Source organism: Mustela lutreola, chromosome 10 (assembly GCF_030435805.1).
Source record: "Mustela lutreola isolate mMusLut2 chromosome 10, mMusLut2.pri, whole genome shotgun sequence".
NCBI classification, from domain to species: Eukaryota; Metazoa; Chordata; class Mammalia; order Carnivora; family Mustelidae; genus Mustela; species Mustela lutreola.
The window spans coordinates 106710481-106782569 of NC_081299.1; the positions used below are offsets into that span (position 1 = coordinate 106710481).

Below are 72089 nucleotides of genomic sequence, written 5' to 3' on the forward strand. Positions count from 1 at the left end.
AGTTTAAAATCTAATTTATCTGATATGAGAATCACTACCCTGGCCTTCTTTTGAGGCCCATTGGCGTGAAAGATGCTTCTCCATCCCTTCACTTTCAGTCTGGGTGTATCTTTAGGTTCAAAATGGGTCTCTTGTAGACAACTTATGGTTGGGTCCTGTCGTTTTATCCAATTTGCAACCCTGTGCCATTTTATGGGCACATTTAGGCTATTCACATTGAGAGCGATTATTGATAGATACGTTTTTATTGACATCGTGTTACCTTTGAAGTTTTCTTTCTGTAGATTGTCTCTATATTTCTGTTCAATGCTATTAAGATTTTTCCTCTTTTATAGAATCCCCCTTAATATTTCCTGCAGTGGCTGCTTGGTGGTTGCATAGTCTTTTAAGCCTTGCCAATCTTGGAAACTCTTTATCTCTCCATCCATTTTGAATGTCAGTCTTGCTGGATAAAGTATTATTGGCTGCATGTTCTTCTCATTTAATGCCCTGAATATATCTTGTCAGCCCATTCTGGCTTGCCAGGTCCCTGTAGACAGGTCTGATGTTATTCTGATGGGCTTTCCTCTGTAAGTAAGGAGCCTCTTTGTCCTAGCGGCATTCAAGAGATTATACCTACAGTTATGATTCCTCAATTTGACTATCAGGTGTCTTGATGTTTTTTTTAGAGTGTATAATCTTGGGTGGAGATCGTTCAGCCTCTAGTACATGAACGCAGGTTCATTTGCAAGATTGGGAAAATTTTCATGAAGAACTTGTTCCACTATATCTTCTAGACTTCTCCCCTTCAGAGATTCCAATAATTCTGATGTTGGAATGTTTCATGGCATCATTTATTTTCCTGATTCTGTTTTGGTGGCTTCAAAGCTATTTGCTCCAGGCTTCCTCCTGACCCTTTCTCTCTTATCTGTTTGTCCTCCAGATCACCAATTCTATCTTCTGTCTCAGCTACCCTAGCTTTGAGAGAATTTAGATTAGATTGGAACTCATTGAGAGCATTGTGAACCTCAGCCCTAGTAGTTTTTAGCTCTGCCCTAACATTGTGAACATCATCTCTGTTCACTTTCAGCTCGGCCCTAATCAATTCCATTTGGTCATCTATGCTTTCTCCTACCTAGCTATTACCTGGATAATTGTTAGCCTGAATTCTCTTTCCGACATATTGTCTATGTTGATAGCCATTAGCTCTGTTGAAGAAGGTCCATCCTCTGTATTTTTCTTCTGTGGGCATTCCTCCTCCTAGTCATTTTGGTGAGAGATTGCAGAATGGGTCTAACTGGATGTATCTACCGTGGTGCAGTCAAAGTGCACCCTGGAACACTTCTGAGCAATCAGGATTCCCCACCCATATGAGAGTCAAGAAAAAAAAAAGGAAGAAAAAAAAAGAGAGAGAGAGATAGGAAAGAAAGGGAAGATGAAAGAAAAGGTAAGCCCAAATGGGCCCCAATGTACGATTTATGAAGTATACAAACAAAAACAGACAAACAAAAAGACTGATAAAATTATATGACAAAAGAGGGGCGCCTGGGTGGCTCAGTGGGTTAGGCCGCTGCCTTCGTCTCAGGTCATGATCTCAGGTTCCTGGGATCAAGCCCCGCATCAGGCTCTCTGCTCAGCAGGGAGCCTGCTTCCCCTTCTCGCTCTGCCTGTCTCTCTGCCTACTTGTGATCTCTCTCTCTAAAATAAATTAATAAATAAAAATCTTTAAAAAATTATATGACAAAAGAAAAAAATATATATATATATGCAAATAAAGAAAGAACCTTGTCAAAAAGAACCCAAGTGTAAGATTTATATACTATCAGGACAAACACAAAAACACAGAAACACTGGTGGAGGAAAAATATGGGAGAGTGGTTATAAATTCTCAGTTGGGCGAGGAAGGTTGTTTTGATTCTTCCTGGATGTATCTTGATATCTTTTTTAAAGGACTCAACTCTCCTAAGATAAAGGGGATTAACAATTGGTTTACCTATAGGGGTAGTATTGATTGGGGAAAGGGGATTACTTTGAAGTTTAACTCTATATGAATATTAGAAAATAAAAATAAAAAGGAATAAACTAGACTAAACTAAACTAAAAGAAAAATAAATTAAAAAATAGAAATGCACAAGAAAAACACAGGTGTATGTATCAAAAAGTTCAGGTTAGAAGGTTATTATGGACAGCTCAGTGTAATGGTAAATAGGTTAAAAAATTATCTATATTAAAAAAATGAACCAGAATAGTGGGAACAAGTTAAAAATAAAAGTTGTCCTATAAAGTAGTTTGGTTGTTCTCTTGTAGTCTTTTTTTTTTTTTTCCCTTTCTTGGTTGGTTTTCTGGGGGACGGGACTGCCACGTGGGTTTTCAGTCAATGATGTTCCCTGAGTTAAGTCCTCCTGCCCCCCTCAAGGGGGTGGGCTCTGAGGAAACTGGTTTTTTTCAGTCTTTTGTTCTCTGGCAGTTTTTGTTTGTTCACTATTTTTTTTCTCTCACCTTGACCGCTTTTTATGTTTTTTGTAGTTTCAGAGGAAAAAAAGCAGCATCCTGACCTCCCTCTCAGAAAGAAGCCTCAGTCTGGGTGCAGAGCCCAAATAAGTTCCCCCTTGGCCACTGGCAGAGTAGGTTCCGAGTTGCGGTCCCTGGGGATGCAGGATCTTTTGCTTGTACCCCCAAACCATGGCAGCGGCAGGTGTCTGGGCAGCTCCAAACCGCCAGAGAGGTTCCAAGCAGCAATCACGCACACTGAGATTTTCCCAATGGCCCAGGCTGGGAGTGCCTGGTCTTCTGGGTCTAAGAGCACCTGGCTTGTGTGCACCTCTTTCCGGGGAGGCTGTGGGTCGCACACGTGTTTCAGGTCTGAGAACGGGACGTAGGCCCGAAAGCACCAGACTGGGCCTTCATGCACCTCTCTCAGGGGAGAGTTTGGGGCGCATGTCTTAGGCTCTGAAACAGTGGCACGGGTCAAAGAGAGCCGGCTGGGCCTTTGTGTACTTCTCTCAGGGGAGGATCAGGGGCGCCTGCCTCTCAGGCTCTATAGCAGGGCTTGCTCATTCTGTCATCTGGTGAGGCTCCCAGCCCCTCACAGGAGCCATACCCCATGCGTTCTCCCACACGCTGGTGGCTTAGGGACCAAGATCTGGTTTCTCCACTGCACTCTCTAGCTCAGCGCCAGGGGAGGCTGTCCTGGGACCAGGGACTTAAGCCCCTGTCCCTAGCTGCCCCAATTCCCACAGTTCCCCCTCCCACCCCGCCACGATCCTTTGCTTTTTTGGAGTGCTTTCAACTAGTCTCCAAGTTAATGCTGGTCCCCAGACACAGGGCACTCTGGCTCATATTAGGGGTATTACTTTCCAACCGGTCGCCTCTGGTGGCTCTGTCCCCCTTTTGTTTATCTTCCGATATCAGTCCGCCATTCCCACTCCACTTTACCTGCCCACTGGCATCTTCTGCCCCTGTAGAGATCCAGATGTGTATAATTCTGATCTCAGGCTGATTTCATGGGTGATCGGAGATCTTTGGTAGGTAATCAGCTCACTTTAGGGTACAGGTTTAAAAGGTTCCTCCTCCTCCTTCCCTGCCATCTTGTCCCCCTACCGTTCCTGAGTGTTTTGAATGCACACTGTTATAGCTGTGGCTTCCCACATGCCATCTCCTGGTTAGCCTAACACCTATTCTTTTAAAATCTCCAAAGTTTTACCTCCTCACCCTACTTATCCTGTCCCCTTTCATCACCCTAACTTCTTTCCAGGGATTAGGGATTCATGACCAAGGCAAGTCCATTGAAATTCCTGTGTAAGACAAAAAGGATCATTTTTAAAACAATGATGTTATCTATTTGACAGATAGAGAGAAGAGAAGCAGGAGGAGAATGGGGAGTGGCAGGCAGTCGGAGGGGGAGAAGAAAGCCAAGGAGCCCAAGGAGGGTCTTGATCCCAATAGCCTTGGAACATGATCTGATCCAAAGGCAGATGCTTAACTGACTAAGCCACCCACCCACATTTCATGGGTGTAGCTGGCAGTGGTGGTGGTGGCTGCAGTGGTGGCTGGTTCCCTGGATCCGTGGGCTCATGTCCTCTCCTGCAGCTGCTCCAGTCCCAACATTTTCCCCTTAAGCCCCCGGGTTCTATTTGAGTACTATTATCAGTCCCTTGCTATCCCACCACCACTGCTTTCAAAGCTATCACTGGTCTCCCAGGTGCAGGAAGCTTTTGTATTGGGGTATTACTTGTCAGTGGCTAGCTTCTGGTGGCTCCCTACCTCTTCTGTTTATCCTCCAACATCTGTCTATGCAATCACTACTTCTTCCTTCATACCTCTTAACTGAAGATCTTTCTCCATAGAGATCCAGACATATGATCTTACATCTCAGGCTGATTTTGTGGGTTTGGGGTGCCTTGAAAGATAACTAGCTATGATATAGGAAAGGTGGAAACAGAGTCCTACACTCTGACATCTTGCCCTCCAACAAGAAGAATGATTCATCATATAGATCGTTTAGAAGTTTGTTGTGAAAATGTGTATGCTGCCAAGAACAAACAACACTTTCAATGAAATCCCCATAAAATACCATTAAATTTTTTCATGGAGCTGGAACAATACAAAAATTTGTATGAAACAAGAAAAGATCCCGAATCGCCAGGGGATCTTTGAAAAAGGAAAATCAAAGTTGAGGGTATCACAATGGCTGACTTCGAATTACATTACAAAGCTGTAAAACAGCATAGCATTGTCACAAAAACAGATATATAGATGAATGGAACAGAATAGAAACCCAAGAAAAGGACCCTTTACTTTATTTTCAACTAATCTTCCAGAAAGCAGGAAACCATATCCAATGGAAAAAAGACAGTCACTTCAATAAATGGAACAGGAAAAATTGGATAGCCGCATACAGAAGAATGAAACTGGACCACTCTCTTACATTCATAAAGATAAACTCAAAATGATAGAAAAAGCTCAGTGTGAGAAAATAATCCATTGAAATCCTAGAGAAGAACATAAGCAGTGATCTCAACAGCAGCTACAGTAACTTCTTTCAAGACACATCTCCAAAGGCAAGAAAAACAAATGAAAAATGAACTTTTGGTACTTCATCAAGATAAAAATTTCACTGCAAAAGAAACAGTAATTAAAATTAAAAGAAACCCAGGGAACATTCAAATTAAAACCATATTGAGATATCACCTTACACCAGTTAGAATGGCCAAAATTAGCAAGACAGGAAGCAACATGTGTTGGAGGGGATGTGGAGAAAGGGGAACCCTCTTACACTGTTGGTGGGAATGCAAGTTGGTGCAGCCTCTTTGGAGAACAGCGTGGAGATTCCTCAAGAAATTAAAAATAGAGCTTCCCTATGACCCTGCAATTGCACTACTGGGCATTTACCCCAAAGATACAGATGTCATGAAAAGAAGGGCCATCTGTACCCCAATGTTTATAGCAGCAATGGCCATGGTCGCCTAACTGTGGAAAGAATCAAGATGCCCTTCAACGGACGAATGGATAAGGAAGATGTGGTCTATATACACTATGGAGTATTATGCCTCCAATCAGAAAGGACGAATTACCCAACTTTTGTAGCAACATTGAAGGGACTAGAAGAGATTATGCTAAGTGAAATAAGTCAAGCAGAGACAGTCAATTATTTGTGGAGTATAACAAATAACATGGAGGACAAGGGGAGATAGAGAGGAGAAGGGAGTTGGGGGAAAATGGAAGGGTAGGTGAACCATGAGAGACTATGGACTCTGAAAAACAATCTGAGGGTATTGAAGGGGCAGGGGGTGGGAGGTTGTGGTATCAGGTGGTGTGTATTATAGAGGGTACAGATTTCATGGAGCTAAAATAATGAATACTGTTATGATGAAAAAAAAAAAGAAAAAAGAAACCCAGGGAATGGGAGAACTATTTGCAAATGGCATTTTGGATAAAGGGCTAAACATGCATGGTTTATAGAGGAGCTCGTGACCCTGCTTCTAAGCACCAGATAAAGATATTATCCAAGATCTATAAAGAACTTCTCAAACTCAACACCCAAGAAATAATCCAGTTAAGTAATGGGCCTAAGACATGAGCATATACTTCTCCAAAGGATACAGTCACATAGCTAAGAGATACTTGAAGAAATGTTCAACAATACTATCCATCAGGGAACTACAATTCAAAACCACAATGAAATACCATCTTATACCATTTAGAATAGCAAAATTAAAAAGAAAGGAGACAAATGTTGGCAACGATGTGAAGAAAGGGGAACCCTCATACACCCTTTTTGGGAGTGCAAGCTGGTGCAGCCACTCTGGAAAACTGTATCCTGAAATCAATTCCTCAAGACTTTAAAAATAATGGTACCCTATGACAAAACAATAAAACCACTAGGTATATACCCCAAAGATACAGATGTAATGAAAAAGGGAGCACCTGCACCCCAAAGTTCATAATAGCCATGTCCACAATAGCCAAACTATGAAAGGAGCCAAGATCCCCTTCAAAAGACAAATGAATAAAGAAGATGAGGTCCATATATACAATGGACTATTACTCAGCCATCAGAAAGGATGAATCCCTAACATTTGCATCCACATGGATGGAACTGGAGGGGATTATGTTAAGTGAATTAAGTCAAGTCAAGAGAGACAATGATATGGTTTCACTCATGTGTGAAATATAAGGAATAATGTGGAGGACCATAGGGAAAGGGAGGGGGAACTGAACGGGAAGAAATCAGAGGGGGGAAACAATGATACACTGTGGACTCTGGGAAACAGACTCAAGGTTAGATAAGTGAGGAGTGGATGGGGTAACTGGGTAATGTTTATTGAGGAATGTTGTGATGAACACTGGTTGCAACTAATGAATTGAACACTATATCAAAAACTAATGATGTATTTTAGGCTAGCTAATTGAACATAATAAAAAAGACTTTTAGAATCTGCTTCTGTGGAAATTTTTGTTAGGAATCTCCATAATAAACTTTTAGTAGCCTCTGCAGGCCAGAAGCCAATCCTGCAGACCTGCCTGTAATACATGAAGATGTGGGTGGATTCCTCTTCATGAGTTTTTCCTATATATCCTGAGGTTCCTGCTCCTGCTAGGAAGTGGCATTCTTTATTCACCTGATGATCTCGTTTCCAAGGAGTTTTATAGCTCCATGTTTCATAACATCAACCTTAGTTCCTCAAAGCTCTTTGGTTCTGAGTTTATGCAAGTCTCTCTCCAATTTGACATTACAGTCAAATCCTTGGTAAAATAACCAATGTTTCCAATGATGTCCAATTATCAGGAGAATAGATCCCTATTGACTTATGCAAATGATTATAATTTCCATGGATGGAAGAACACTCACTGGGACCTTTTGAATTTCAGAGGTTTTATGTAACAAGAACAGTAAAATGCTTCAATTTGTTCACAAGTGAATACTTTATCATGTTTCTGTAAGTCGTAGATATTTTTTCTCTTAATAATTTCCTTAATCTGGAAGAGTAAACATTAGAGAACCAACAGTGTTTCAAATAACAGTCACAAGTGTGTGATTTTTTATTTCATTTAGTCCTAATTGGCTACTTCTTATTTAATTTGAATGCAACTTTTTAGTCAGTTCTTACCCATTTTATTTTTACAACCTTAAGGATAAGGACTACATGTTTTGTACTAAAAGCCCTTTCTACGCACTTCCTTGAACATGAAATGTATTTTGCAAGAGAATAAGAATTATTAATGACAAAATTAAGAAATAGACATTGTTAAGGTTCTAAGAATTTATTATGATGCAAATCACAGGAAATTGTTATTTCTTTGACAAACACTTCAATAATCAAAATATCAAGTGATGACCTCATAACAGAAGGTAATATACTAATGAAATAAACTTAACTAGTCAGGGAGACTGTTCATTATTTAAATCAAGGGAAATTTTGTTAAAACTTTAGAGTTCTAAACCACATGGCTATGTAGGTTTAGTGACAGTCAAAGACTGGATAAAGGTAAAATATAGAAATCTGGTTTTTGGGGCAGGCAAAGAGAAAATAACTATACCCATTTTCTCATCAAGAGCAGAACAATTCAAGAAAATTTGTCTTTTTGACTAGAGAGAAGACTTTCAGTCTTAATATCAGTGTACTTTTTAATCCACTCTTCAATCTTGGTCCTGACCACACCTAAATTTACATTCCAAAATTTTCCCATCACAACCCTTCTATAACTTTCTTTTTGCACACAGACTTTCTCCCAATCCATTTCCTTCCAAACAACCTGTCTCATTTAGGACAAAATTACCTTTTTTTTCTTTCAACAAAAATGCACTCCTAGTCCTTTTATCTTTCTTACATATCCCCTACTTTTCTACATAGAGTCTTCTTTCCCTTATTCCCTCAGTCTCAATAACACTAAGCAGAATTTTGCACTCCTAGAAGCCTTAGTCTCCATTGAGGACTAAGTAATAGCCAATTGTGAACTTTTCATGAGCATTCTTTAGAGAGCAATTTTATAAACTGCTTAAGCACAAAGCATCTTTACCTCAAGACTCTAATATCTTTAGGTTTTTTTGTGATAAGAAGTCAAAAGACAAAAATCTATGTCCAATGATAAATGATTTAGCACTTTATCTTATTTGGAGAAGACCTTGACGTCCAGTGAAATTATTCCCATTTATCATTCAAGCAAAACTTTAGTTTCAGGTTAACAAAGTATTTGAAAGTTATCTTAAAAATTACTAATGAAACACTTGGAGAGAGAGGAAATTAGCCATCATTTCAAGCCATTTTTGTTAAAAAATTGCAAAGGAGAAAATATGAGCTTATTTGACATTCAGCCAACTTCAGTAGAGTAAGAGTTTTACATTTAACATTGATAACTTAATGCTCTTTTAATTAAGCCAAGAAAGTAAATTAGTTTAAATACTGAATTTTTCCCACATGAGTCACCTTCCTATTGTCAATTCTTACCTGAGACACTGTTGGAGAAATCTGGAGTGGGCAGTGTTAGGTCCAGGAGGTGTTCCACTTCTCTCCTTGATACTGAGGGGAGATGGAACCATGATGTCTAAGGCACTGAGGATGGTACAGAAGCCAGAGAGGCAGTTTTCCCCCAAGGTTATGTAGAAATGGAAGGAGGAGGGGAGACAGAAGATTCAAAATGCTGCCAAAATACAGCAGAAGGCAGACTCATCAGCTCCAACAGAGGAACAGATGCCATATTTTCCCACCAAGGGGGAAATAGTTCATGGTGGGCTAGAGAGAACAGGGAATTTCCTGGAAACAAAGGGAATTTGAGCAGCTGCTTGGGAATATTCCTTAGACTAACCACAGCTGCCTCCAACTCTATTAACCCAGGATAAGAGTGAGGGAGAAGACCCACAACTAAGGGAAGGAACAGTGAGAGAGTCAGAGGCCCCTTTGCGAGGGAGGGCCTGTGTTTCCTCCAAAAACCTGGGTTTATTTGGAGGAGTCAAATTTAGATAATTATCCAGTATGCCAGGAGAGAGGTTAATAGGCAGACATATTTGGGTAAACATTCTGCCTTGTCGCCTACGGAAGACATCTGATATATCCTAGAGAAGCAGTTTTATAGGAGTTCAGTCCTTTCCTATGTTTTGCAAACTGAATTGTTTCCAGTGGGTTAAAGTTTAACTTTAAGGGAGAGTCCTTGCAAACTAAAGGTGAAGCTTACTGAGGCCATGTTATCATAAAACTAAAGGAAATGGAATGCCCATTACCAAACCTCCCAGATGCAGGGTGGCCTCCCAAGCAGGATATGTCAGAGGTTCCTGTCAACCAAGAGACTGGAGGTGTCCCTCAAACAAGAAATCTCGACTTATCATAATCTTGCCATCCCGTGAAGGCATTCCTGCAATAAAGGGCCCCATAAGATCATAAGATCGAAGCTGGTGTCTCTAATCTACCCTAGGCACATCCTAGTTGCATCCTAGGCACCTGATGGGTGCTTAGCACTGAAATACTGTGATGTGCCATCCTTTGCCCTGAAGGTTGCATACTGCCCTGCCATTTTTAACCCATGAAGAATACTAGAAATAAAGTTTTACAATGTGGGAAATTACTAAATTTTGTAGTTTAAGTAATTAGTAGAGGACATTGGCAGAAAACAATAAGATAGAAACAAAAAATGATCTAAGTGACATTCCAACACAGTCAACTTCCCCAGGAAATGGTCCACAGTGGGGATGGAATTCCATCTGGAACTGGTTTTGTTCACCTTAGACCTTGAGAACCCCAACCACCCTAATCCTGAGCTACGCCCTAAGGCTGACCCTCTACTCAGGCTGCAGGGCAGGGGTCCATGCTGCCATTTGAGGAGTCTCCTCACACTTCTCAGACCGTAACTTGAACCCTATCCTGGAGAGTGGATCTGATTGTGGCAGAACCCTTGTTCCAAGGGTGTGTAAGGAAATGATTCCCCAAACCCACCCCACATGTCGTTCAGAACTACAGAAGGAAACCATGTGGCCTGCAGCCCCTGGATGCTGCAGGACCACAGGGTTCCAGCCACCAGTCTGAAACTCAGCCACAGTAGGTGTCACCCCTCCCCAACAGGGTCACTGCTGAACTGTGAGTCTCACCCTAATGCTGTGGCCCTTCACGGAGCCCTCAGGACGGGACTCTGCTGTGCTAGGGGCTTCATCCATAGTGCCTTCAGGATGAGCATGCAAAAGCTTGGGCTGGACAGGGTCGTAACAGGTCCAGAACCCAAGTGGTGAGGCAAAAGTCGATTTTGGACATCTGGGTCAATGCCAGGCTAATCAGGCAAGAATAAAAAAGGACATTCTGGTGCTAGGACAGACTAGGAGTGTTTCTGAGGACCATGAGCCTAGGGAAGACTAGATCTTAGGAATGCTAACCGTATTTTGCTGAGGCCAAATTGGAAGCCAGCTGCTTACCCCAAGGCTAGCCCTTCATGCAGTGCCCTGGGTGCTTCTCTGCAATACATCATCACATAGGAGCCTACCAGCTCCGGTTTCTCTGCCTAACCCTAGCAAACGCTCTGGCCCTGTCTGTGAATGATTGAGTTAAGTGCTATGTAGTTTTCTCAAAACAACAAAACAAAAACAGAATAAAAAAACCTACACTATACAAAACCCTCTGCCAACAAACATCCTCCATCCTGAACAGAGACACCTTTTTGAAATTTGTGCATGGAAGTGTAAGGAAAGGGCCATCCATACCCTTACCTCTGAGGAACAAGTTTGGGTCGCAGGCAGCACAAGGTCACCTGAAGATAGAATCCATGTCTGGAAGCATAAAGAAACTTCGAACCACCAAAGGTGAAGAAACAGCAATGTTAGAGAACAGCCTTCACTTAAGGATTTTCATGCCTTCATGGAAGCAGTCTCATAAGTGTATGCAAGAGCGTACTTAGGTAAGGGTCATCTACTCTACCCTGAGAAATGAGTCTGTGTAGAATGCAAGCCTAAACTCACATCTTATTTCAGGAAGAGAAGCACAGCAGTGTTTTCTAAGTAAGAGCGGAAGCCTAGGGGATGTATCATATAGTGAATCCTAAGAAACAACTCTGGAGAAATAGTCCTTCTACTAACCTTCTTTCATGAAGAGAGAAGTGTCTAGGGTGTGGGAATGCAAGGAAAATGCCCATGTACTTAGGATCAAGGAACCAGTCTGTATACTTTTTTGTTTCTGGAAGGCAGAGGCCCCTTCAATGGGAAGTGAGAAAGCCTAAGGAAAATACCATCTACTTCCTTACCTGTGAGAAATCACTCTATACCTATGGTGGCTACCAGATGTATGTGAGGAAGCCTAAAAATAGTGCCATAATCTTCATTCCAAGAGAGGAGCCTGAAGGTAGAATGTGTCTTGCTATGACATCTTCTTTCCTGAAGACAGAATAGTGCTCACTGTTCTGTGGGAAAGCATAAGGGAAAGGGCTCTACTCTTACATCTGAGAAACTCTGAGAAACCTCATCCTTAACTCAGGCCTCAGAGCACAGACACACAATGCCATGGGATTGACTCCTACCATCTCCCTGACCACAACCATTCCTGGTGGTGGAACTGAGTGGTCCCTAACCCAAGTTCTGAGTGCAAAATGGGTCTGACTCACCTGGCCAATGCCCGATGAATCACTGAGGAGCACAGAAGGGAATCAGGGAAGAACAAGGATCTGAAGCGATGGACTCAGAATGCCTGTGGATGTTGCCAGTGACCATGATATAGTGAAGAGGAGCGTCTTCCTGAGTCTCAATTGAAAGGCAGTTTGCTCACTCTACTGCTTGCCATCAACCAAACCACAAGGCCCTTCTTAGTACAACCATCAGAGAGGTTCCTTCTACTTCCCCAGTTATCATTCCTAACCCTTGGCTTGGCTCTGGCCCTCTGGGGCCTTGAATACTGTCTGAGGATCAAAGGGATATGGGACATGCACCTGACACGGGACGAGTTCTAAAGGAATACAGAACCAAGGTTGCCATAGGCAAGCGCCAGAGTTGAACCAATGGCATGTTTCTTTTTAATATATACATATTTTCTTTATTGATTTGATGGATCATGAGTAGGCAGAGAGAAAGGGCAGGGAGCAGGCTTCCTGATAAGCAGAGAGTCTGATGCGGGGCTCAATCCCAGGACCCTGAGATCATGACCTGAGCCAAAGGCAGAGGCTTAACCCACTGAGCCACCCAGGTGCCCTCAATGATATGTTTCTGATGAAAACCCGAACCTCAGTCCCATGAGGGACCTACATACTGAGACCCTCCCCCTTCTACCTCAACCATGGGCTTCACACTAAGATTGACCATCTACTCGGGCTGCAGAGCAGGTCTCCACGATTCCAATTGGGCAGTTTCCTCACACTTTCCAGACCATACCTTGAACCTTAGCCCGGCCTGTGAATCTGACTGTGGCAGAACTCTTGTTCTAAGGACGCCATGGAAATGACAGCCCGAACCCATGCCACATTTGGCTTTCAGGACCACAGAAGGAAACTGCCGCCTTCAGCCCCTAAGTGCTGCCAGATCACAGGGTGCCAACCAGCAACATGAAACTCAGCCACAGTAGGAAGGACTTCTCCCCACCATGGCCGCAGCAGAACCTTGAGGCTCACTCTAATTCTGTGGCCCTCCAGAGAGCCCTCAGGATGGGACTCTGCCATGCTAGGGGCTCGCCCCTAGTGTCTCCAGGAAAGGTACACAAATGCTTGGGCTGGACGGTGAAGTGGAATGTACAGAAACCTAGAGGTGAGACAAAAATGGATTGTGGACAACAGGGCAATGCCAGGAACTCAGGCAAGAACAAAGAAAGAGGAGATTTGACAAGATGGTGGGAGGTGCCATTTCAACCTGTACCCTAAAGTGAGCTGATTACCTACCAAAAAACTCTGATCACCCATGAAATCAGCCTGAGATTAGAATTATACACTTCTGGATCTCTACGGGGGCAGAAGACACCAGTGGGCAGGTAAATTGGAATGGGAACATTGGACTGATATCGGAAGATAAACAAAAGGGGGAGTGAGCGACCAGAAGTGACCCATTGGAAAGTAATACCCCAATATGAGAGTGCCCTGCGACTGGGAACCAGCATTAACTTGGAGTCTGGTTGAGGGCACTCAAAAAGAGCAAAGGATTGTGGGGGGAAATTGTGGGAATTGGGGCAGTTAGGGACAGGGACTTAAGTCCCTGGACCCAGGACAGCCTCCCCTGGTGCTGAGCCAGAGAGCATGGCTAAGAAACCAGGTCTTGGTCCCTGAGCTGCCACCACTTCTGAGAGCGTCTGGGTGGCAGCTCCCATGAGGGGCAGGGAAGCCTTGCCAGCCGGCAGAACCACAGCCTTTTGCACTCTCCATGCACGCACCATGCAATCAGAGTCTGAGTCACGCCCCACATGCCCCCCTTGAGAGAGGTGCATGCACCTCAGCTCTAAAAATAAAGCTTCCCTATGACCCTGCAATTGCACTACGGGGTATTCACTCCAAAGATACAGATGTAGTGAAAAGAAGGGTCATCTGTACCGCATTGTTCATAGCAGCAATGGCCACAGTCGCCAAACTGTGGAAAGAACCAAGATGCCCTTCAATGGACAAATGGATAAGGAAGATGTGGTCCATTTACCCTATTGAGTATTATGCCTCCATCAGAAAGAATGAAAACCCAAATTTTGTATCAACATGGATAGGACTGGAAGAGATTATGCTGAGTGAAATAAGTCAAGCAGAGAGAGTCAATTATCATATGGTTTTGCTTACTTGAGGAGCATAAGAAATAACACAGAGGACATGCGGAGATGGAGAGGGGAAGGGAGTTGAGGAAAATTGGAGGGGGAGGTGTACCATGAGAGACTATAGACTCTGAAAAATAATCAGAGCGTTTTAAAGGGGTTGGGGTTGGGAGGTTGGGTGAGCCTGGTGGTGGGTGTTATAGAGGGCACGTATTGCATGGAGCACTGGGTGAGGTGCACAAACAATGAAATCTTTTACACTGAAAAGACATTTTTTAAAAAAAGAACAGAGAAAGACACTCTGGCCCTTAGACTACCTGGTGATGTTTCTGAGGAACGTGAGCCTAGGGAAGACACCAAAGCTCTGGAATACTAAGAATGTCTCACTGATGCCAATTTGGAAGCCAGTTGCTCACCCCATGGCTAGCCCTCCATCCTGTGCTCAGGGTGCTTCTCTGAAATGCTGTTGCATAAGTGTATACCATCTCTGGTTTCTCAGCCTAACCCTAGCAAATGCTCTGGCCCTGCCTGTGAATGTTTGAGGAAAGTGCTATGTAGTTTTCCCAAAGAGACCACACTATAGAAAGCCTTCCATCAACAAATGTCCTCCATCCTGAACAGAGACACCTTTTGAAATTGTGCATGGAAGCATAAGGAAAGGGCCATCCGTACTGTTACCTGTGATGAATAAGTCTGGGTAGAAAGCAGCACAAGGTCACCTGAGGATACAAGCAGCCTTAGTGTCTGGAAGCATAAGGAAACTTCGAACCACCGAAGGTGAAAAACAGCAAAGTTAGAGAACTGCCTTCACCTAAGGCTTTTTGTGTCTTCACGGAAGCTGTGTCTCTTAGGGGTTTGTGGAAGCATCATTAGGTAAGGGCCGTCTATTCTACCCTGAGGAATGAGTCTGTGTAGAATGCAAGACTACACTCACATCCTGTTTCAGGAAGACAGCAGCAGCAGCAGCATCTTCTAAGTAAGAGTAAGCCTACAGGATGTGCTAGATACTGAATCCTAAGAAACAACTCTGGAGAAACAGTCCTTCAACTAATCTTCTTCCATTAGGAGAGAAGGGTTTTCAGTAGGAGGTGTGGGACTGTAGAAAAAAGGCCCTATGTACTTAAGTTCAAGGAACAAGTCTGTACAGACAGTTTCTTGTTTCTGGAAGGCGGAGGCCTTTTCAGTGGATGCTTGAGTGCCTTACCTGTGGGAAATCAGTCTGTGCCACAGGCAGCTACCAGATGTATGCAAGGAAGCCTATCAAAAGTGCAGTACCCTTCACTCCAAGAGAGGAGCCTGAAGGGAGACCATCTTTCATGATGACCTCTTCTTTCCTGAACACAGGAGATTCTCACCGGCCTGTGGGGAAGCCTAAGGAAAAGGCCCTACTCTTATATCAGAGAAACTCTGAGAAAGCTTACCCATAATTTGGACCTCAGATCACAACCCCGTGCTGTCATGGGATTGACTCTTACCATCTCTCTGATCTAAACCCTGACAGTAGCGCTGTTTGTAGAACTGACTGGGTGCCAACCCGAGTTCTGAGTGCACAATGGACCTGATGCATCTTGGAAATGCCAGACAAATCTATGAGGAGCACAGAAGGGAATCAGGCAAAAACCAGGATCTGAATTGAGGGGCTCAGAGCGCCCAGGTATGTTGCCTGTGACCATGTTGTAATGATAAACCTACACTTCAGAAACACTAGGAATGTCTCCCTGAGTCCAAGTGGAAGTCAGTCACTCACCCTACCACTTGCCCTCAACCAAACCACAGGGCCCTTCTCGGCACCACCATCAGAGGGGAGCCTTCTACCTCCTAGGTTATCACTCTTAACCCTCAGCTTGGCTCTGGACCTCTGGGGCCCTGGAAGCTGAGTCCGAGGTTTGAAGGGATTTGGGCACAGGCCTGTCACAAGATGAGTTCTCCAGGAATACAGAACCAAGGTTGCCATGGGCAAACTCCAGAATGGAGCCAATGGCATGTTCCTGATGAAAATCTGAGCCTCAATTCCAAGATGGACCTATACCCGGAGACCCCTCTCCTACCCAAGCCATGAGCTACACCCTAAGGTTGACCCTCTACTCAGGCCACAGGGCAGGGCTCCATGCTGTCATTTGGGCAGTCTCCTCACACTTCCTCAACCATAACTTGAACCCTAGCCTGGGCTGTGGATCTGACTGCGGCAGAACAGTTTTCTAAGGGTACCTACAGAAATGTCTCCCCAAGCCACACTTGTTGTTCAGGACCCTGGAAGTAAACTATGCCACCTGCTGTGCCTGGGTGCTGCAGGACCATGGGGTTCCAGCCACCAACCTGAAACTTGGGCACAGTAAGTGACTGTCCTCCAAAAAAGGTCACTGCTAAACCCTAAGCTTTACCCTGACACTGCAGCCCTCCACCGATCCCTCACTATGAGACTCTGCCATGTTGGGTCTTCATCCTTGGTGTCTACAGGACTGGTATGCAACACCTGGGCTGAACAGGGGCATGACAGGTCCAGAAACCTAGTGGTGAGGCAAAAATGGATTGTGGACACCTGGGCCATGCCAGGGACTCTGGCAAGAACAAAGAAGGACACTCTGGCACTTAGGCCGCCAGGAGTTTTTTCTGAGCATTGTGAGCCTAGGGGAGACTAGAGTTCAGGAATACTAAGTGCATCTTGCTGAGGCCAAATTGGAAGCCAGGGGCTCACACCAGGGCTTGCCCTGTTTCTGGTGTCCTGAGCCGTTCTCTGCAACTGTGTCACATACGTGCATACCAATTATAGTTTCTCAACCTAACCCTAGCAACACTCTGGCCCTGCCACTGAATGCATGAGGAAAGTGCTATGTAGTTTTCTCAAGGAAACCACCACATAGAAACCCTCTGTCACTGAATGTCATCCATCCTCAACAGACCCCTTTTGAAATTGTGTGTGGAAGCAAAAGGAAAGGGCCATCCATACCCTTACCTCTGAGGAACAAGTCTGGGTAGAAGGCAGTACAAGGTCACCTGAAGATAAAAGAGCCCTAAATGCCTGGAAGTGTAAGGAAACTTTGAACGACCAAAGGCAAAGAAACAGCGTTGGAGAACTCCTTCACATAAGGCTTTTTGTGTTTTCATGGAAACTCTTTAAAGGGTATGCAGAAGTGTAATTAGGTAAAGGCTATCTACTCTACTTGAGAAAGGAGTCCATGTAGAATGTTAGCCTGCACTCACACCCTGTTTCAGGAAGAGAGCTGCAGAAGCATCTTCCAAGTAAGAGTGGAAGCCTATGGGATGAGCTGGTTACTGAACCATAAGAAAAAACTTTGGAGAAACAGTCCTTCAACTTATCATTTTTCATGAAGACAGAAGCTTTTTCAGCAGGAGGTCTGGGACTGTAGCGAAAAATCCCCTTGCACTTAAGTTTGAGGAGCCACTCTGTACAGATGGTTTCTTGCTCCTGGAAGGTGGAGGCCTTTTCAAAGGGATGCTTGAATGCCTAAAGGAAATACAATCTACTTCCTTACTTGTGAGAAATCACTCTGTGCTGACATCAGTTACCAGACGGCAGGGAAGCGTAAGGAAAGGGCTGTCTGTACCCTTACCTCTTAGAAGGGAGTCTGCAGGGAAACCTCCTTTCATTTGAGAATTTTCCTGAAGGTTTGTCTCTTGCACAAGAGAAGTTATGCATGGAAGTGTATGGAAGGGGTTGTTCTTTTGCATACTCCTGAGAAACAGACTAGGTAGAATGGAGGACAAGGTCACATGAGGCTAGAAGCACTCTTACTGTCTTGAAGAATAAGGAATGTGACAACAATATAGATAAGGTTCAAGATGGACATGCAATATAGGGGATGTTGAGGTTAATGAAGATAGAAGTGAAAATCTTATACATCAGGAAAACAAGGATCAGCACACTGCGACCAAACTGGAACTGTGATGTTTAATCTAATGTTAGAAAATATCTCACACATTTGGCCATTACTAAAGGAGAGTATACCGCCATACAGTGGAGTGGTCCCCTAACAACACTGGCACTATAGCCCAAGGGGAGTTCGGGCTGTGGCCCTTCCCAAAGCTGAACCCCATCTGTGAGGCAACCTTATATATTGGATACCCGGGAAAGACTCTGAAAAAGAGGCAAGATAAAAGAAGGAAACCCTGGGACGCCTGGGTGGCTCAGTGGGTTAAAGCCTCTGGCTTCATCTCAGATCATGATCCGAGGGTCCTGGGATCGAGTCTCACATAGGGCTTTCTGCTCAGCGGGAAGCCTGCTTCCTCCTCTCTCTCTCTCTCTGCCTGCCTCTCTGCCTGATTGTGATCTCTGTCTGTCAAATAAATAAATAAAATCTGAAGAAGAAAAAAAGAAGGAAACCTTGCCATATGCAACCTCGGTGGATGTTGCAGGTGTCCAAGTGTCTAGGGAAGACACTACACAGCAGGAAGGCAAGGATCAATTCCCTGAGGACAAACCAGAATTCATATGCTCACTCTAATGCTAACCCTCAACTCCCACCTCAGAGCCCTTCTGTGTGCAGTTGTCTGATCCGTGCCTCCCATCTCCCCAAGTCTCTCCCTGAGCCTTGCTTGCCGTGGCACTGGCCCTTCCTTGACTTCAGTCGACAGGGTGAGGAAGGACAGGATTTGGGACCTACGACTGGTGCAGGCCAAATTCTCCCAGAAAGAAAAAGGAAACCAGGCCTCATGCAACCACAAGCATGAAGCTAAGAACATGGCTCTGAAGCCATCTTGCCCCTCGATGACAAGATGGGCCCATCTTGAGACAAAAGCCTCATCTTGAACTTCCTCCTGAAGCTCTCCCTCACTTCAGGCCTCAGGCCCTGGCTCCACACTCACAGCTCATACACGCTTCCAGCTGCAGGCCAGATCACAAAACCTAGCACCAGGTGTGGAAAAGATTTGTGCCAGAAAGAGAGCCCTGAGGGGGTATTGCATTGGACTCACCTTACCGACATCTCGGAATTCCTCAGGGATGTGGCAGGAACCGAGCCACAGGAAGTCATGCTGTTGCTGCCCGACACCTAACTCTGAGGAAGCATGGGTTTGGCTCACATAACCTAGGCCAGATCGTCCATCAGGAAGAGAGAAGGGAAACAGGCCTCTTGCAACCACCACATACCACTGGATAGGCAGGATTGAAGCCCTACACCTGAAACTCCCCAGCAGGATCCTCCACCTGAGGCCACACCAGACCCCCAAGACCCTCCACACAGCCCTCATGAGAGGACACTGCACTGCCTCACAGGTGGCCCTTACCAACTGCGGGACTATGACCCAAATACGTGCCCTGGATGGGGCCCAGTCCAATATCCATCTGTACTTGTGAGGTGACAATGGACTCTGGAGACCCGGGAGAGGCCATGCTAAATAGGCAAGAACAAAGGAAGAAACCATGTGACTAGCAAACCCTGGTGGAGATGGCTGCTGACCATGATTCCAGGGAATGCACTGTATTGATGTCAGGATCACAAAGAGCATTTTCCCAGAGGCCACACTGGAACTCAGGTGCTCATGCTCCTGCTAGGCCTCCACTCACAACTCATCTTCCCACTGCCAATGGATTAACTGTTTTGCATTGCCTGGATTCTCATCGTGTGTTTTGGCAGGAATGAGACATATGAGATGAGACATAGTTTAAATTCTCTTTTCTGATATTCCTACAAATATGTGGACAATGATTCTGCATCTGACCAAGGCAGGGGCAGGGCCATGAGGGCAAGTTTGGGGAGGAGGTGGGGATGTAGATTCATGTGGGGACAGGACTCTAAATGGGAGCCCAGGGCAGTAGCAGTATGTCTTCTGAGACATGGCACCCTTTTTGCCACATCAAGGCCCTGGGGGTTAGGTCTCCCCAGCACCTGCATTCACCCTAAGCTAGCGCTGGACTCTGCTGGCAGTGTGGAGCACCTTCCTGTCCTTGAAGAAGGTAGAGCAGAAGATCTCATCATTCAGCTCCTGCCCCATCGCCTGTGTGGAGCTCTATTAAGACAGTGCCTGGCAGCCAGGCAGGAGGCCTCAGAGCCCTGTCTGACTGAATTTGCTGGTCCTCAGACCCAAGGGACCATTTCAGATATACCACACCACAGTAAGCACCCACCTCCACCAAGAAGAAAAACACGACACAGCTTCAGGGCTTTTTATGTGCTCTTAAACAGGAAAGAGGCACCTCAGGAATCCTCTTTCCACCTGGCCCACCATGACATTGGCGTGAACATGCAGGGATCAGTAGGGCATCCACTGCCCTGCAACATCCTTCAGCTCAGGGGTGGGACCTCCCCACATATCTCTCTTTCCCTGGAACTCAAGAGGAGGGGATGGGGCTTCCCTGGGATGGCTGAGAGAGGTAGCTTGACCTGACCTAGGCTGCTCTGTATTACCTTATGGCACCTCCTGCTAAATTCCCTAAGGCATTGGGGGCGAGGTTTGAGTCAATGCCTGCAGCATGTAAAAAAGCCATTCACCGGGGGTTTCTGGAAGCCAGAACTCCAGGAAGTAGGCAAACAGCAAGAGAACATCCTTCAGTATCAAATATCATGTCTCCAGCCAAGTAACACTGATACTGGACTACACTAGAATGTGTGTACCTCGTTGCTGGGGTTTCAATTTCTGTTGAGGTCTATGGTCAAAGAAGTGACTTCACTGCCTGGGATCACATACCTGAGTCCACTCGTGGACTGACAGTGTTCTGGGAGGCTGATTGCTCATGCCCTTTCTGCATGCAAGGCATCCGTACACAGTGACACCAACACACCCCTCTCCACAGGCCCCCAGGAAAGGTCTGGGTGCAGCCAGGGCCCCAGCTTGGGAACACACCTGGCTTCAGACACAACTCTCCACTCTTACCTGTTTTTGACCCTGGATATGCCATTGTGCCTGTCAAAGATGTTCTGTGTCTTGTCTGTACAATACAGATTATTCTAGCCTGTACTTCCTCCAGATGTCCAGACGTGTATGTGGTTAACACCTATGAAATTGGAGGAGGGGTGTCACAAGGAGGAAATAACTCCAACTACATTTTCTTCCTCTTCTCACCTTCTCTAAGTCTGCTACTGGTCAGATCCCACCCCGCAGTCCCTACTGGGGTGTGTGTGTGTGTGTGTGTGTGTGTGTGTGTGTGTGTATGTGTATGTGTACGTGTACCCTCACTCATGTGTGGACACATATATTCATCAGTGCTCACATTCTGGGTCCCAAAAGATGACAGCCCCACCTATGGAGGGATGAGCAATAGCTTCTCAAGACCTTGGGCTTTTTAATTTTCAAAGCAAACCCTAAAGAAGGGATTGGAGCCTTGGCCCTTGAAGATCAGAATCCACCCTTAACCCTAGAGACTGCCTGTCCTTTGAGCCATTACCTCTTTTCCAGTGATGTGAGTAGGGGTCCACTCAGTGGGTTACCATGATCTGGGCTCCTACTGAGACAAGAGATTGCTGGAATGCTTCTTGTCTAGGATATCAACATTTACCCTCACCCCCATACCATCTCCATGTCTGTACCACTTACTTCAACACAACTTTTTCCGGAGCCATCAGTGAAGGGCTAGGTGTATCCAAGGCCTCAACTTGGAGCACACTCAAAGAGCTGGGTTCATGCCTGGTTCAGCCTTCTTACCAGTCTGTGATTCTGGGCAAGTTACTGACCCTGCAGGTGTCTTCTCCTTCTCCTCTAAGTGGTTCACTGAAATCCTGTATCCTATTTACACATCTTTCTGTAACACCATCCCCTGGAGTGTGGTCTGGACTTGGTGATTCAATTCCATTCCACCGAACATGGCAACGTGACCCAAAGCCCCTTCTGAGATTTGGTTATAAAAGCTCTGTGCCCCAGCAAAGAAAACAGTCAAGAAAACAAAGAGGCAACCCACAGAATGGGAGAAGATATTTGCAAACAACAGTAAAGACAAAAGGTTGATATCCAGGATCTATAAAGAATTCCTCAAACTCAACACACACAAAACAGACAATCATAGTAAAAAAAAAAAAAAATAGGCAGAAGATATGAACAGACAATTCTCCAATCAAGACATACAAATGGCTATCAGACACATGAAAAAATGTTCATCATCACTAGCCCTCAGGGAGATTCAAATTAAAACCACATTGAGATATCACCTTACACCAGTTAGAATGGCCAAAATTAGCAAGACAGGAAACAACATGTGTTGGAGGGGATGTGGAGAAAGGGGAACCCTCTTCTACTGTTGGTGGGAATGCAAGTTGGTGCAGCCACTTTGGAGAAGAGTGTGGAGATTCCTTAAGAAATTAAAAATAGAGCTTCCCTATGACCCTGCAATTGCACTCCTGGGTATTTACCCCAAAGATACAGATGTTGTGAAAAGAAGGGCCATCTGTACCCCAATGTTTATAGCAGCAATGACCACGGTCGCCTAACTGTGGAAAGAACCAAGATGCCCTTCACAGACGAATGGATAAGGAAGGTGTGGTCCATATACACTATGGAGTATTATGCCTCCATCAGAAGGGAAATTAGAGTTAGAATTCAGTTGTGTACCTGAGATAAAAACGCTTTGTCACTGGCAGGGTGAACACAGAGTTTTGACAGAAACTGAGGAAATAGACTGATGGATTGCTTTTCTGTGAGGGTTTAGTGAAGAACTGGGGACAAATATTTAGCACCTGTGTAGAGAGCAAGGTGCAGCCATATTCATCCCACCCATTGGTGTTGCAAGCCTTCAGGGAGTAAAACAGCACCATATACTAGAATCCAGAGCTCCTTGCATGAAGGCCTGCCTCTGCTTAGGAGAGGTGCATTTGCACTAGCTGAAGTACACCTGAGAATCACTGCAACATCCCGTTCCCCAAGAGACCACCACAAACAACTCATTCCTGTTAAGTTTCCTGATCATAGAGGGCTGAAAAGCTTCAGCTCTTAGGGAAAACACTAAGTAGCATTCTTTGTAATTTTTTTAGCCTTTTTTTTAGTTTTTTTCTTGTTTTTCCATCTTTTTAAAATAATTTTTATTATATATACGTGTGTGTGTGTGTGTGTGTGTGTGTGTGTGTGTGTGTATTCCTTTCTTTGTATTTTATTTTTTCTTTCCTCTTTTCTTTTCTGGACACAATGACGTGATGGAGAAATTCACCCCAAAAGAAAGAAATAGAGGTAGTACTCACTACCAGGGATTGAATCATGTGGATATAAGTCAATATCTGAGCTAGAATTTAAAACAATGATTTGAAAGATATTAGATAGGCTAAAAAAAGGCATAGAAGACATTAGAGAATCTCTCACTGTAGAAATAAAAGAACAAAAATCTAGACAGGCCCAAATTTAAAATGCTATTACAGAGATTCAGTACCATATGAAGATTATTATAAGGATGGTGAATGAGGCAGAAGAGAAAGTCAGTGATTTAGAAGATAAAATAATGGAAAATAAGGAAGCTGAAAAAGAGAGAAAGAAAACTATTGGATCATGAAAGAAGATTTTGAGAAAGCTGCTCAAAACAAGAGGGTCTTAACCTACAAGGGTAGATACATAAGGCTAGCAGCACACCTGTCCACAGAGGATTGGCAAGCCAGAAAGGACTACATGATCTATTCAATGTGTTAAATGGGAAAATTATGCAGCCAAGAATTCTTAATCCAGGGAGCCTGTCATTCAGAGTAGAAGGAGAGATAAAGAGTTTTCCAGGACAAACAAAAACTTAAGGATTGTGAACATTAACCCAACTCTGAAAGAAACATTTCTGGGGCTTCTTTGAGTGGAGAGAGAGCCCAAAGATAACAAAAATCCAGAAAGGAACAGAGACGATCTACAGAAATAGCAACTTTGCAGGTAATACAATGGCACTGAAGTCATATCTTTCAGTAATTACTCTGAATGTAAAGGACTCAATGCTCTAGTCAAAAGATGTAGGGTATTAGCATGGATTAAAAGAAAAACAAGACCTATCAAAATGTTGCTTATGAGAGACTCACTGTAGAGCCAAAGACACATTGAAATTGAAATCGAAGGTATGGAGAATAATTTATTATGCTAATGGGCATGAAAACAAAGCTGGAGGAGCCATTCTTATATACTAGACAATCTAGATTTTAAACCAAAGCCTTCATAAGAGATGAAGAAGGACACACTATATCATAATTAAAACAATCTATCTAACCAAAAGATCAAATAATTGTAAGTATTTATGCCCCTACCTTGGAAGCAGTCAAATATATACATCAATGAATAACAAAATTGAAAAACTCATTGATAATAATACATTAATTGTAGAGAACTTCAACAACCCACTCACAGCAATGGACATATCATCTAAGCAGAAGATCAACAAGGAAAGAAGGGGTTTGAATGACACACTGGACCAGATGGACTTCACAGCGATATTCAGAGCATTGCTTCTGAAAACAGCAGAAGACACATACTTTTGGAGTGCACATGGAACATTCTCCAGAATAGATCACATACTGGCTGAGAAATTAGGTCTCACCAGCACAAAAAGATTAACATCATACTATACATATTTTTAGACTATGGTGCCATGAATCTTGAAGTTAACCACAAGAAAAAATGTGGAAGGACCACAAATATGTGGAAGTTAAAGAGCAGCTTATTGAAGAATGAATGGAGAACCAGGAAATTTTTAAAGAATTAAAAATTCATGGAAGCAAATGAAAATGAAAGCAGGACAATTTCAAGCCTTTGAGATGCAGCAAAGGCGGTCCTAATAAGGAAGTATATGGAGATGCAGGCCTTGCTCAAGAAACAAGTTATATTCTCCAATATATGACCTAACCTTAAACCTAAAGGTGCTGAAGAAAACGGAAAGTAAAACCTAAGTCCAGCAGGTGAAGAGAGATAATAAAGATTAGGGTGGAAATCAATGATATAGAAATTAAACAGGGGCGCCTGGGTGGCTCAGTGGGTTAAAGCCTCTGCCTTCGGCTCAGGTCATGATCCCAGGGTCCTGGGATCGAGCCCCGCATTGGGGCGCTCTGCTCAGCAGGGAGCCTGCTTCCCCCTCCCCCTCTCTCTCTGCCTGCCTCTCTGCCTACTTGTGATCTCTATCTGTCAAATAAATAAAACCTTTAAAAAAAAAAAAAGAAATTAAACAAAAGATAGAACAGATCAATGAAACTAAGAGCTGGTTCTTTCAAAGAATTATTAAGATGGACAAAACCTTAGCCAGACTTACCAAAAAGAAAAGGGAAGGACCCAAGTAAATAAAATCATAAGTGAAAAAGGAGAGTTGTCAACCAACATGGAACAAACAAGAGAATATTATGTGCAATTAAACACCAAGAAATTAGGCAATCTGGAAGAAATGAATGCATTTCTAGAAGTCTATAAACTACCAAACTGAAATAGGAAAAAATAAAAAACTAAAACAGACCCATAACCAGCAAAGAAATGGAATAAAAAACCTCCCAACAAACTAGTCTTGGGCCTGATGGCTTTCCAGGCAAATTCTAGCAAATATTTAAAGAAGAATTATTATCTATTCTTCTGAAACCGTTCCAAAGAATAGAAATGAAAGGAAAAGTTCCAGATTCGTTCTATGAAGTCAGCATTACCTTGATCCCCAAACCAAAGACCCCACCATAAAGAAGAATTTCAGGCTAATATCCCTGATGAACATGGATGCAAACCTGCTCCCCAAGATAATAGCTAACAGGATCCAACAGTACATTTAAAGGATTATTCACCACAGCCAAGGGGGATTTATTCCTGGGATGCATGGTTGGTTCCCCATCTATAAATCAACCAATGTGATACACCACATTAATAAAAGAGAGGACAAGAACCACATGATCCTCTCAACAGATGCAGAAAAAGCATTTGACAAAATACAGTATCCTTTCTTGGTAAAACCATCTGCCATGTAGGGAAAGAAGAAAACACCTAAGCATCATGAAAAACCACAACAAATATCATCCTCATCAGAAAAAACTGAGAGCTTTTCCCCTAAGGTCAGTAACACGACAGGGATGATCTGTACTCTCACCACTGTTGTTCAACATACCACTGGAAATCCTACCTTCAGCAATCAGAGAACAAAAACAAATAAAAGACACCCAAAGTGGCAACAAATATCTTTTGCAAATGACAAGATATTCTATATAGAGAACATAAAAAACTCCACTGAAAAATTGCTAGAACTGATACAGCAATTCAGCAAAGTCTCAGGATATAAAGCAAATGCACAGAAGTAAGTTGCATTCTTGTACACTAACAATGAGGTGCAAGAGAAATCAAGGAACTGATTCCATTAACAATTACACACACACACACACACACACACACACACAAAATGACACCTAGGATTGACCCTGACCAAATATGTAAAAGATCTGTACTCTGAAAACTATAGAACACTTAATGAAAGAAGATGAGGAAGATACAAAGAAATGGGAAAATATTCCATGCTCACAGATTTGAGGAAAAAATATTATTAACATATCTATGTTACCCAAAGAAATGTACACATTCAATGCAATCTCTATCAAAATACCATCAACATTTTTCAGAGAGCTGGAACAAACTATTCTAAAATTTGTGTAGAAGCAGAAAAGACCCCCCCAAAGGACAACAGAATGTTGACAAAGGGAACCAAAACCAATTCCAGACTTCAAGCTATGTTTCAAAGCTGTAATCACCAAGATAGTATGGTACTCACACAAAACCAGACACCTAGATCCATAACCAATAGAAAACAACAGTGTCTTCAACAAATGGTGTTGGGGCAATTGGACAGCCATGGGCAGAAGAATGAACCTGGACCACTTTCTTACACCATACACAAAAAGAAACTCAAAATGCATAAAAGACCTGAAGGTGGGCTCCTGGGTGGCTCTGTGGGTTAAAGCCTCTGCCTTCAGCTCAGGTCATGATCCCAGGGTCCTGGGATCGAGCCCCACATCAGGCTCTCTGCTCCTTGAGAGCCTGCTTTCTCCTCTCTCTCTGCCTGCCTCTCTTCCTACTTGTAATCTCTGTCTGTCAAATAAATAAATAAAATCTTAAAAAAAAAAAAAAGACCTAAATGTAAGGAAGGAATCCATCAAAATCCTAGAGGAGAACACAAGCAAAAGCCTCTTTGACTTTGGCCACAATGACTTCTTCCTAGACATGTCTCCAGAGACAAGGAAAACAAAACCAAATATTAACCATGGGGACTTCATCAGAAAAAAAAAGCTTTTTGCACAGCAAATGAAATAATCAACAAAAGTAAAAGGTAGCCTACAGAATGGGAGAAGACATTTGCAACTGACCTATCAAATAAAGGTCTAGTCTCCAAAATCTTAGAAAAATTCATCAAACTCAACACTCAAACCCAAAAAAACCTAGCCCAGAAATTGCCAGAAGGATTGTGTTCTTTGGGTTTTACATGTGTCTGTTAGCCATTTATGTGTTCTTTGCAGATTTGTCTGCAAAGAACACATAAATGGCTAACAGACACATGTAAAAAATGTGCAAAGAACACATAAATGACAAATCTGCAAAGAACACATAAATGGCTAACAGACACATGTAAAAAATGCTCAACATCACTTTTCACCAGAGTAATACAAATCAAAACTATAATGAGAGACCACCTCACATAAGTCAGATTGTTAAATGAATAGCTCAGGAAACAACTTATGTTAGCAAGGATACAGAGAAAAGGGAACCCTCTTACATTGCTGGTGAGAATATGTAATCTGGTGCAGTCACTCTGGGAATAGTATGGTGGTTCCTTAGAAAGTTAAAAATAGAACTACCCTATGACCCAGCAATTGAACTAGTAGGTATTTATCCAAAGAATTAGAATGGGCACATGCACCCCAATGTTACTATAGCAATGTCCACAATAGCCAAACTATGGAAAGATCCATGATGTTCATTGACTGATGAATAGATCAAGAAACCTTGGTATAAACACAATGAAATATTACTCACCCATTAGAAAGAAGGAAATCTTGCCCCTTGTAACAGTGTGGATGAAACTGGAGGGTATTATGCTAAGTGAAATAAGTCATTCAGAGAAAGACAAATAGAACAAGATTTCACTCCTATGTGGAATTTAAGATACAAAACTGATGAACATGGGGGAAGGGAAGGAAAAATAAAATAGGCTAAAAACAGAGAGGGAGACAAACCATAAGAGACTCTTAACTACTGAGAACAAACAGGATTGCTGTAAGGGAAGTGGGTAGGAGGATGGGGTAATAGGTTGATGGGCATTAAGGAGGGCTTTCGGTGTCATGAGCCCTGGGTGTTATATGCAACTGATGAATCACTAAATTCTACCTCCAGATTAACAATACACTATAATTTAGCTAACTTGAATTTCAACAAAACTGAAATATAAAGGTTAAAAAAAAGGTGTGCAAAAATGTGAAAAAATCACTCATTACTAGTTTTTAAAAAATATATTGTTATTTTTCATTTTAAACATGTGTTAATGGAAGATGTATGTTGAATTTAAGAAATGGCACAGATGTCCATATGGGAAGGGGGGAAAGAAAAAAAAAAATAAGAGATGGAAACAAGCCAGAAGAGACTCTTAAGGGTAGAGACAAATTGGGGTTTGATGGAGGGAGGTGGATGGGGGTTAGGTTACATGGGTGATGTGTATTAAAGAGGACACTTGTTGTCATGAGCACCGGGTTTGTATGTACATGATGAAGCACCAAAGTCTACTCCAGAAACCTATTTTGCACTGTATGATCTCTAGCTAAAATTTAAATTAAACAAACAAACCTGTGTTGAGTTTGCTAATAGTACTTTAAGTGAATTCATAAGTATTTTAAACCTTAACATTTCTAATATTGGAGACATTAATACATGTAACCCATGTAATGCAAAGCTCTTTGATATCTTCAACAACATTTTAAGTGTGACCTTAAACGCAAAAATTGTGAAAATTGGGATCCCAGGAATATCTCTGGCTGTCCTGTACCTGGTAGGCCACAAGAGGGCAGCATGCTCTCTGGTACTCACCCCACAGGGGTCTCTCCATATCCCTTTATTTCCTTTGCACTCTCTTGCGCTGCACAGCCTCTTAATTACCGGAAGTAACCTTCTAAGCATGGTTCCATCAAGCCCAAGGCAGTCACATATTCCTCTGTAAATGTTTATCAGATGTCTCTATGCAAAGCTTATCATCCAAGGCTGAGTGAATAGGAGAATCCCCTCTCTCAAAGAGTTAAGTATCTAGTGAAAGAGCAGGACCCAAAGGCCAGAAATTAGAACAGCAACAATGTGATGTGTGTGAAATCCCCTTATGCTCTATAAAGGACTGAATGTTACAAAGAGATTCCTGACCTGACAGAGAGAAGAAAACCAACAGGGAGATACTGAGATACTGGCCAGGAATTTCTGGAAGGATCTGGGTCCTCAGGAGCATAATAAAGACAAACACCATGTTTTGAGAGAGATAGGAGAGGAGGGATTGAAAACTAGAAACCAGGGAACAGAAGGGGAACACTGGATTTTTCTATCTGGAAGGTGAGATTTCCCAGAAGTCAGGAGAGTTTGAGCAAAGACCACGGTTAAAATGGGGGGTAGAAGACATTCTTACTTGGGAGGAATGCAGGTGGGGATCTAGGGAGCAGGCCTACCAGAGGGGCCTCATTATAGAGGCAGAGGCAGAGTCTAAGGTGTCCCAAGCAGTCTGTCTCAGAGAACACAAGACGCTGGTGCATGAAGGCCATGAGCAAGCTAGCGGGTAGTCAGCCTTGGTGTGCACTAGCCCAAAGGTACAGGGCAGTGGTCTGATTTACCCATGGCCATCCTAATACACCAGAGACATAGAATGAGCAGTGTGAGGGCAAGGGTATCAGGAGGCATATGGTCAGGAGTCCAGATCAAGAAATCTCCATGGAAGAACATCTGGAAGTCCTGGGCTGGTATGGAGGGAAGGAGGATGGGAAAGAGGGAGGGAGGGAGGTGTGTAAGACGAGGCAGCAGATTGTGTGACCAGGAATGAGCTCTGTCCCAGGAGTCATCTGCCCTGTGGGAAGAGGGAGCCTGGCTTTTTGACTGGGGGAGTTATAGGCAAATGGAGGGTATTGGGGAAGGAAGCAGACAGGGTCCTGGAGGCCTGAGGCCCATGGTATTGAGGGAATCCCAAACCTCCTCCAGATTCAACAAAGCCTGGAGGCAGTCCTAGAAATGACTCATGGCCAGCAAGTTTAGCCTCCTCACTTGTGAAGATGAAAGCAGGTGAACATAGGGGAAGGAAAGGAAAAATAAAATAAGATGAAAATTGAGAGGAAGGCAAACAATCAGAGGGGCTAAGGTAAAGGAGTCCTGGACAGTGGAATGAATAACTTCCACCAAAGCCCACCCAAAAAGTCTGGCAGAGTTAGGGCTGGAACCCAGTTCTTTGCTCTCCCTCTGCCATGACCTTTCACCCAAGGTCCCACAGGGGAAAAGAAGCAGAGCCTGCAGAGGTCCCACTGTGTGCCTACTATCACCATACCTCCTTTACAAATCAGCTTGGAAGGGGTGAATTTCCTTGGAGATCAACACAGCAGGATGTCTGCCTAAAGGGGCAGAGACAACCCCAGTCTTGGTCCTGGGCATGGGGGAAGAAGTACAGAGACAGGAAGAGAGCCACAGGAGAATGCCTGCTCACCTGTTTCCCCACTGGCTTTAACTCAGCTAAGGAAACCACATCCTTTTCTCCCAGGGACAACCTCACAGCTTCTGTCCAAACTGAGAAATCTCCTCAACTCATTGTTAAGGCCAAGAACAGGCTGCCCCCAAATGTGCCATTTCGGTATGCTGATTATTTATTTATTTATTTATGATTTTTATTTTTAAGCAATCTCTAAATGCTACCTGCGTCTTGAACAAATAACTTCAAGATCAAGGGTCCCAAACTCCACCGACTGAGCCAGCCAGGTGTCCCTGGCATGCTGATTTTCAGTCAAAGTTACTTAAGAGACAACCTATGCAAGGACACTTAGACCTTTCTCCATCCCCCTGAAAGTAGGAAATACCTCTCGCATGGAAAAGTATCCATGGTAAAGCAGGAGGTAAAGAGATGCCTTATCACCAGATGTGGGGATTTTAGAGCCAAAAAGCCTTTAGAAACAACTCTTGTTACTTTTTACCAATTCACTCCTCCAGCCCAAACTCCATTTAGAATTCCTTACTAATCAAAGCTCCAAAAGTTAAGTTCTCTTTATCCTTTCAATGCCTCACACATTTATTGTCACTTTGCCTAAAATGTGTAAAAGCTTCCTGTATTGGTCCCTTCTTTGAGTCTCAGTTGCATTATTGAGCCTCCAGTAATTGTCTTAATTTGTCTCACATAATTTTTATTCTTAGTGCTGCTAAGACCTTGAGGGCAGAAGAACATTCCCCCCTTCATCAAGGCCTAGAAGGAGGCTCTGAGTTCCCCAAGGGGAAGACTTACTTCCCACTACCTGCATCTCAACCTCTGGCATTGGTGAGCATTGAAGAGTTTGGGTGGGATGGAGCCACAACTGTGGGAGCCCAAAATAGGCTGCCTATGTCAGGACCTCCACTGTTCAGCCCAGCCCTCTCTCAAGTCTGGGTGGGCCTGAGGTCATGGGGCCCACTGTGGCCTTCTTATATCAAAGAACCCATTGGGAATACAGGACCCCTGTGTGGGGAGTCCCTTGTGTTTCAAAGCCTGTCTGGCCTCTCTGTATTGCCAACTGCTGATTCTGCTTCCTGTCTCACTTTCAATCTGATTGGATGCTACAGGATCACAGTCAATAGCTCTGCAGAAAGTTGCTGGACAACAGACGAGCACTCATTTCACACTCACTCCTTCCTTCATTTAGTCATGCACTCCCTCCTTCATTAGTGCACGCACTCATGCACTCAACAAATTCTCCTTTCCTGCAAAGCCTAAGGCGGGAGTCTCTTGCTCCAACCTAGGACGACAGAGGTGAATGATCCTGCCTACCAAGGCAGGGCAGTGGATATGGGCAAGAAGGTGAAGAACTGTAGGGCCCAGCAGAGGTTACACACCACCTGCCTGCAGTCCTGTTTGGCTTGGCTTGGCCTCACTGTTAAGGCTTTTGTTTATCTTTAAGATTAGTTGACACATGTTAGAAGCAGATGTTTTCACAAAGAATTCAGAGTTCCAGAGCCAGCAACAGTGAATCTGTTCCTACTGGCTGCCCTTGCCTGAGGCTGAGTTGGGGCTGTCCCCTCTGGTTAATAATGATGCCAATCACCAAGGTCTCCACCACTCCCTAGTGTCTCCAACCCCGAAGCCCCCCTGTCAGTTGCCACCAGTTACCTTCCTGGTGGTGTTGTTGCTGTTCTTGGGCCAGCCAGCTTTAGCCCTTGACTCCCACTACCTGCACAAGAAGTTTGTGTGCCCTGTTCTGTGCAGAGTGAGAAGTGCTTTGACAATGACAGCAGAGGGCGCTGTGGGAGAACACAGGAGACGTGCCCAAGGGCTTGCCCAGACGGCCTGGAACCAGAGATTAGCCCTACCAGTGGTGAGGAGAGAAGACACCCAAGTGCTGGCTGTGGTCTGCACTTCCATTCATTGGCTCAAACAGTGGAAGGCTGACTCCAGCAGGGTGTGCACCCCAGGTTTCCATTCATGTGTTCCTGGGCTGTCCCTGCACTGTTCACTCAGTCATAAGTGACTCATTATTCACTCAAGCATGAATCCAGCCAGCATTTATTAAATACTTGTGTGTATGGCATTGTGCCCTGCCCTGTCCTTATCCCCCAAGAGTTCAATATATGATTAGGAATTTAGCATAGAAGATTATGTGTTCTCCATGTATTGTGACTCACTCACCAAGTTCCCAGAGCATGTGGCATTAGTGTATGGCACACAATAGGTGCTCTACTGATACTTGTGGTGTGAATGAATAAAAAGATAATTATTTACCTCTTATTTATATATACCTCTTTATATATACCTTTATATATACTTTATATATACCTCTTATTTACTGAGCTCTTTCAAAATTATATGTACTGTCATAATGCTCAAGGCAGGTCCTGTTACTATCCTATTTTATTGATAAAGTGAGCCCCAGAAAGGTTAAGTAAATTGCCTAAGGTCACACAGCTAGTCTGAACTCCTAGCAACTATTCCCTGTAGCACTGCAGTAATGCAAGGCAAGATGCACTTGTGGTCAAGGTGTAATACATAGGGCAGCCTAGGGCTTTCAGAGGGCAGAGTGGTCACGAGGGCTGGAGCAGAGAAGAAAGTCTTCATGAAGACTGGACAGAAGGAGAGGTAGAGGAGGGAGACCATCTTACCTGATGCAAGGGGGAATGGTTGGAGGAAGGCAGGGGTTAAGGGATGGTGCCCACACATGATATGGGTTCTCCACCCATGCTTCCTGGGTCGAGGGGCTAGGGTGCCAGTAAGGACATATCCTTCAGCAAATGTGAGGTCTTCCATATTTCAAGCCCCAGGCTGTGTGCTCAGGAGGACATGAACATGAGCGAGAACTTCCCCCCAAGAAGGACAGGAAAGCAAAGGCAAAATATGCAAATGTCTATGCTCCAGGAGAGGAAATGCTGAGAGTCAGAGTGGTGTGGGAGCAATTTTCTGGGAGGAAGAGATTGGTTGCCATTGGGAAGAACAGAGCAGGCTCCTGGATGGACTAAGGCATGAGTGGTGGTAGAATCTCACTCTGTAGTGAGGAAGGGCACCCTGGGATTAGAGCAAAAAGACAAATGCCCAAAGGGGAATGGGGCAGGTTGGCCCCATATGCCCCAGCTGAGGGCCTGGAGGTGGCTGACAGGGCAGGGTAGGCCCACTACCAGAGGGCTATGTGTGCTGCGCTAAGCAGCTCAACTTTCTCCCCTGGGTGATGGGGAGCTAGGGGAGTTTTATAGGACAGGGACAGGTGTAGCTTAATAAGAAACAACAGAAAAATACTTGTCTTCTGGGGAGCCTGGGTAGTCCAGTCAGGTGGGCATCTGAGTCTTTGTTTCAGGTCAGGTGAAGAGTGCATGGGTCCTGAAATCAAGCCCCTGTAGTGTTCTGTTGCTAGCAGGAGCAGGGTTGAAGAGTCTCTCCCTCTGCCCCTCCCATCGTGCTCTCTCTCTTTCTCAGACTTTCTCAAATAAATATATCAATCTCTCTCTCTGTCTCTCTTACATAAATAAATAAATAATAAATCTTTTAAAAATTAGTTGCCTTCTAAGATATAAGTTCCTTGAGGGCATGGCTCTAATTGTGGGAAAAGGATTACAAAGAGTAATGTTGAGGAATGTAGAAAGCCATCTACCCTGAGGATTTCTCCTCAGACTCTGGGAGGTGCAATGTGAATTGCCCTTTACCAGGAACCAGGATGTCTGGGCCCAGTTCCTGCTGCATTACTAACTCACTGCATAACCTTGTTCAGGTCACTCCATGGAGGTCAGTTTCTTCGTCTGTAATAGAAGGTGCTAATCACTTTTGAGGGCTCTTCTAACCCAGCACACCCTCTATTAAGCTAAGATCCCATGCCAACCCCTCATCCTCCTAAGAACACTGGACAGATCCAGGCAGATATGGGAAGGCCCAACCATCCTTGCTGGGCTGTCCACATGAGAGAGACAGAGTGGGACAGTTACCCAACAGAGTCTTCAGCCCCTACCAGCCACTGGCTGACCCAGGTAGGAAGGCCCAACCTCCCAGGCAGCCTGAAGATAGCTGAAGTGTGACAGGTGCCAGAGGAGAGGAAGAGCACGGGGTTGGGTGGAGGGGAAGGGAACTAACCCAACAGCTTCCTTCCAAACCAGCTCTGTTTCACTCAGTATTTCACTAAAGGACAAAAGAGCTCTGTGAACATTTCCTGCCCTACTCCAGCCCACTCCTCTCAGTGACAAATCAGCTCAGGGTTAGCTCTCTGTTGGCTCCTCAAGCAGTCTTCTCAGGAGAGCTGAGTGTCCAGGCCAGGGCTTGACTAGAATTATAGGCTTAGCACCACACTGTCAGAGCCTTTAGTGTGGCTCTCCAGCCTAGGCAAGTGAGCTGCCAGCTTCCTCAGACAGGAGCCCACCCTCCAACTCTGTTTTCCTCCATGCCCCTCTACCCACTTAAATTCTATAAAATCTTCCTTGTGGAGGCCCTCCTTGACTGACTTGTTCACATTGAAACTTCCTTCACATTTCTTAGCTCATGATCTGCTAGAGCCTTCTGCCTTCAAATGTTCTGCTTTCTGGACTTCTCCAGATATTTTAAAAAGTATTTTTTCCATGTGTGGGACAGGGCCTTCTTCCAGTTCAGTTGGATACTATGCTTTTTATACTTCGTTGACTCCTTCATTCCTACCAGCAGCTTGATGGCATTGTCTTCTAAGCCCCCTAACACCTACTTTTCCATCATCCAGGGAGAGTCCCTGCTCTTGCAACCAGGGCTACCTGTTGTTTCTTATTAGATGGTCCCCTAAACCACCCTCAGGATCCTCTAAAGGGGGGTTGGTGAGTAAACTTGAACCCTACCTTCAGGGGGAATGTTGCCTATTGGGTAGGCTAATGTTTTCCCCTAAAAGCCCAGTTCTGGGGCCATTGGCCTGTTCCAGATCACTGGCTACACTACACTTCTTGGCCTGCATGTAGGCAGGGTGCACCCATTTGGCCAACTAGGGCCTTACAGGGACTTGCAAGCCTATGGAGCTGGAGCCCACACCCAACCACCTGTACATTCACCCTAACATGGTAGATGTCTGTTGGTGACAGTCTGTTCCCTTTGGACTTGCCACTATGGCGTCCCAGGCTTCTCCAACAACCAGGGCACTGAGTGTCTCTTATTGGAGCTTACAATAGCCAACTTACTGGCTCTGACTTAGCAAGGCAGGGCAGTGTGCTCTCTTTCTGCTTTTAAGAGAAATATGCACATTTATGTAGATGAGGGTTTGGGATTATACAAATGCCTTGTTCCCCCCAAGATCCTGCTCCTGTATACCAGTGTCTCCTGACTCCTGCCTTGTTCTGAGTCCCTGGCTACCATGACCTTCATGGCCCAGACATGGACAGCTCACCTTCATCACTGGACTTGGGTAGCTGGGGCCCTGCAGGCCCAAAGAGATGGAAGCCTGGCTCCAATTACTTCATTGTCTCCAGCATGGAGAGGGTGCACACACTTAAGATCACCCTGAGGCAGCAGTGACAAACTGATGCCCATCAGTCCCTACTGGGTCCTGCTGCCTGAAGGACCCCTTGGTTCTCTAGTAGAAAAAGTTTCCAGGTATCTTCTATTAGGTGATACCCCCTTCCCAAGCCTTCAGGGCCCACACAGGCAAGGCAGTCAAGGAACCTCCAGCCCTCCATTCAGGAGGACTATGTCCATGCATGTCCTGTTCCACATCTCGGGCTACTCTGCACCAAGCTGGAGTATGCAGAGCACTCTCCTTTCAGCTGACCTGAGGCCTTTAGGACACTGCAGGATCCTGGAGCCATGGCTGATCCCTGGTCACCTGAATGGTCTCCAGAGTAGTGGGGGCAACACACCAAAACCATCCTGATCTTGAGGGGGTAGTTGACATATGCCAAATTCCAAGCACTAAGCTACACAAATGCTCAACTTTTCCCCTACGGGTAGAACCACAAGTATCTGCACACCTTGCCAGGATGGACCCAGCAACTGATAAAAGTAGCCTGAGCCCAATAGGAGACCTGGGAATATTGAGTGCTGATTAAGTCTTGGACCGTAGCAGGCAGACTCTCACCATTTCAAAGCTGCTCCAGAAAAATTTGGGGGTTGACTCCCTCTATCCTGAAAGGTATACAAGTGGTTAGGGAGCAGCCTGATCTCAAGAGGCATGCCCAAGCATGGCTGATGGGGGGTTAACTGCACATGCACACACTGTGCATCAACAGGGCAAGAAACAAGGTCACTGGAGCAGGCTTCTGTGGACTCAAGGTCATCTGCATCATTCCAAACTCTAATTACATAGTTTTCTGTTGAAGGTAGAGATGGAGAAACCAATCATTCCAGGGCAGAGCTGGACAGGCTGGGCAAGGCATCTTCTAGTAAGACACACTGGGGAGACTTTATTGCTGGTCAAGCCCAGGACCCCATCCACAGTGGGTCCAAATGGGTACGGACCATGGCAGCTGAAAACTGCAGGCTCCATGGAGGTATCACATTCCCTGATTTCAAGCTCTACTAGAAAACTCTAGTAATCAAAACAGTAGGGCACTCAAACATATAGAAATGAACATGTTTTTCCCAAAGACACAGCTAGAAGATACTGGAATATATTCCCAGAGCAGTGTTAGTTGGCTGGAAGGTGATTCTTCCAAGAAGACTCCTCTTAGTTCCCTGGTTCTGGAAGAACCCTTGACCTGACTAGGTACCAAGCCCAAATAAGGATTTGCAGTTCTGCCCCAGTGTGATTCTCGGGAAGTGAGATGGAGACTGTGCCACCAAAATCCGGGCCCAAGGCCCCCCACCTGCTCTGTGTCACCCTGCAAGCAGGTGAGTGCCAGATGAAGCTGGTGAACTCTCAGGCTGAAGTCATACATTTCTCATTCTCGGAGGTCTTCTTCCATTCATATTCACCCCAAGTCCCTTTCCATTGGATTGCGAGGGCCCCGTGGTAGGGAGAAATTACACATTGTGCCCCAACTCAACATCCTCAGGCCTCCACTGGAAGCTTTATGGTTGAAGGACCTGGGGTCTGCTTGCCATGCAGCCAGGGCCAGGCTGTCACCAAAGAGGCGCTTGTAAATGCTGCATGAAGGATGGATTCCTCTATGAAGTCTGTGATGGAGGGAACCAGGAGCTCTCCTGGAGTACAAATCTCATAGGGTCAAAAACTCTACCTCCTAGCCTGTGGGAGGAGTCTCCCACATGTTCAGAAGCAGCCTCTATTAGAGAGCACAGCACTGTCCTTCACAGCTCCTCCCAGCCCTGAGAGACCCTATGATATCTAAAAGCAAAACAACCTAGGGAGCCAGTTCTGATGTGGGAAACAAAGGCAGAAGAAAAATTATTCAATTTCTGTACTACCTACACCCACTGATAAGTCCTTGAAACAGGCAGAGTAACTTTCCTTTAGGGACTCAACTGCCTTGATGTTAATACTTTGCTACGGATGAAAGGCAATTCTAGCCCCAAACCACTCCCACCTCCCAGATCCTATAGGTTGACTTTAACATAGAAAAATTCCTTTGGGAACTTCCCTTATCTCTAAATCCCCCAAGATATGTGCTGATAATCACCTCCCAAGCATATGGCCTACCCATATACATCTAAAGGGTCTCATTACTAAGGTTTTATTAGATGGTAATAAATGACCTTTTCCCAACAATATGTAGTCCCCCAAAGGCCTTGGAAAACTTACTTCCAAAATTCCTTAGAGACTTTCCCTATCCCTAACCCCCTCCCAACCCAAAAGTATATAATGGGCCACTCCTCATGACCCCAGTGCAGCTCTTTCTGCCTGTGGGTCCTGTCCCTGTGTTTTTATAAAACCACCTTTTCACTGGAAGTGGTATTGTCTGTTATGCCAGAGTTGAAGGGGCCTGAAAATAGTCCTTTTGTCTTCAGGGGAATGGAACACATCCTGGAGAAAAGTAAGCTTTTTTTTTTTTTTTTAAGATTTTATTTATTTATCAGAGAGAGAGTGGGGGAGAGAGCGAGCACAGGCAGACAGAATGGCAGGCAGAGGCAGAGGGAGAAGCAGGCTCCCTGCTCAGCAAGGAGCCCGACGTGAGACTCGATCCCAGGACGCTGGGATCATGACCCGAGCTGAAGGCAGCTGCCCAACCAACTGAGCCACTCAGGCGTCCCGAAAAGTAAGCTTTTAATACATTCTAAAGTTATGCTTAAATTGTAGTCAGTTGGGCCTCTTTTTAGACTTCAAATAAAAGGTCCTTCATTGTAGTATGCAATGAGACAGTGGTCATGTATGGGCAATAATTTTGTGTCCTTACCCAGAATTACATACACAGAGGGCAAAGCATGGTGCTCAATCAGTAAGTCCATAGCAGCGCTGTGACAATAGTGCAGGCAGACAGTCCTTCCATCTACCTCCCTTTTACAGTATCATCCTGTCCTCCTGGAAGACATGGGACACTGCAAAAGTAAATGCAGGTGCAAAAGTAAATGCAAAAAACAGCCTCATGAGTCTGTGGAAACAGCAGCTGCAGTACCAGCAGCTACCTCTATCCTAATAGTGATACCTTGCATATTTAGAGTTTTGCCCTATTGTTGTTGAAGAAAATCCACTAAAGGGATTTGGATTGGTTAGACTGCCATTGCCCAATGTGAACTTGGGACGTTGTGCTTCTGAACATGAGGGCAGTGCTTGTATGTGCTGGGTGGTGACCAGGTTTATGGAAATACAAGTAAGGGAAAGCTGTGTTGCACTATGTGTGACCCAAGGATTTAGACGATATGTGTCTTATCACTGTTGGCACCAAATATATTGAGCTGTTGGATTAGAATATATTGAGAAGTTGGATTAGATTCATTATATACAATAAAAAGCCACCTCCCTTCTCATATGGATTATAAGATTTGCATTTTTCCTCTTGGTTTAACTACTCAATAAATGTAGTACTATTAAGGGGACTTGGTTGGCTCAGTCTGTAGAGCATGTGACCCTTGATCTTGGGGTCCTGAGCTCAGCCCCATGGTAGGTGTAGAGTTTCCTTAAAAAAAAAAAAAAAGAGAGAGAGAGAGAGAGAAAGAGAGAGTGAGTTTACTTAATACCTAAGAAAAAGGGTGGGGGATCTGAGTGGCTCAGTTGGTTAACTGTCTGAATTCTGATCTTACCTCAGGTTTTGATCTTAGAGTTGTGAGTTCAAATCCTGCTTTAGGCATGGAGCCTACCTCCCCAAAAAATAAAGTTTACTTAAAAAAAAATTAATTCCTGTTTTTTTCTGAAAATAAATTAATTAAAAAATTAATTCTCTTTTTTCAATATACTTTATTGTTTGTATTCATTTTGTTATCTTTTTATTTTCCCTATTATATATGGTTGCTGGCATTATTTTTGTGAGTCTATGATTGTCCATTTAGAGGTTTGCATTGAGGTTAAGTATGTCTTAGGGACTAGAGGCTCATAAAGTACATTAAGAAACAAAAGGATGAGAATAGAACTACTTCAGTAAATTCATTCTAATAAATGCAGTTGAATTCTTCATGGAAAGCTTCTTGAACAGACTCTTCATTATGGACAAGAAATCTCTTTTGAAAGAAAACTAAAAACAATGGACAACAATAAAGATCATCTTTGCAAGTCATATCCAACCTACATACTTGCAAACCCATTGTCTCCTCTATTCCCATCCCTGCCTTGTAAGCTATAGACCAGTACTTCCCTGTGTGGAGAGGTAAGCTATGTGAATTCAATATGAGAGGTGTTCCACTGTGTATCTACCTGACATGTTCTGCCAGCTGATTATATCTTACTGTCCCAGTAGTACTGTCTTGATTAAATGGATTTGAATAGAACCCTGGCAGTTTATTTCAGCTTATAAAGTTCAGTTTTTAGAAAAATCCAAAAATGTGTCAGATCTTTTGGATTCATTACAACCAGAGTGGCATGCAAAGTTGAAGAACTTGAAGTGGAGAGAAGTTTGTCTGGGCTGAAAAATGTGGTATAACTAAAAAAGTTATCCTGGAAACCTTTCATCTCTGACTTGGGTTATTTCACTAGGGAGCCTCATTTGATTCTAAACTCACATATCAGTTTCACTGCTATTTGCTTTGCCATAATGAAAGCTGCTTATATGGTCCTGAGTTTACTTTTAGGCCAAAGCCCTAAGATGGGCCCCCCAATTCCTTTTGTATGTGCCCCCTTGGATTCATTACCAGGTAAAGTTACCAAGAGGCTGTTAGGTCTGGATCTATAGCTCTGTCTCTCTCCTGGGCATCAGGCATATCCCACTTAGAAATCACAGGTCTAGGAGAGTCACTGTGCCTCAATACACTTAATTATGTATCCCATCCTCTATACAGCCCCTCTTGGGTTTCTGAGTCAGGCCACTGTCCCCCACCCCCACCCCAGATACCATCCTTCTCCTACTTGAGCTTGACATCCATAACCTTTCTATTTTCTCTATTATTCAGTAACTCCTTACCATGTATTCTAATTTCTGTTCCCTTCTAAGACAAAATTCAGCCGCCTTTGGAAAAACATCCACAGACTTGGGCGGGGGGGGGGGGGGGTGTATTATCAAGTTTAGGGCTCCATGCTGCTCTAGAACATTCTAAAGTCTGAGAGTTCTTTAGACTCTATATACCAGGGGCTTGTTTCACCTTTTATGTGTGTGACTCGTGTTCCCTAGAGCTGGGCATGGTGGTCCCTCTGGATATTCCTCACATCCTATTTGAGAACTTGGTGGACTCAGGTCCTCTGTGGTCCTTAGTCTGTGTCCTCATCTCATTGTGCCTCTTCTCTCTTGTCTCTATTAGGTAAATCATAAGAAACAAAAGTTTGCTACCCCAGTGTTATGGTTCTGAGGAGCAGGTGAGAAAATTATGTTTCTCTCTAATATGTTCCTTCTCTGGGTCACACACTTGCTGGTCAGCTCTCATCTCTTTTCATGAGATGGGGCCTTTGCCTTCCTCCCTGTCTCTCATTTCCTGCCCTTCCCCCTCACCACCTGTGAATGTCAGCCTCTGACATTTCTTTGCCCAAGTGGTGGCTACTAATTGCTCCCACAGAGCACCATCAACAGAGTAAACAAAAAGAGAAAGGAAGGTTACCCAGGAAATTCAAAAGGCTGGGTACATCTTCAGAAGAAAGATGTACTGCCCATCACCTGGCCCATCCTCAAGGGCCCGCCTCCAGGGAGGCAGGAAGTGTTTTCGGGAATGAGAGAGCAAACCAAGGCTCCCCTTTCCCATGTGGTATCCCAGACCTTGGCCTGCAGGGTTTTCTCTGAGTTTCTCTATGTTGGTTTGTGCAAACATCAGCAGCCTTTGCAATGGTGATGCCCACTGGCTTTGCTTACCAGACCTTGCTCCTCTGGGAGACTTCTGAGCCAAGTGACCTGCCAATGCTCCCTCCTAATGACCATTCTCATCTGTAGAGTGAACTCTGCTGCAGAAGCTGTGCAGTCAGCAGGAGAATGGGTATCTAGGAGTAGCAGAGAAGTTTTGTTCATGGATCATTGCTATAGGTCTTCTACTTCCTTTTGGTGACTGCTTCCAAATGCCTAATCAAGTTCAGCTCTGTCGGTGCAAGAAAGAGAATTTACTTCAATCTCTGAGGCAGGTTATACCCAAAATAGTGACTATGGTGTGTGTCTGCCCAATCACTCTGTAATTTAAAACCAACAAGTGATGCTGGCAGTTCTTGCTTCAGCCACTCATCAGCTCAGTATGTCTGTGTATCTGCCATCTTTTTTTTTTTTGGCTAGGATATTTTTCAATATATTTAACCAAATCTATCTTTCTTTCTTTCTTTTAAAGAAGAGGGTGGAATTTAATCTTAACTTACAGGACATTGCAAGATAGGAGATTCCACATAGAAATAAGAAACCCACTGAGAGGAGGAGCTCCATGTAGTTCATACAGTTTCGAACTGGTCAAGTAGAGCTTTGTTGTAAAAAGTGCTACAATAACAAAACACATTCAAAAAGAGTTCTTAGTAGAGAAACAATAAGACAAATTTCTACCAAACGGAGTACACAACAAACAACTTTCTGCCTCAGCTGTACAATCTTAAAATTAAGGGTCCCAGGAGTGCTATCCTGAACCTGGAACATATACCCTTCAGAGGTAGTTTCTGGCACAACATTCTGATCTTCCTCTTCCTCTACAGAGAAATACTTCTCAATCAAGTTTAATGAAGCTTTGTACACAGACTCATTTTCATGGTTCTGTAGAGCCTCAATTTTGTCCAAATCTACACATTCTTCAATCATTATACTAAGTTTCTCCATTTCACCTAGTTTCTCAGCCGCCTGAAAGATGTTTGAAATGGCATCCAGAATAATTTTGGTATCCTTTTCAGTTAAAACGTTCATCAGTGGTTCTATTATGCCACAATGAATGAGGTGTACAATCTGTTCAACTGTTCCACCACTTGTATAGTTGGTCATAGCCCAGACAGCTTCCTTTTGTGTCTTAAAGTCTGCCTTAGAGACAACACCAATGAGGAATGGGACTAGTCCATGATTCACAATTTGCTGTATCTGGTCCTGGCAGCCAAGTGTGATGTTTGACATTGTCCACGTGGCTTCCTTCTGAATATTAGTTTTGGGGCTTGTTAGCAAGCTGGGAAAAACAGCAAGTGCTTCTGCATCCATTAGAACCTAAGTCTGTTCATCTGTCCAGTGACAATATTTCCTATGGTTCTTAGCACAGTAGTCACAATGGGCAATTCAGTAACTCCTAGAAGCTTCACAAGCTGGGGCACAATTCCTGTTTTCACAACCATTTCAATCCATTCTTTTGGACCATCAGTAAGATAGAAAATGGCCCAATAGGTATCTGCCAAGACTTCTTGATCATCGTGCGGGGGGTGCAGGATTCTTGTTGCGACAAAGGTTTATCAAGTAAGTGTCCAAATAAGGTTACATAATTAATCACATGCTAACAATGACATCAGGAACTGCAAGGAGAGCCAAAAGTGGATCAACTGCACCATACTTGATAACCAAGTCTTGAAAAACTGAACCACACTTGCAATATTTCCTAGAGCCCATACAGCTTGTTCACTGATGTGGGCATGGGAAGATGCTGAGAAATGAATGCTGGGATAGCACCTTCATCTACCACAGCCTTCGTCTGTTCTGATGTCCCAGAAGCAATGTCAGTGACAGCCCAAGCAGATTCAAACTGAATGGGACTACAATCAGTTCTGTCCAAGAAGGACACAAATTTTGGATTCCAACCCACCTGGATTATGTTGTCTATGGGGGGCTGCCTTTCCCTAGAAAGCAGTTTCCTAGCAGCTTGAGTAGCCTGGAACTGGTTTTCCAAATTGTTACTATTTATACCTTTGTTAGTGTCATCAACACACCAGTTTATAGTGTGCTGGTTGTTGTGGTTTTCCTGCAGTGTAGAGGTAGCATCATGGGGACATGAGCTTACATTTCTCCTTTTCAGCATCTGATCATCCTTCTTAGCTTTCCTCAGCTCCACATTAACTTCTATTTGATGCCAACTGATTTCTGTACTGGCTTTCCCCTTGTTCTTAAGGCAGGCAGCTGGTGAATTAGCATTCTTGTTGGTGGACATGGTTATGAGACAAAGGGAGAAAGCTACATGGCCAGCTCAGGCTTCCGAAATGGGAGGTGGTCCAGGACGCACAGGCTGTGGGTCAGCTGCCCTCAAAAGGTGACCACGGATCACCCCAAAGATGGTATCCCAAATTTCCTTTCTTAATAGATGACCCATCTTGACAATGTCTAGCCTGCTTCAGTGATGATTTTAATGTAGCTCTGAGCTTATATTGTTGACTTTTCTGGTCACAGACATTCCTTCAGAAGTGGTGCCATGCAGCAAGAGATTTGTTCTCAGTGGGCTGCAAGGTTCCACCTAGACCCAGAGGGTGGGGTGGTCTTCAATCCTGGGACAGGGTGTCCCAATTCCCACATACTTTGTGTTAGCTCAAAATAAGTCAGAAGTTCTACTGGAGGTCTGGTGGATGGGTTGGCTACAATCTTATCTGTTTACAACTGATAACAAGAAAGAACCTTCTCCAGAGCCAGGGATCTGCTGCCCCTCACCAGGCTTCCAGCCATTCTCAGGCAGTCCCTTCCAGCTGGACCTTGTTCCCTAGTAAACCTGGGCTCCTCTGCCATGAAATGCAAAACTCCTTTTTACAATACCTGTGGTTAAATGAGAGCAAGGGACAGAAAGCTGAAAAATAGCAGCTTTCTCCCAGCTAGGCCATCAGCTCTTTCCCTCCCTGGAGCTGTCTTAAGCAAACAGCCAGAGATGGGACATTCCATCCCTCTGCCTGGACTTTCAATCCTGTCTTGCCGGCAAGACATTTCCTTTGTTTTTCCTACAGATTCCTTTAAAATGCATATTTTCAGAATCTTATTTGACATAGAAACTATCATGCTTTCTGAGATTTGCTTTCAAAGACTCCAAAAGAAAAATGGAGCTGGGTGCAAAATAACTAAGATTGGCAAAGGTTGATACTTAATCTATGAACACCAGTCAGTGAATCATTATCCTGGATCTTGTATACATTCAAAAGTGTCCATAATACAAAATATAATACAAGACACGATGGGGAGAAATTCGATTTTGGATACTACTCTTAGAACATTAATGTCATCTCAAAGTTTTAGGTTCATTTGATAACATCACATAAACTGAAGCTTTAAAAGTTCTTATTCAAAAAAATATAGTCCTTTAGATTATGCATGGTTTTATTTTATTTTATTTTTTAAGATTTTATTTATTTGATAGAGAGAGATCACAAGTAGGCAGAGAGGCAGGCAGAGGGGGCAGGGGAAGCAGGATCCCCACCTAGCAGAGAGCCCCATGTGGGGCTCAATCCCTGGACCCTAAGATCATGACCTGAGTCGAAGGCAGAAGCTTAACCCACTGAGTCACCCAGGTACCCCAGCATGCTTTTATTTTAGTGTACAACCCAGTTTGCTCAAAGAAGATTCTATTGATTTAGGGTCATATACTTTTATAGATAACTAAACTATATGGTTAACAAGTAATAACCATCAAGTCTAAAAGTATATTTGTTATGACTGCAGTTACAGATGTTTTCCTGCAGGTGTGAGGGGCCTTCTCCCCCCATAGTTTGCCCAGCCAGGTCTGCTGGTCCTGAGATAGTCCTGGCAGCCCACAGAACTAGTCCTTGGGAGACCCACAGCAGGCAGGCTCACCAATTCCCTTTGCTTTATTGCTTTATTTAACAGCTTCTTTAATAAATCTCACATTTAAAGGTTTTAAAATTAAATCAGTATCAAAAACTATTTCATCCTTAGAAGAAGCAGGCTCTTTCTAAAGAGCTATTTTTATATTAAAATCACAGAAGGATTTGCCCCAGAGTTGCGAAGTACCCTCTTCAGAGATGATAAAAGGGCCCCAGTCCTTATTTTGGCAATCACTCCCTTCTTGGATCCAGAGCTTAACATCAGACAATGACTGGGGCAGTCACCTGTACACTCCGTGGTCTTCATACCCTGAGCACACGGTAGGCTTCTTCTCATAAAATCAGTACATTAGGGGCGCCTGGGTGGCTCGGTGGGTTAAAGCCACTGCCTTTGGCTCAGGTCATGATCCCAGGGTCCTGGGATCAAGCCCTGCATCGGGCTTCCTGCTCAGTGGGGAGCCTGCTTCCTCCTCTCTCTCTGCCTGCCTCTCTGCCTACTTGTGATCTCTGCCTGTCAAATAAATAAATAAAATCTTTAGAAAAAAATCGGTACATTACATATTGTTTGAAGATCCACCTGCCACAGGGACTTAAACTAAGCCTTTGTTGCCTGTCCTTTTACATGGGGGATAATAAAAACACTGCCTCAGAGGCATGCTGTATTAAATGGGTAATGTATATGATATAGCCACCGTGGTGCTGGGCACAGAGAAAAAGTTCTCTCTGTGGAAGGACCCATACATCCTCAAAAAGCAGGGCATGAAATGTCTTCTTTTATATTCCTGCTCCCCAGTCAGTACTTTAGGGACACATGCCTGCTGCCTAGGTCTCACACAATGGTTCCCTTCTCTTGTTGGACCCTCACAACCATACAAGGGTAGGCAATATAAAATTTGCATTTTCCTGTGAAAACTTGTTCTCATGTTGAGATTTTTATTTTTTTTATTTTTTCCCAGCGAGGGAAAGGCTTATTGCCTTAGCCCACCAATGCTTACAGCAGGGGTTGACTACCCTGCTGCTGTCAGCACTGTTAACACTACTGAGGAGAGAATCAGCCCAAGTCTCCAACCTCCACCCCACCCCCACCTGGTCTCAGTGAGGGGACAGTCCTGGAGGCTCAGCATGGGCCCTGCCTGTTACAGCAGCTCACTGCCTAATGGACTTCCACAGCAGAACCCGGAGATCTCACTGCTATTTCTCACAGCCTACAGAAGGAAAGGGAAGATCTGTATCTTCTTTTCTTATTCATCTTATGTCCTAATGCAGTTATTCCAGGACCTGGAGTAAAGATATATTTAAATACAAAACGCCTTAAGACTCTACTTCCTTGGAAACTGATCTGCACTCCTTTGGAAATTGATCTTCAAAGTACTGATGAGAGAAGGAGACTTTCACACCAGAAGACGTGCCAGTGGGAAATGACCTGGAGACATCCTGTTAGGTAAGGACACACATCATTCAGATCTCAGGGCTGAGAGGGGCATTTAAAAGTGTTTAGAATAAACTGCAGCATATGTACAAATGTTTTTTCTCATTAAGGGACATGCACACTTTTTTGGTCTCAAAATCTTTCTAAGTCACGACGACATTAATTAAGTTACATCTACAAGTTACAGAATGATGGCATAATATTTATTAAATTTTAAATTTGTATATATTTATGTTTATATATGATTGGTTTACATTTTAAGCATATGGACATTTCTACTTTTACTTTTTTTACTTTTACTTTTATTATTTAAACCAATAATTTTCTTTAAACATTCTAGGCTTCTGTTTTTTGTCAGTTTGGCATTACACATCATCCACTTGGGAGACAACAGTAAGAAGCATTTTATTTAAAGTCTCTTTTATTGTATATTTATTTCTTAATATCATCAGTCTCACATTTTCAATGTTTTTAAAAGATTATCAAAAAGAGAAACATAAAGGTAACAGAGAAGAAATCAACAATGCTACAGCCCAGAAGCTCCAGGAGGAAACACTCAACTGGATCCTGAATAATTTGGGAGAGGGGAACAGAAGCATGGATGGGTTGCGGCCGCAGGATTCAAGTACCTACTTGAGGGCTTTCTCAGGTAGTAAGTGCCATTGCCCCCCAAAAACTTTTCTGATCATCTCCATTATTGTGGAGAACAACCTGGAATAGATTAAGGATAAAATGAAAAACCCAACAAACCACAATTTATCATCTTCACATAAAGATATACTATAAAGTGAAAAATATGTCCTAGTGAGGTGCTCTTTTGCTGTGAAAACAAGTTTTACTCTTTCACTCGTACAATATTGCATTTACTCAGGAGGTCTCGAGGAGTGTGATTTAAATATATTCAAAACAAAGATTCCAACTCAAGTTAAAAGTAGGCCCTTGCTTGGCTTATTGCAGACTCTCAGGCTCCAGACCCCATGTCTCTCGGAGGCAGGGTGGGGGAGGGGCCTTGTCCCCCTGGTGGGGACAAGAGCTTGGGAGGGTTTTCTGTAAGTCATCCCACTGTGGGTGGTCCCCGCCTTGAAGGGCTGTTTTTAATCACTGTCCAGGGAAGTCACCTCCTGACTTTAACATCTGAAAGGAAAGGAGAGAGAAAATCCTATTTGCAGGGGCCAGGGTTTCTCCTTGGGTCCTTGAGCGGCTTCCTGACCCTCCAGTACCCCTGGCAGTTTGTTTTTAATCCTTAAATTAACAAGTAGGGTCTACCTGAGCAAACACACTTGGCAGGGAGTAAAATTTTATTGCCTCTCCAAGCAATCTCATGAGGCCCTCTCAGGGGTAGTCTAAGGCAAAGGGACAGGAAGCAGGCAGACTTGAACACCCAGGCCTCCCACCCACAGGTGTACCCCCAAGGCTCAGCTGCTGCAGGAATGGTGGCACCTGCGTGCTGGGCAGCTTCTGCATATGTCCTGCCCACTTCACTGGCCGTTATTGTGAGCATGATCAGAGGCATAGGTGGGCCTGTGCAGGAGCCTGCCTGCAAGTGGGGCAGGAACGTGGGAGGGGATGAGGGGAGAAGAGGGGCTTGACCTTGCAGAGGGGAGTGGGTGTGGGTAGGGGGGCCTTCAGGGTAGCATGCTGGGGAGGGGAGTGGGGTGTGGATGGGAGTGGGTGCAGAGGCCCTGTGGGGCTCGGCATGTCTGGGAGTGGACACCAAGGGTGGAGAGGATAGGCAGTATGGGGGTTGGGCATGGGTAGTGCACACGAACCAGAAGGGCTGACACTGCCTTTCTGTCTCCTTAGTGAATGTGGTGCACTCATGCATGGAGCCTGGACCTTCCACAGCTGCCGCCTTTGCAGGTGTGTCTTCGCAGTCCTACACTGTCTCCCTCAGCAGACGCCAGACAGCTGTGGTAAGTGGACCTACGTCCTGTGCACACAGTCCACACTGACAGGGATTTCTCCTTTGTAACTCCCAATCCATAGATATTTAGCTGTTCCAGGTGACACAGAAATGAGAACATGGTTGATTGATCACTTAGGAAAGTCACATTCATTGTGAATCACATAGCATATTATCACTATTATTTAAAATGATTCCTAAGTTTACTATGCCCAGGTACTGGGTTTAAATGTGTTTTCCAAACAGCGTCCTTAAGTGTCCTCTCAGTGAGCAGACTCTGGGGACGCACAAGTTGCTAAACAGAGCCAACTCTGGCAGGGAGGTTACTGACTAAATCTCTAGCAATTTTCCTATACCACACCAACACCATCTCCTCAACTGTGAAGTGAGGAGGGTACTGGAGCAGGACAGGAATAGGCATGGATGATCTGGTTCTGCCCTTTACAGCCATTCACGCAGTCCCAGAGAAGGAAGGTAACTTGTAAGCAAAATTCAGGCCTGCCACGCATATTAAGAGCCACGAGGGTGTGGAGAACACATCGGGTGAACACTCATTTGTGAGAATTCTGAGCAGTGAGCAAGCTCAACACAAATATTTCACTCACTGTAAAACTCAGTGAAGAGTGTGAATTCTATGCATCAGAAAACAAATGTAACACTCTGCTATTGATCTTGGGCAAGCCAAGGGGCACAGGTAAAGAAGGCACAGCATTTCAGTGCCACATGCTGTATCCTCTCCCCTCTTCAGCATGCTCCGCATGGACTCCAGTGAATGAAGGCACAGCCCTTCAACCTCTTCATCAGCCATGGGGGCCTTGGTTGTACAGTGAGCAGTCAAAGCTTCTAAAGCCCCTTTTCTGTTCCTCTGTCCACCTTCTTCAGCTCTGGCCAAATCACAGATGTTCAGCACCACTTCCCACCCCTTTGTCCATGGTCAGGATGGCAATGCAGGGGCACCACCACTGGGGGTGGAGCCCTCCAAACCAACCTCCTGCCCCTGCCTTCCTGGTGGGGCCAGTAGTGGAGGAGCACACTTAATGAATGCTCAGCTTCCAAGCTACCTTTCTTGCTTCTCCCTTCCTCTTCTGCAACCTTGGGTAAGATGAGCTGTCAAGAGATGTTTAATGAACAACCCATCAACCCCTCTTTCTGCCCCATCCCTTCTCATCTAGCTGTGCATAGTGTGGGCAGTGCCAGTAGGAAGAGAGAAAGTATAGTAGAGTATTGCAAAGTGTTGCAGCTTGTCCTCCTTCTCTCATGCCCACTATGTTTCCAAAGCCCTTCCTCTCTTTCAGTTGCTGGGCTTATGCCCCTGATCCACTGGCTGCTCCTTTTGTGCCCCCAGAGAATGGAGGACACAAATTAAGGAACAGTTATTGGAATTGCAAGTGGGACATGTGTAGTCCTACATGTGAAGTCATTTCCTACATGCCATTGGTGCTCCCAGCAATAATGTGGGAAGGGGCTAGTTGTGGTCATTTTCAGTCTCCTATGCAAGGCCACTTTGGGTTCAGAAGCAACAGGGCAGGGACTAGATTTCGGATTATCTGCTTACTGTTTTCTATTCTTGGAAACATCCGAGGGTGCAAATGCTGTCTGCCAAGGACAGTGACAATGGCTTCTACGTGTGACTTCTGCTCATCATAGTTAAACAAAATAATAATATTTCACAGTAATTTGTCAGGTGTCAAAGAACAGGAACAAACAGTACTTTTTGTACTGTTTGACCCACTGATCCTTCCTCAGGGCAGATGACTGGTGGCTTGCTGACAGAGATGATGATGATGACATGAAGGATGATGATGAGAATGATGATGGCTGTCAGTTATTTCAGGCACTTTATTCACTTTATCCTATTTGAGTCTCTTAAGTCCATGAAATAGGTATTACTATACTTTTTATATTTAAGGAAACCAAGGCTTATAGGAGTTGATGCCAACAGCTAATAAATAAGGTCTGATATTTTTCTCTCAAGAGATTAATCACAAAAAGATAATTGCTAATTTAGAAATACTTTATAACATTTAATTATTGAAAAATACTACAAATAAACATACCATAGCATATTTGATATAATTAATGTTATTTTATGAATAGTGAGATATTAATTCATATTCATAGATTCACATTAATCTATGAATCTATTAATCTATTAATCTATGAATAAAATTGTTACCATTTATGGACATTGTGAGGACATTCCTGACTTTTGTCAAATACTTTTTTTAGTTGTGATATAATTTGCATATAACATTGTATTACTTTCAGGTGTGCAACACAATGATTTGATATTTTTATATGTTGTAAAATGATCAGCACACTAAGTCTACTTAACATCTATCACCTCACATAGTCATGGTTTTCTTTCTTGTGATGAGAACTTTTAAGATCTACCTGCTTAACAACTTTTTTTTTAAATTTTATTTATTTATTTGGCAGCGAGAGAGATCACAAGCAGGCAGAGAGGCAGGCAGAGAGAGAGGGGGAAGCAGGCTTCTGGCTGAGCAGAGACCCCAATGTGGGGCTCAATCCCAGGACTCTGAGATCATGACTTGAGCTGAAGGCAGAGGCTTAACCCCCTGAGCCACACAATTGCCCCCCACTTAACAACTTTTAAATATAGATTTATTATAATCACCATGCTATATATATTATATCTCCATGAGTTATTTATTTTAAAACTCGAAATTTGTACCTTTGATCTTTGATCTTCTCCCACTTTTCTCACCTATCAACCCCCACCTTTGACATTCACCAAACTTCTTGTTTCTTTGAGTTCTGTTGTTTTTATTTCTTTTACGATTTTACATGTGAGAGCTTATGGTATTTTTCTTTCTCTGTTCAATTTATTTAATTTGGCATAACACCCTCAACGTCCATCCATGTTGTCACAGATGGCAAGATTTCCTTCTTTCTTATGGCTGAAAATATCCCATTATATGTGTTCATGTTATCTATCATATATCTTCTTTTGTTGACATTTATATCCTATTCATTTAATTTATATCACATTTATACATATTTATATATGCTCTTTGTCATTCATCCATCAATGTTTGCTTAGGTTGCTTCCATATTTTGGCTATTGTAAATAGTATGTGGTGAACATGGAGGTACATATACATTTTTGAGTTAGTATGTTTGTTTCCTTTGGATAAATGCCCAGAGGTGGAATTGGTGAATCATTACAGAGATCTATTGTTAGTTTTTTGAAGAATCCCCATACCTGTTTCCATAGAGGCTGCACCAATTTACATTCCCACCAAAAGTGCATAAAAGTTCAGGATGTAAATCTTAACTACTGTGCCATTTCTGTACTCTTTCTATAAGAATAATTATCAATACTAACTAAAGATATTTTTCATAGTGTTATTTAGAATATTGAAAATATGTCCATATTCTAAATTAAACAGTAAGTAACTGTTTTAAATCCTTTAATAGGATGTTGTAAGGATTTTTAAAAACATATGGGAGGTAGAATAGAAATTTATGTCCATAACATAATGAAAAAGATGTGAATCAAGGATACATGTCGATGGGCAAGTCACCAGTAGATAACAAAACACTACAAAATCATGACCGTCTGGCACTTCCAGGGACCTGAAGGCCAAACAACCTCCAAGGGCCCTTCTTGCTCTGATGCTCTGCAAGTGTAAGAATGACGGGCTTTCTTAATGCTGAATAAAATGTCTTTTCAAGGGTATATTTTTCCATTCTAATTCAGAAGAACACTAACTTTTCTGTTTTCTCTTGTAAAAGAAGGATAACCTACCCTCTACTCTCACATAGATCTTGAAAGATAAAATTTATGCCAAATCATCTTGTTTGTTGGTGTGAGCTCTTTTGTCATTTTTCTCTTCCATGATCTAAAATAGTGTTTTGTGAATAATATTCTCAATAAATATTGAATGGATGGCCTTTGGCAGTTAGTTCCAAATATATATTCAAAGAAGAAACACCATATAAGCCATTATCTATTATTACATTGCAATCAAAAGAAACCATTTCTTATATTCTAAAAACAGTATGCTTGAGGCAGGCAACTGGCATTATCTCTACTATTTTCTTCATTTACATTTGTTAATTTTGCATTAAAAGAGACAGTGTAGCATAATAGAAAAAGCTTGGGAAAATCCCTCCAAAATCCTTGTTCAAATCCCCCCAAATACTTGTTATAATATTTACGATCCTTATGAAGGGTTGAATAACTTTGTTTGTGTTTCAGTCTCTGCAAATGCAAAATTAGAGCTGAATATTTACCCCATTGATTTATTAAGATGAGAAGGACTTTACCTGTTATATATGATGCACAAAATAAATTATTATTTTATTATCATCCTCATCAGCAGTGTTCCAGTCAACATACTGAGGTTTAAAAAATTATTTCATAATCATGCATTTATACGCAAGTTTACTGAAATGTGTTTTCTAGTTTGTGAACAATATCCACTAATTGAGGAGCATTAAGTTTAACAATAATTAGTTAAACAAAACAAAACAAAACAAAAAAACACAAGCATCCAAGTAGCAGGAAGCTTAGTGTCGAAATAGGCCCCAAACTCATTATACCAAGAGGGTGGTTCTTCCCACATATAGCCCCAAAGAATTAAATATTTCATTAGCCTAAAGAACCAGTTTAGTGTTCTAAAATTTATAGTCTAAGTACTGACACAGTGAAGTAGCAAACTCAAGTGCCTTCAGGGTTAAACAGGGAATGTGAATGTAAAGTTAGGGTCAGTTCAAACCTCACATCATGCTTCCAACTCAGTTCTAAAAAATATATTTCTGGCACCAACCAACCCCAAAAAAATGAAACAAAAATCAAAGGGCCAGAACCAGCCTATAGGCCTATGGGAGAGATGGCTTTCCAGGATCATGGCCCCAGCCAGATCCAACATGCTTTGTCCTGCTCTCCAGGGACATTCTCCCATGATAGGTGCCATTCCAATGGGTAAGGTTCTCTGGGTGACCTGGCAGGAGGGGTAGTCATCTGGCTCCCGGAGATATCTGTAAACTGGAGAGTTTTAGGAATACTGGTTCCGGACCTCACATTATAATATGATATTACCTTCATTCAAGGTGGTCTTGAACTTTTTTCCATTTTAATTTCCCACTCCACTCCAGTAAAAATACTTGAGTATGTTCCCCATTCAGTGGTGGTGAGATAGTTGCCATGCAGAGCATGTGCAAACTTGATTTTACCTATATCTTCTTTTTCACATAGGCACAGGACTAACACACATGATAAAAATCTTTGCTATGCCTGACCAAGTCTAAAAAAGGCCTTTTGATAAGAATACAATAAAAATCCTAGTTTATAGTAAGTTATACACTGGTAGCAATTTCCTTTTCAATATGAGGTGAGTTAATGGTCATAGAACAATTGATTCAGTCGATTCTAATCAGTACAGTAAATACTGTAAGGCTTAGTTTTAAATTTTCCTAAATGTAGAGTGGAAGAATATTTTCTCCCTAAGCTTAGTGAGCAACCTGGGGCCTCCTGAGAGGGACACCATGTGGTACTCATAGCCCCACTTTGTGGACCCCTGCTGACTGAGCTGACTTGGTCTAATCAAATTCCCAAAGCTGACTAAAACAGCAGCCTTTGAGCTTATATATAATAAACGACTGCCAAAAAGGGCCTTAATCTTTTCTAGCAGGCAGCCTGCTTCATTCTACTGGGGAGAGTAAAAACTGAAGCTCAGTATGGACAGACCCCTTTCTCACCTGAATAGCTTCTTACACGCAGATCACCTGTCTTAGGATCAGCTTTTCTGGAGCCTTCCCTGGGTCCAGATGTTAGATTTCCTGTTTTGTGAGGTTTTCGTACACTGGAACAACCCTTTCCCAGAGTGGGATAGTATAGGGAAGTGGTACCCAGGCCTAGAGTGGGCCACACGTCAGTCCTATTCTGAATCTAGCCTCTTAGATGGCCCCACCATAGCCCACCTGTGAATAGGTGAAGAGTGGGTACCTGTTTCCATTGCTTGCCATCCTTATCTGTTAACTTCCACTGTGTCATGCTCACCATAGGTTCTTACATTCAGAGAGCAACTCCTGGAGGGCTTGTAGGTGGCAGGACAAGGCAGGCCTGTCTGAAGTCTGGTGGTGGGGTGAAAGGGGAAGAACACCAGGTGGGCCTCTGCCAAGCAGTCCGGGTAGAAGTTCCTGTAGTTAGGCCCTTCCTCATCTGCATGTTTGCCTGCCCAGTCAATCATACCTAGGCCCAGATTGGCCTGTGAGAATGCTTTAGTGCAGTTGGCACCCCTGCCTGCCCATGGTCAGCTTCACATCATAATCACTCATAATCACTCAGCAGGGATTTTAGCTAAGACCCCTGCTGGGTCCTACTGCTCCTGGGACTCCCACCCAACCCCTTTGGGGTGGGGTCCCTCCCGCACAGAAAGCCAGACTCACTTCTTAAGGCTAAGAGAAGCCACACTGTGACAGCCAGGAAGGTGAGCACCTTGGGGTGTGACACCAGTCCCCAGATTGCTGGGAAGCTATTCATTTTTGTAACTTCCTCTGTGGGAAGAGTAGCCATTGCTTTCAGAATGGGTGCTTTCTCCTGTTTAATAAGAGGTTCCTAGCCAAGGGGATGGTATTAGGACTCATTTGGAGAAGAGCTGGACCTTCTTTGCAACACAGGGATGCGAGCTATTTTATTTCATTGTATTTCAAATCACACCTCTTTGCCCCTAATTGCTAAATGACCTGATATGAAATTCTCTGAAAGATCACCTTTGGTCAGCACATAGGCTAATTGAGAAGGGCTGAAGAGTTGTTTGTTAAGCTCTAAAAATGTAAATTCTCTTTCAGCTCTCTAAGTCCCACAGAAATCCCCTTGTTTCTGTTTGCAAGGAAGGGACTAGGAAAGCTCCAGAAAGGTGCTTCTACCTTGAAACAGGCCTCCTACAGTGGGGCTTCCTTCCTATGCCAGGTGAGCCAACTGTTGCCTCAGGCCTAACCTCAAAACCCTCTAGCCCTGCCGCAGAGCCCCAGCAGCAAAGGCTGGTAAGGAACGTGAAACAGAATAGGGCCTGTATCAGAGCAGGTGGAGACAGCTCTATTTCAGTTTCTTAAAACCAGCATGTGACAGTGTCTCTCCCACCCTCTGGATTTTTTTTTTTTTTTTCAGACCTGGAAGAGTTTCTTGCTGCGCGCTCAAATGGACAGAGCTCACACCGCATGCAGAATGTTCTCGTCCTTCTTCTGTGCTCACTCTTACAAAGGCTCCTCAGGGAAGGGAGAGATGGCTGACTAGACCCTAGGGGGCCTACCCCACAGTTCCACACTGGCAGAACCTTGGCCTCCCCAGCGTAGCTTGAGCAAGCCTTGTCCTCTGTGGGAAAGCTGGGACTTGTGCAGCCTCTCAGTTTCTGTGTTGTAGGTAATAGATTTGTTTTATCTCCTATCAACTGAAGCATTAGATGAATATATTCATTGTTTAATAAATATTTTCATGAAAGAGACTGTCTCATTTCCCTAAGCCTTATTTCTAGGTCTATGATTTAGACACCATGAGTAAACACTTGAGCTGGGACCTATTCAACCCTAAATTCTCTCTGATGATTTCAGAGTGAACTGAGCACACTGCCCCTCCCAGATGACAACTCTTCCTCGAGTCCCCCTTCATACTCCACCCCCATCCCTCCAGCACGGAGATATGCCATGGACGTGGCAACACTTCACATCATGCATTTGTTCACTATTCATCTCCCCCACTACTCCCTACATCCTTGGGAGGTAGATACAGCACCACATGGGCTGTGCTCTGCGTCAGTCAAGGAGCTAAAGCCTAAAAAATGCTTCATTGAGAAGGAAGACAAGACAGGTGAGAGACAGTGGGAAGGAGGGATCCAAGACTTGAGTCTGACAGCCATTTAACCCACCTCCTTTTCTGTAGCTTCCTCTACTAGCCAGGGCTCTTGTGATACACTTTTCAGGGCGATTAGCACTTACTGGGATTATCACCATCTCCTTAGAAGGGGAAGATTCTATACAGCGGAACCCATTCTAAAGACAAGGGAGAGGGAGAATTCAGCCAGAAGAGGCTACAGGCTCTAGGCTCAGGCTCTAGGCTAGCCCTCCTCTCTTGGAGTCATCTCCTAGCCAGCCAAGCAAGCACAGCTTATATGCTCTGGGTCAGCCACTAAAACTTGTTACAGACTCGAACTTGCCCATGCCCACGATGCACCTTGATCTTTGTTCCTAAAGCTGCCTTGCTCTGTTGAACCTAGGAATGTTACATATATGTAGTGATTGGGGAAGGAGGTGAGTACATGAGAAGAGGCTCATGGGTTTCATGAAGCCTTGAAACAACCCAAAGGTGTGTATTCTTTCAAACAGTGAGGTGCCATCCAGGATCTGGTATGATGGGGTGAATCAGATAATTTCAAGACAGATGTTACCATCTGATCACTATCAGGTACTATAATCAATGGGCAAACAAGGAATAGGGAGTGGAAAAAAGCAGGGATAATGATTAACATACATGGGGCTGAGAGGAGCATAAGCCATAAGTAAGGAACATAACAAAAAACAACATGAAGCTAGGTTAGTAGCGTAACTCATACAACTATAGTACTGCTTATGCTTTCAAGACAGGTCCAGAAAGCAAGCATCTAGCCTCAATATGAACCCCAATCTGAAATCTGAAATCAATCTGAATTTGCAAAAAATGAAGGGACTGAAGGGCCCATCTTCCAGTCAATGGTGCAGTGATTGGGAGTTAGGGGTTTCTAAGCTGGATCTGCCAATGATATTAGCTCTCTGATAATTAATCAGCTGTGTTCAGACAGTTACCACAGCTAGAGATCAGAGGAGTGAAAATAAGAATATTATAAATTATTCAGGTGAACAAATAAGAATAAAATGGGAGTGGGACGCCTGGGTGGCTCAGTTGGTTAAGCAGCTGCCTTCGGCTCAGGTCATGATCCCAGCGTCCTGGGATCGAGTCCCACATCTGGCTCCTTGCTCTGCGGGGAGCCTGCTTCTCCCTCTGACTCTGCCTGCCACTCTGTCTGCCTGTGCTTGCTCTCGCTCGCTCTCTCTCTGACAAATAAATAAATAAAATCTTTAAAAAAAAAAAAAAAAAAAAAGAATAAAATGGGAGTGAGAAATGACTCTGGAATAGATAATATAGCCTGAATTAATGTATTAATTGATAAAATATTAATATTTTATAAGGCTTATAGAATTTTATTTAAAATGTTCACAGCTGAACTCAATGGAAAGGCCATCCTACAACATCATATTGTCCATGTGATGATGTAACACTGCATGTACTGGAATGCTTTGGGGGACAGAAAAGTGCCCTGTCCCCAGACAGTTGCCACAGTGCTCTACTGTCAACTGCTGCACTGGAGGGTGGTTTTTTGACTCCACCTAGATAATAGAACACTACACATCTAGGTGAATCAAGTTCTCGCTGTGAGCACTGATATGGGAAGTCATGCTGAATTAACCAGGCTGCTACTTCAGTGCTCTCCATAGCACACACATATGGAAGTATGTATACCCATTTATCCATTTCCAGATACTTAGATTGTTTCCATTTCTTGGCCATTGTGAATAATGCTGCAATGACTAGGGGTTTGCAGTTATCTCTTCAAGACACTTTTTTCCCCCCTTCACATATATATCCAGAAGTGGAACAGCTAGATCATAAGGTAGTTTCACTTTTAATTTTTTGAGGAACTTCATCCTGTTTTCCATGATGGTTGTACCAACAGTGTACAAGTATTTCACTTTTTTCGCATCCCTATAAATACTTACTATTTCTTGTCTTTGGCATAATAGTCATTCTAACAGGTTGGATATGTCATTGTGGTTTTGATTTACATTTCCCTGATGATTAGTGATATTGAGTCCCTCTATTCATATACCTGTGGATCATTTGTATGTCTTCTTGGGGAAAAAGTCAGGTCAGGTCAGTAAAGGGTTGATTTGGACTATTGTTTCTGAAAAAGTAATTACTAACATTTTGAGGCATTAATATTTCTAGGTAATTGTGATTTTTTTTGAAGAAGAAGATTTTTTTAATTCATTTGACAGACAGAGATCACAGGTAGGCAGAGAGGCAGGGGGAGAGGCAGAGAGGCAGAGAGGCAGAAAGAGAGGGGGAAGCAGGCTCCTGCTGAGCAGAGAGCCCGATGCAGGGCTCTATCCCAGGACTCCAGGTTCATGACCTGAGTCGAAGGCGGAGGCTTTAACCCACTGAGACACCCAGGCATGCCGGTAATTGTGATTTTTGATAGTAAAGTTGTCTTTAAATGGTTTCTAGTACATTCTGAGCAGTACCTTTTATTGCAGCTCAATTATTCTAGAACCAAACAAGTGATGAACTTTGAAAGCTTATCTTCAGAACCTGATGAATAAGTTTATAGTATGTGTAGAAAATTTACAAAATGCTTTTTACTCTTATAGCAACAGGAAGTATGCTGAAAAACACAGGCAGATAAAAAGATACATTGTCTTACTTCCAATGGTTATACTTGGGAAATTGAACTGCGAAGACTGTCCCACATTTGAGAAGTTGTAATTGTGATTAAAAGTTAAAGTAAAATGTGTTCCTTATTAGTATGAATATGTAAGATATAAACATTCATTTACCTTTTAAGTAGAAAATTGGATCCTTCTAATAGAAAAACCCTGATTATAAATAAGAAAACCAAATTAACTATTTTATCTATCATCAATCTATCATCATCTATCATCTACCTATCATCTATCTATCTTCTACCTACTGCCCTCCCATTCTCCCTAAGAAATCTTTTCCTACCTAACTCAGAAAAGAACATTAATTATCATCTAATAATCGTGGAAAGTAAGTCACCAGCTTCTTCTGTGGTGCATGAGAATTGAAGGATAAAAGGTATTTTCCCTATGAATAGCTCCCCCGGTGTCTAGAGAGATCATTAAAAAGCAGACACTTCCTAGGACATGAAAGAGGATCCTGGGCTCATGGTTGGAAACTTCACATAAATGTGTCACATATCTTATCTCCATCCTGTCATGGAAAGCACACACAGATAGCCTTTCTAGGCCAGGATCTCAGAGCTGCTCCATTCCAGGATGAGCCTTTTCACACCCCTGGTCTTCCTCACTCTGACAGCTGATGAAGTGACCTCCTTTGGACACAGAAATTACAAGCTTTCTCCTTGGTGGATTGTTGATAGGAGCTACTCTTTCCTTGCCAGATTTCCTTCCCAATTAGTCTACACTGGCATATACTAGAAAAGTAGGAGCTGTTATCACAAGGCCATGTGAGATCTTGCCAAGGAAGCCACTTGAGGACCCTGAGAAAAGGAATAGGAAAAGCCCCAGGGATTGATACAAGTCACAGGGTTTCAATTTTCTGACCTTTCAGAGCTTTATTTTTTTTTAAAGATTTTATTTATTTATTTGACAGAGAGAGATCACAAGTAGATGGAGAGGCAGGTAGAGAGAGAGAGAGGGAAGCAAGCTCCCTGCTGAGCAGAGAGCCCGATGTGGGACTCGATCCCAGGACCCTGAGATCATGACCTGAGCTGAAGGCAGCGGCTTAACCCACTGAGCCACCCAGGCGCCCCCTGACCTTTCAGAGCTTTAAACCCACTTCTGCATTAGAGTTTACTTCAGAGTCAAAGCAAATGATTGCAGGGCCAGGAGCACTTTTGTAACTTTCAGCCACATCACAAACCCTCCACCCCAACCTGGAGGCAATTACTTTTTGGTTAGGAGTATTAAAAGGAGCTCCAAGTGTATATTCAATGTTTGAGGCCTGCAAAAGCCACTCTGGCATAAATAGCTTTATATCACATAGGTAATAGATCCTGTGCCTGACCTTTCTATTGAACTCATCTTAGAATCTTTGTTAAAATTAAGTTCTAGAAGCTTTATATACACAGGCCTTTATCATTTCACCTGGACTGTCTATTCTTGGAAAGGAAAACAAGGAACCATGTCTCCTCCAGTTAGAACTGCTGGGCCCTCCACTGATCTGACCAGCAGTCAGATCCCAACTAGACATTACAAAATTTGTAGCCTCAGAGATTGTTGAGGCCTCAGCAACTGAATCCTGGCAAGCTGAATGGGAACATGCCTAGAAATGTCTGCAGCACTTCCACTGGTGTTTACATACTGGCATGCAAGTAAATGTTCCGTAACTAGTTTTCCAGAAAGAACTCAATCTATATAAAAATATGTTTTGTTACCTATAATGTTTACTTTATATATTTACAAATATGTTATTATAAGTGGACATATCCACCAGTTTATTATGAGAAAGGTAGATACAGTTTGTTTTATATATATATATATATATATATATATATATATATATCTCAGAATTTATACATCATAATAAAAACAACATGTATAATACTCTGTTGTAAGTTCCATGTAGCCAATAAGCTCTTATTGAGATTTTACCAAATTTTGCATTTGAATGCAATCTATGACTGTGATTCAACCACTTGACAAATGGTGCTGCATTCTAATTCACTCTTTCTCCAACGAATTTATTGTCATTACCTCTGACATGTGATCTACTATGGAACTATTTCTAATGCCCATACAAATGATGTTAATGACCTGAAACATCTTTGAACTTTGGTACTACATGTGTGAGAACTTCACTGCTTGTTGACATGAGTGACTTCTTTGCTGTTTTAAAATGTACCTGGGACTTGTTTTCATCAAGTAGGGTAAGACACACAGACATAGAAAAGACTGTCATGAAGGAAGAAGCTAATGTTGCAGATCCCTGGAAATAGGAGGCATGAGACACCACACAGAGCCATATGGGGAAGCACTGGGCTCATTCAGGAGACAAGGGTACAAGGGAAAGTATAGGCAAAAGCCTTACATGTGGTTTCCTTAGGAAGGAATGGGCAAGACATGGTAAGAAGTCTTACATTGGCTAGTTTGAAGAATTCCAGCAGACTCTGGGGTGTAGAGGCTGTCCTGGTACATTTTTCCCTTGCCCCCTCTGCCTCCTAACTGACCCTGTGCTTAGCCATGTGGCCTGGTGTGCCCTATCTTCTTGAGATCCATGAGGATAACTGTTGTGCCCAAATTTTGAGACCCCCCAAAGACGACCACCAGAGTCCAGAGTCAAAGCCAAACAGCAAGGGTCGTTTATTATGAGTTCGAACCCGGACCTCTGTGCACTCGTTGCCGGTGACGCTAAGAGGTCCTGAGCTCAGGATCACAGCACTTTTTATACTCTATTTTGGGGAGGCAGGGACTTAGCATACATCATAGTATCTCGTAACAAATCACTACATACCGTGGGAAAATCAAACAGCAACTCTATAATATGACTGGTGCGCTACAGAGCGGGAAAAAGCTGAGAATAGATTATTGGTTAGATCAAAGGGCTGTCATTCTTTAAACTGCTTAGTTGGCGCTGCTAGGGTACGTGCCCCCTCAGGATTGGCCAGGGTCTCCCTGTCAAGCCGTGGGGAGCCAGATGGTTATTATTTCCCGTACCCAAAGCTGGGTGGGGGGTCCTGAGGCAGTCACGTTGTCACATCCAATTCTGGGTGGGGGTTTCTCTGGCGCCAGATGGCTGTTATCTCTCAGCCCAGAGCCGGGTGGGGGTCTAGGAGCGGCCACTCTGCTAGGTTCAATTCTGGGTGGGGGTTGTGTGGTTACAAAGGACCTCCAGAAAGTTTACTGGTAATTTTCCATCTCCTCATGGGTTAGCAAGTAAAGGTACAGAAGCAGAAATAGTGGTTATGGTTATAATTTAGGCATCTCAATAACAAACTATCTTTGCAATGGCCTCACCATACCTAAATAATAATAGAAGCTACATCTGAAGACATTAGGGAAGAGCTGTTCATACATCAGAACTGTAACGACTAAAGAACCGCTTAAGCATTGGCACAGGGTCATCACAGTGAAAGCTTCTACAAATGCTGGTATGACAATTTTTTTTAAAGATTTTATTTATTTTATTTGACAGACAGAGATCACAAGTAGACAGCAGGCGGGGTGGGGTGGGTAGCAGGCTCCCTGCTGATCAGAGAGCCCCATGTGGGGCTCCATCCCAGATCCCTGGGATCATGACCTGAGCTGAAGACAGAGGCTTTACCCACTGAGCCACCTGGGTGCCCTGATATGACAAATTTTTAACTCATGTTGACTGAACTTCCAAAGGCCAGTCCTGCACATAATGCCCAGAGGTCAAGACAAGGATTGTTAGTAATGAACATCCATTTGGACCCTGTGCATTCTCTTGAGGGAAGCCTGGTGCTGCTTGGGCCTCTGGAGTTTATTGTACATGAAGGGATACCTCAATAAAGCTGTGTGGGGGGGGTGTTATCACCATTGAAGAACATGTTCACAGGGTTGTAAATGAACAAAAACTATACTTCAGAATCTCTGTTACTGAGTCAGTAGCAACTTCATCTAATAATAAACCTCATCTCTGAGCAGGCTTTTAGATTTCCCTCATGACATTTAATAAAGCATGAGAAAAGAAAAGGCACCATCACAGCCTTTTGTGCTGTGTAAGGGAACAGAGGCTTGAGGAATAAGTAGACACATGGCCAGCATATGAGAAACGGGACACTGAAGTTTTGGTGTCTTGATTCCAAAACCCATGCACTTTTTTTCACATCTCTACTGCCTGGAAAGGACGGTAAATGTCTGCTATGAGTTTGGCATCAATTGTGACCTCAGTCCTTGCTCTAGAGCCTCTGGTGGGGTGAGGGGTGCTTGCCAGGCCCATGACTTCAGCAAACCAGTTCTTGCTCAGCACTCAAGTACTTTTAGCATACCACACTGATGCTTCACTGTTTCCCCTTCCCTCTCTCACAAACTCTCTTGATGACAGGCAGTTTCAAACTTAATCTTCCCACAGTCTTCTGCAGCAGGGCTCCTACATGTGGCAGTCAGGCCCTGGGGCAGCCCCATTGCATACCCAGCTCAGGTAGGACTCTGAGAAAGGAGGAGCCTTCAGGCAGAAATTCACTCCAAATTCCCCCAAATGGGATTTAACATTTCACCTCAGATAATGTTGCCAAAAGTGGAAATGCCATTCCCTTTTGGAAAATCTGTCTTCCTCATGTGGGCCAGCCATGGTTTCCATAAGATAAGTAAAAGACACTGTACTATAAAAAAGGCAGCAAAATATGTTTTTCAGAGACTGATCATTAAGGTGGGCCTCTGTCTTCCTTCCGAAGAGGAGGAAAGAATAGGCTGTATGTTGCAAGGTGGAGTGAGGAAAGCTCAGTGATGGGTGAGGAAAAACACCACTTAGGTTCCTATCAAACTGACCAGTTAAAATAGGCTCTTGCTGTCTTGTGTGGACCTTTGGAAGGAAACAAACCTTGGTCATCATTTTAAGTATATATAAATATATAATGAGACAAAATATGTTTGAATTTTTGTTTTCAATCATGTATAGGTATGAAATATGTTGCATTTAAAATGGACTTCATTTGCCCTGTCAGCGTCAATATTTTCCTCCGCAAAACCAAATCTGAGACTGGTGAATTGAAAAATGTCACTTAGTCACTCCAGAAACTCCTAGAAATCCATAATCTCCAGATTATCATTTCCATGCCATCAACAGGGAGGGTCTAAGGATCAAGAGAGATACCTGGCAAGCTCCATGGGTGAATGCAGCACTCAGAGCCTAGGGCTGGACCTTATGAGGAAAAAGATTTCTGAGGGCAGAAGGAAGACACTTGGCACAGGGTCTAAGGTTTCAAGATCAGAGGAGTTGGTAGAGCATCATCACCTGAGCCAGCCATGGCTGGCTGACCATCCCTTCACCAATATTTGTGCTGCTCTGAGTAGGGATGAGGCAAGATATCTTGCTGCAGCTGGCATGAGCACCATGCAAGACTGCCATAGAGCTTCCTTCTGTTTTCTTGTCTTCTCCAACTACCTGTGTGACTTTCTTCCATGACTTTAGCAATTTCACCCACAAAAGTTGGTGAGAAGGCAGATAAATGAAGTCAGGTCTCCAAAGATTGGCCCAGAAACACATTCACACTGAAGAGCAATTTCAAGGGCTAGGGCTGCTACAATAGCATGTTCTAGTATAGTAGAAGTGGAGAGGGCACGGGCTTCAGTATAGCACAAACAGAGATGGGAGTAGAGCCTAGAGCTTAGGTGGTCCTTGCTGCTCCCTTTATGGCCTGGAGGACATCTGTTGGAGTTTCTCTAGTAGGATTTGGAATTCTCAGGCCCGGAATATCTCCCCCTGTGTGTCTTCCCACTCACACTGACATCCTGCAACCTCCCCTCCCACCCCCACACTCCTGGGTGGGACAATGGCAAGGCCTCTGGTATCCCGGTATCTTGTGGGTCTTCTTTAGGAAATGAAAGTTCTTTTGAAACCTCCATTTTTCCTTACCTCCCCCAACCCTGGCATATAATCAGCCACCCACCCAACCCCAGGTCAGCAGCTCTTTCTGCCCATGGGTCCTGTTCCCGTGCTTTAATAAAATTACATTTTTGCACCAGAGACATCTTAAGAATTCTTTCTTGGTCATCAGCTCTGGACCTCACTTATATTTTAAAACTTCATCATTTGGTTCCCAAATGTGGGGCTTTACATCTGGACTCTGAGGTTTGGTCCAAAATTGGTGAGTACTTTGGACTTTGCTCTCCTCTTCTTTTATTCTCATTTCATGAGGACTTTTCAAGGACTATGGTCTTATTGGAACACTGTCATGTTGATTGCTCAGGCTGTAATCCTCTAGCCCATGGCTACTGTACAGGAAGGAAAAGGTCTGCCTTTCGGCTGAAAGTTAGTACCCTGGCTGGAATGGTAGTAAGACCCAGAAATTTGATGCCCTCTCTATTCCTCTTCTTATACAAAGTAATTGGTTTTGGGCATGTGACAGCCGCCTGTCACCAGGATGTCTGCCAATCTTAAGACTCCCATGTGAGGTTTCCTCCTGATTGATCTAATGTGATCCCCTCCACATCTTCAGCTAGCCATTCTGGCTGTGGGGCCTCCACTGGGAGCCAGCCAAAACCAGAACCTGATTGAGTTAAAACCCAATGGGGGACCATTTCCTAGCGAAGTTGGCTGTAAGGACCATAATGGCTTAGACCATGACGGATTTCAATCTTTACTGTTTCCTTCCTCTACCTACTCCTTAAAACTACAAAATGGGGTAATTCACCCTTGCAAAATTTTTCTAGTATTTTCCATGGGTTAAAAGTTACAGGGCAATAACAACTTCCAGAGTGTAGGGCTGCATAGTATCTTCTTAGTCCATTCACCAGGCACCAATCTGTAGCTTGTGGTATGATGGGAAAGGGGAGGGAATGATGCTGGGACCCACTCCCCCCCCAGGGCCTTTTACAGCAGGAATGCCTTCACAGGAAGGCAGGATGGTGATCAATAGCAATTTTTGTTGAGGAATGCCTTTGGGCGCTTTTGACACCTGGTACCTCTGACATATCCAACTACCCAGGAATCAGGGGTGAGGGAGCAGAATTTTGGTAATGGACCTTCTTTACTTGTATAGGAACAGGGGATCCTCTTCTTCTGTTCCCAGAAGAAGATACTTTGGGATACTTTGGGATACTTTTTAACCCACTGGAATCGGTTTGGACTGAAAGAATTAAGATTTAAGATTTAAGAAAGATAAAAAAATGATCTTCTGTAACACTGAATGGCCTAAGTACCACTAAGAAGAAGTGGCCCATAAATGGGACATAAAGTTTCAGCTCTCAATCAATCGTTAGACTTCTTTTGCAAGGAGAAGGGTAAATGGACTGACGTCCAAGCCTTTATGGCCCTAAATCAGGATCCAGACCTATGGGGTCTCTTGTAACCCCCAACCCGCTTAACAGACACATCCCTGGATATATTTGATGAGGGAGCACTAGACTGGCTGAAGACAAAGCAAAAGCTGGCGCCTTGTGCCCCACCCCTCCATTTGCTCCCCCCCAGTCCTATGTGTAGCATCCCTCAGGCAGCCCAGACTGCCATGAACAGTAAGCAAATAGTTAACTTGCAGAGCTCACAATCCTGCTAGACAGAAGTCTCCCTTGGTTTGCAAATGTCCTAAATCTCACTAACAAAGATTGATAGCAGGATTGTGACATCCCAGCAAAAAGTCTCCCAACTATCTTAATGTTAATGGCTGGTCTGAAGACAACATTGATCAAGCCACAAGGGCAAGGCCTCCGGTAGGCCTCTGATATCCTGGCATCTTGTAGGCCCTCTTTAGCATAGGAAAACTCCCGTTAAAACCTCCCTTCTCCTCACCTTCCCCCAACCACAAGGCATATAACATGCTCTTCCTGCCCACGGGTCCTGTCCCCATGTTTTAATCAACCACCATTTTGCACCAAAGATGTCTCAAGAATTCTTTCTTGGTCATCGGCTCCAGACCTCAGCCCACCGAACCTCACCTAGGTTCTAGAACTTCATCATATTGGGTGATGATTATCTAAATATGCCTATTCCTTTTAATATACCTGGGATGTTGGAGAAATAGCAGGCCAGTCCAAACAAAGAGGACACTGGCTCTATTGCTATTCCTCCTCCTTATAAACCCGAAACTCCTCTGCTCCCAGGTCAGTTGGACATACCAGGAGCGGGACTCCCTATCTTCCAGGAGCTCCATCTATGGGTTGCACCTTCTTAGGGAAGTTGCTAATGGAGTAGTGGCCATGTCCCATTCTCCATGGCAGATGTGGCTCAGTTAAAACAATTAGGAAGATAATTCTAAAAACACCTCAATTTGTTGAGGACTTTCAAGAAGTATCTATTATGTTTGATTTGACCTGGAAGGATATATATGTCATTTTAAGTCATTTTCGTACCCCTGAGGAAAAGAAACAAATCTGGGAGGGGTTACAAGAGTTCATTGATGAACTGACAAGGAGAGATAGGAAACGTTACCCATTTGGAAGTGCTGCTGTCCCTAGCACCAAACCACACTGAAACTATCAGGAGAATAGTCCAGGGAGAAAAAAATGAGACCATGTGATCACTTGTTTAATAGAAATAATGAAAAAAAAGGATTTTCTAAACCTGTAAACTTTGATAAACTTCAGGAAGTTACACAGGGAACTAATAAAAATCCAGTTCTATTTCAGGGACAATTGGTAGAAGCCATCTGTGTAAGTATACAGATTTGGACCCAGCCTCACCCGAGGGAGTAACCATACTAAATACACATTTTATAAGCCAATCAACACCTGACATCCACTGAAAACTAACTTAAAATAGCTTTAGTCCCTCAAACTCTCAGCCAGTGCCTACTAGAAGTAGCAAGTGAAGTCTTTAATAGAGATATGTCCTTAAGGCAAGAAAAGGACCGGAGAACAAAATTGCAGGGTAAGATAGAAGCTCAAATAATGGCTGCTGCTATGGAGGATTCCCCACAGCACATACTAACTAGGGGCAAAAGAAAAGGTCGGTAACAGAACTAGATAAATCCACATGTTATAAATGCAGCCAGATCAGACATTGCAGCAGAGAATGTCCAAACAAACACTCTCCACTAGGGCCATGTCCTGTCTGTAAAGAAACAGGACATTGGAAGAGAGAGGAAGACAGGAACTCACTTCCCTGCCTGAGAGCCAAAACTGGAGGAACTGGCATAATGGGGCCCTGAGTCTGGTCTGTCTCCCTTCGACAAGATACTGAACCCTGGCGTTATCCTGGATGTGGGAGGTAAGTTCATCAATTTTCTTATTGATACAGGAGCCACTTACTCTGTCCTCATTCAGCACTCTGTCCCTACTTGTCTAACCTTAAAATCATTGGCATAGAAGAGGAAACTAAAACATGCTTCCAGACAATGCCCTTAACCTCTAAATATAAAAGTCAGTTGATCACTCATGTTTTTCTAGTTTTTCCATCTTGTCCCACTCCATTACTTAGGCAAGTCTTACTTAATGTATAAACTGTGAGCAGCCAGTTTGCTTTTACTATAGAGGGAGACAGCTTGTCCTCTTTAATGTCTGGAGAGGTAAAACCATACCCTACTATCTCTTCCAATGTGTGGAAGGAAGTAATTTCACAGGTCTGGGACTGTGATATCCCAGAACAGTCTCTTATAGCCCAGCCTTAGTAAAGGCGACCTTAAAAAACCCAACCAATATACCTCATAAAAAACAATACCCTCTAAAACCTGAGGCCAAAGCTGGGTTGCAACCACTTATTGGTAAGTTTCTGACACATGGTATTTTAAAGGCTTGTGATTCTCCTTTTAACACCCCAGTTTTACCAGTAAAAAAGCCAAGTGTGGAATATCATATGGTACAAGACCTAAAAGCTATAAATGAGGCAGTAATGCCTATTCATCCCATAGTACCAAATCCATACACCATTCTCACCCAAGTCCTTGGTGACACCAACTGGTTTACAGTATTTGACTTAAAAAATGCCTTTTATTTTTTTGTATCCCACAAAATGAGGAAATGTGGTCACTATTTGACTTTTAGTGGACCCCACCTTCAAGCCCAGAGGCCAATTAATCTGCAGTCTTGCCACAGGGATTTAAAAACAGTCCTCATCTATTTGGAGCTGCATTTAGCAGAGATCTCTGTGACATATCCTTGTCTGAAGGGACAATAATCCAATATATAGATCGATCCTAATCTGCAGACCTACGAAGGAGAACTCTGATAAAAAATTCTGTAATTTTACTTTTTTTTTTTGGCAAATAGAGGGTATCATGTATACCCTAAAAAGACACAAATATCTTAACAAAAAGTACAATATTTAGGATACAAATTGACCCCCATATTGTCTACTGGTAGAAAAAAGGCTGTACTAGATCTTGAGCCTCTAACTACAAAAAACAACTGCACTTTTCTAGGTGTGGCAGGTTTTTGCCATCTATGGATTCCTGGATTTGTACCCTTAGCCAAACCATTGTATTAATTAAAGGCCTCAATAAGGAAACCTTGCCCTGGACTAAAACTGAGCAGACAGTCTTTCAAATATTGAAACCTGAACTTTTGTCAGCTCTAGCTTTGGCATTAATAAATTTAGAGAAACATTTTCACTCTACATAGTAGAAAAGCAAAGCCAAGCTGTAGGAGTTCTCACCCAAACATTAGGAAATGAAGCAAGACCTGTGGGCTATTTTTATTTTGAACCTGATAATGTAGCCTAAGGGTGCCTGGCTTCTCTTCAAGTGTCTGCCACACCCTCCTAGTAGAAGAAGCCTAAAAGCACACTATGGGACAGTCCCTGACTTCACATCAGATCCAGAGTATCTTAGAGACCAAGAGTCTCCAATGGATGACCAGAGGCTGCTTTACTAAATACCAGGCTATGCTTTTATTTTTTATTTTTTTTATTTTTTAAAAGATTTTATTTATTTGATGGAGAGAGACACAGCGAGAGAGGGAACACAAGCAGGGAGAATGGCAGAGGGAGGGGGAGAAGGAGGCTCCCTGATGAGCAGGGAGCCTGATGTAGGGCTCCATCCTGGGACCTGGGAACATGACCTGATCCAAAGGCAGACACTTAATTACTCAGCCACCCAGGCGCCCCCAGGCTATGCTTTTAGATACACCTGAAATCATAGTTAATGTAAGGTTTTATAGGCGAGATAAACACGACAGCAGGCAAAGTGGGTGCAAGGCAAGATTTATTAAAGGCACTCTCCCACGAAGTTTCAGGGCTTGGGAAGGGGAGCCAGGAAAGTTGCGCTGGAAGGAGGTGGGCACCCTCAGGTGAGGTTCCTAGACTCTGGAAAGGGGAGTGGGGGAAGCTGCACTGGGAGGGAGTTGGCAGGGGTCTTTTATCTGTCTCCTGCATAGGTATCGGGTTACCTATGGAGACATGACCAGGGCATACATCCTTTTGGCAGGAGAGTCAAGGGTTAAGGGGAGGGAGGGCAGACTGGAAGAGGGCGGGACCTCACGGCCATTTCCATTGCTCCTCATGCACTCCCGGAGTCCACCAACCCAACATTCCCCAACATTCCGACCTTTTTGGTGTAATAGGGGCGGGGACTCAGATCTGGCTACTTCCTGCTGGCAAAGGGGCATCATCATAGGGTCCTTCAGATGTCGGTAGGCGGGTATAGGGATGCAGAAGGAATTGGTTGCCAGTGACCCTGGAAACCTCGGGGATGGGATCCTGAATGAAGCGAAGAACACAGGGGGCAATAAGTGTTAATAGGCAGAGGAGAATAAGGGGACTTAGAATTGGAAGGAGCCAGGTCGTTAAGGGGGAGAGCCACCACTGAGAGGGGTTTATTCCAGGGCGACGCTGGCCACCAAGGGAGTCGCACATTTTTTCCAGGGCACCAATACTGGTGTGGACTATACCGGATTCATTGATATAATAGCAGCATTCTTCATTGAGGAATAAACAGGTTCCTCCCTTGTCTGCGGTGAGCCGGTCCAGGGCTTTTTGGTTCTGTAGGGCTACCTGGGCCACTGAAGTAATCTGTCATTGTAGGGATGTGAAGGACTCAGCTGAGACTTCCATGGCTGTTCAGAGCTGTACGGATAAATCTCAAGTAGTGTCTATGGAGTGAGCTAGGGCGCTGGTGCTCAGCCAGGTGGCCACTAGGGAAGATGCCAAGGAGACCCCAATAACCAGGGGAAGAAACAGCCCTTTTTTGTCACAGGTGGGGGCGTGGAGAGGATGGCCATTTCTACTAGGACTGACACCCTCTGGGCTGGCAATCTGTGGTGACCAGCTGACTAGCCTGTGTGGTGTCCCCATGGGTCCAAGTTTCCACTAGGGAGAAGTGCCACCTGAACCCAGGGTCACTGGAGGGGCAGCTATGGGGGGGGGGGGTAGAAGGAGGAGGGTGAGGAGAAGTGGTGTGGGAAATCTGAAACCGCATTGCCCCCAGGGTTTCGGAAGCCCAGCCTTCCTGTGGTGGGGCTGGTTTTAGATTGGAAATGTGTACCCAACGGGTAGTGTCCTAGGAGTTTTGCCGCTGTGGGAGTTGTGAGAATAACAG

The 72089-nt window shown here is 43.8% G+C and overlaps 1 protein-coding gene and 1 pseudogene across 1 annotated transcript; one reads left to right on the top strand and one right to left on the bottom strand.

Moving 5' to 3' along the window:
• Positions 1-20024: 20024 nt before the first annotated feature.
• LOC131810559 (importin subunit alpha-1-like) lies at positions 20025-44241 on the bottom strand (annotated as a pseudogene).
• A 3027-nt stretch (positions 44242-47268) lies between these two features.
• On the top strand, positions 47269-56442 carry LOC131810560 (cryptic protein-like). The gene is made up of 6 exons (XM_059138540.1): positions 47269-47291; positions 47620-47672; positions 47758-47904; positions 48680-48794; positions 49083-49192; positions 56321-56442. The coding sequence occupies exons 1-6, from the start codon at positions 47269-47271 to the stop codon at positions 56440-56442; spliced, it is 570 nt and encodes a 189-aa protein (XP_058994523.1).
• The last annotated feature ends 15647 nt before the right edge of the window (positions 56443-72089 follow it).

Coding starts and splice junctions, on each gene's coding strand:
- LOC131810560 (XM_059138540.1), top strand. CDS start 47,269: ATGACCTGGAGACATCCTGTTAG. Junction 47,905..48,679: donor GTTGCGGCCGCAGGATTCAA/GTACCTACTTGA, acceptor TCCCACCCACAG/GTGTACCCCCAAGGCTCAGC. Junction 49,193..56,320: donor GCAGACGCCAGACAGCTGTG/GTAAGTGGACCT, acceptor TTTTTTTTTCAG/ACCTGGAAGAGTTTCTTGCT.